Here is a 72,089-nt window from a genome sequence, read left to right as displayed (position 1 = left end):
GGTAAGGAAAAAACCTTGGTTTCAAATTCGTTTGCGTTCACAAAATTGGCCGATGCGCTCAAAAGTTATAGCGGTTTTCAGCCATTTTGGTGGATAAATGTGGCCACAACCTTCAAAATACCGCAAATCGGAAGGTACCGTTCTATGGGGGCTATATAATGGCGTGGACCTATACCTACAAATTTCTGGGGGAAAGTTGTATACCCCCAACGAAGACTAAATACCAAATTTCAGCCAATCGGCGGCCAAAGTATGCAGTCAGTTGCATCACACAGTGCTAAAAAACGTTAAAGTTGGAGCACACTCATGATGTATTCATTAAACGACGTAGAATTACGTGTTCTATAATCCTATTATCAGTTTTGAATATTATATTGTTGCACGTCCGGATTATTAAAAAAAATTCAAAAACCCAGAAATTCCACCTTAAAAATATCAGCATCAATTTTAGGTGGATGTATCGAAAAATCATACACTAGTATCATGTTGCCCATGGAGTGTTCTTTGAGTCTTTCTTTGGTTAGAGGTCTGTCTATCAATTATAAAGTTACGCCAGAAATCGGAAGGGAACATAAAAAACTTGTTGGCTTCAACCCATTTCACCCATTTTTCTACATTGATGCCAACACAACTTTCACGTAAATTTATTTTAGTGGTCGACATTATAGGATCCCTCCTAAAACACTTTATTTTAAAGAATGTCAATTTGTGTATGTGTTTAAAACATTAATTAATTAAAATTGTATTTAGAACATTTGTATGGAAGAATTTTTTCAGTTTTGCATTGGAACCAACATTTAATCATATCCACAATGAACAAACCCACTTGTTGCTTCTGTGTTTAGTAATTTCGAAGTTATAGGAATTCAGGAAAAACCCGAGTTCTACAAATGTTTTTGGATTTAAATCTACCTCTTTTCTTTCACCATGCCTTATTAATTTGCCTTGGTGTTAACTATATGTTAAACGCATTAGACATTTATATTTTGCAGATGTTGTTTATCTCACTGAATTAATTTAGAAACAAGCTTTAACAAAATATCAAACCAGCACAACAGGAGAGATAAAAACCTAAACTAAATTCGATCGTGCATAAATTGTATTGCTTAAGCATCGCATTTTACTTAAGAAGGCAATAGAGAGTTTTGTTGTATGTATCTGCACCAAACCTTACACAGCTGGATGCCACTACAATCACAACGTAGTAAACATAAAGCTGACGCAATCTCCTCCCTCACTTTAAAAATAAAAACTTTTTAACGCATTTCACATACATACTGTTTTACTACACAAAAATTAGGCGTTTCTTCTCCCTTGCCGAAAATTCAAAAGGAAATTTTAAAAACAAAACTGAAATACCCCAAGTTATTTATAATCATGGAGACTTTGTTTGTTCGTGTCTGCCCCAAAATGGTTTTTGTATCGTTTTTAACGTTTCTACGTCCGGTACAATTAATCATAAATAGTTATGTGGCGCGTGATCTTGACTGTCAGAGTTATTCGAATTAAGTTGTGCTTCAATCACGAGAAAACAAATGCCAGCAGTGGGTCAATCATCTATACAGACATCTAAATGAATGAACAATTCATATTGGAAATAATGAAGATTTCGTACGCCTTCTTATCAACGAGGTGCTGACCCAAACTACTGTCTTTACAGCTATAACACATGGCGTTTACCAAAACTGTACCCTGCCTTTATGCCTAACAATCCGCACCTCAATCCAACCCACCCATCAACGATGGTAGATAAGAAAGAAACGCCAAAAGTCAATCAAGCAAATAAACCTTCTTGTATTCGAAAGTGATCCAACAAGCAATCAGATGAGATGCAGAATTTCTGTTCATCTATTGGGAAAAGTTGGTATTGTGAACGTGATAACTATTGAATGAAAATAATTGCATATTAATATGTATGTGAGTTGAGGTAAGTTGAGTCCCCAATATAGGCCATTGAGACAATACAACACTAAATACAGTAGAAAATCTCTAATTTCATTAGAGATCTTACTTTTTTGACCGAAGCAAACTGCTTACAATTATTCTTTGCATAGTACATACATATATTCAAATCATACTACTAAATCTTTACATGTTTTTGCTGAAGAAGTTTCTTGACTACTGGGAAGTCTAAAATCTTCAAAGCACCGAAAATCGCGTATGTACGACTGTGCTGGCTATCAGTTTCATCTCTTCGTTTGGATGCTACAGTGATTACAATGAATAGACGGTCATGATTATATCGACAGAGAATTTCTTCATACGTTACAAACGGAAGCACAAACGTAATACATATGTCCTTCATAGTATGGTGAAGGGTATGGCAAATATTATAGGTACGATGACCAACCGTACTCTATTATAGAGTTCATTACTCTATTTTAAGAGTTCGTACTATATTTGTTCTCCATTTTCATTAAACGTACTCTAGGTCTTTTATTTTTGATTTGTTTTTCAAAAAATCCAATACGTAATCCAATGAATTAAGAGAACCCTTGGCAGAAATTAAACAAATTATTTTGTATTGGTTTAATAAAATTAGTTGATGTTTTTGAGTACGAGAGCTGCAATATACGTTTTTGGCTTACTAATGAAAGACCCACGGGGTTTCCCCAAAAGTTAACAAAATGATACGCGAGACATCTCTTGAACGGAGCAACCAATTTAGTCCAAACTTTGGATTTCCTTTGTCCATATGTAGTTTAACTTCAACAAGTAAAAAAGTATAAAAAAGATATACCCTCAGCATGTATATATTGAAACAGTTTTTTCCAAAAATACGTATGTATTTAGGGGGTTTTAAAAGTTTTGGGCGTTTGAACCGATGAAAATGTTGATGGATTAAAGATCAAAAGTTTTGCGGAGGAGATACTAAAAGGAATGGATCGACATTGACCGTTATGGAAGTGGATCTCCAGCCGTAACACATGGCGCCACAGGGGGTTTTTACACTCTTCGGGCTGTTTGCTCAAGAAGTAAAACTTTTAACATCGTAAATGAGGCAGCGAATGCAAGTTGCTTCAACAAAAATCAAAGTGATTCGATATCAGGTCTTAAAGTGAACTTATCCGAAATTTTGTATGGGAGGTACTGGATAGAGTGGACAAATATAGTCCATATTTGAACCTGATCTATATCTGGTAGATATATTAGGATGTGTAAAGTATAGACCAATTCGGCCAATCCCTTCAAGAGTTACCGTACGAACAATTTTTCCGAACATTTTTGAACTTTTGTGGGGGAGCTACCTGAAGGAGTGGACCGATATAGCTTATCTTCAAACTTAAACTATGTTTGGACAAAATATTACTAAGGCCAAATTTTGGACCGAATCGGCAGATCCGTTCGAGAGTTATTTTGCGCTCCAACCACCTCACACAGTGTCATAGGGGTTTTTTGCAACTTTCACGCTATTTTCTCAGAAGGTGTGGACTTGCCCCCGATGAAACTTGTACTGTCGTATGGAGGGCAGTGAATACAAGTTGATAAAACAAAAATCAAAGCGATTCGAGAGATGGCCCTAAACTGAACTTTTCCGAAATTTTGTGTGGGAGTTACCCGAAGGAGTGGACCTATTGAGACCATATTCGAACATCTTATTACTCTGGTAAAAAGTTTACGCTATACAAAGTATGGACCAAATCCGTCACTCCCTTCAAGAGTTATCGGGCGCACAAACTTTCCGAACATTTTCGAACTTTTGTGGGGGAGGTACCGGAAGGAGTGGACCGATGTAGCTCATCTTCGAACTTAAACTAAGTTTGGGCAAAATATTACGAAAGCCAAAATTTGAACCGAATCGGTTCATCCGTTCGAGAGTTATCGTGCGCTCCAGCCAGCAGGACAGACAGACAGACGGACATGGCTAGATCGACTCCAAATTGTCTGAAACACATTTCGTCCAAACATACTTGGGGTCTAAAACCATTATTCCGATGAGGCACATTTTCATCGTATCAAAGTGTATATACCCTCCTTAGCCTAAAGGCTGAGGGTATAAAAAATGGTCCATGTAGGTCTTCTAACTTTTGTCTGCTGCTACTTTTCTATGTAAGATACAGCAAACAGAATCATTATGGAACATGACTTTTACCTCATATTTCATTACAAAATACCTTAGGGAAAGCAACAGATAAGCATATAGGATCCAAAATAGGAATAAGTTTAACAATGGTGCATATTTTGTTCGTTTCCAGTGGTATAGGAAATTACCCTTGGAGTCGGAGCTGGAGTCGTGAAAAAAAGTGACCTGGAGTCGAACCATTTTTACCTCGACTCTACAGCCCTGTTGTTTCATATTATTAAAATGTTTAAATATATTTATAAAATCTAGAACGCAAAATATGAGAAGCTGTTGAAGTCATAGTTACTTACATACTTCCATTTAATTTAATATACATATATACGTACACAATTGTTAATGTATCATCTAACGAAGTGGTACAAACCTTTACTTAAGTTTATATGTAAGAAACAAAATTTCAAGAGTCACCTTGCCCCGCAGATTGTTAGATAAACAATACTGGCGACACAGCAATTTGCGTTTGTTATTCTTTCTCCATCTGAAAATAGTGACTTTCAAAAATAACGTAAACTGGAGTCATAAGATAATGCATTTCGATGGACAATAAACGGATGCAAGAGAGGTAACAATTGTTATTGATTCTAATTTGCAGGTTGTCAAGTGATTCGGTCAACTCAGAAGCTTTTGTTTGTTTCGATGCAGCTGCCTAAACTATGCGTCCAACGACACTGAGACATTTTTGTTTCCCTTCTTTCATGATTATTAGTATCGTCAATATTGACGTTAACACTTTAACTTGTCTATTGTCCACACGTTTGAGAAAACATTCAAACTGGTGTCACGACATTTTCCTACTGAACGGATGAATAACATATAACTGCGACTTTCAAAAAAAAAAAATAAATAAATGTTTTGGAATGATTATTTTCCATTAATTCTGTGCATAGGAACATGAAATATGTGGAGTAATTGTTTGCTGTAGTGGGATTCTCTAACACATTTTTTGGTTACCGACAAAAATCGATCAAATTAAAATGGTAAAAATTGCCTTAATTAACGAAAATGTTCGGTAAGTTAACAACCAAAATAAAGTCGTCGCTAAGTCCTACCGATATCAATAGTGTTGTCAACTTTTATTGATACTTTCATTCATAATTTTGCTTTTTAATTTTACCGATTTTTGTCGATAACTCAAAAAGTGAGTTAAGAATTCCACTACTGGTGACCTCTCTATCTCTATTAAATCAAATACAAAAAATCGATTGGTCCATCATCCAAATAAATTTCAATAATACTTAAATATTAAACTAAACGAACTTACTAGCATCAGTTTATCTCGAGGACAAACAATCTATGTCGGGCTGTTTTTTGTTGCAAAATTTGAGCACAATTAATTGGATGATGTTAACTCGTGCAACTGAGGCATTGAAGTTCTGAAAAGATCAAGGTTTGGAAAATTTAGATTTTTTCAGTTTGGATCACACTTTTCTGGAGCACCTCTCATTTTCTTCTGTTTCATTTGTTAAGATATTTTACACAGGGCAACAAGTTTAGGACTAAGATGCCACAGATGATTTATGATTTTGTTAAATCCTTATTCTTATACTATTTGGGAATACTTTCGTATTTTCATTGAGGTCTAAATGCTATATACGTTCTGGGGCGTTAAACCAGCCTTTGAATAAACTCGAACGATAAAAACACAACGTGCTTGAATGACATGGTTTACTGGACCTGAAGCCCACATTTTTTCCGTCAGGATTCCCAAGATTAAAAAATACTCTCAAAACAGAGCAGAAAGAACGGGTTGCTGTTCCGATACAACATAGGAGTAATGAACAGCGGAGAAACCTACAAGGAGGGGCAAAGGATGTTAACGAAGTTGAAAGTTGTGAGCGACATGGCAGAGTGAGGCGTCAAGCTTATAACAGATTACAACCAATTACTTACAAAGTACGAGTAACAAAACCAATATGTTCTCTAACTATTCAGCATATACCGTCAGCTGCATCCAGATCCACATTATGCAAGTCCTTGAATAAATATATATGGTAATATTCAAAAAAGTTTTACAATCGTTGAAGTTGAGATTCACCATTTAATAAGTCGCGAACTGTTAATATATTTTATAAAATATGAGTACATTTATATATATTGAAGTGTTTTAGCTACGATCTCATAATATGGACCATAACAAATAATTTTCGTGGAAGCTGCGCTGGTGGTAATATAAAAAAATGGGAAAAATGTGTTGAAGTTTACAAGTTTTTTTGTGTTCTTGATTGATAGACATGGACTCCCTGTATCCGAAAAGCACATGCACCTCAACCGATTTAAACCAATTCGCGAATTATACGGTTTTTAACTTCTACGTTTTTTCTTTGATTGTAATTTCAATATTACTCTTTACTTCTTATTTCTATTGCTTATCACAGAAAGCAAATATACTTTCACGATGACTAATTACTTTTCTCGTAGAAGTTTAAGCAAAATACTTCAGGATTTGGATCGAAATTTAGCGAAATAATAGAATAACTCCCAACATTTATTTTTCAAATTTTTCGTATTTAACCAAAAATATATTTTGAAATAATTTCCAACAATAAGTTTCCGATCTTTGTTGTTGCTGTAATATGCAAGTTATAAACGCGATCTTTATAATTTTGGTCTCACATTTTTTCTACGCGTTATCTAGATTCTGTACGTATTTTTAAATTATTTTTTTAGAGATTTTTTGGACTCTGATTTAGAATAAATAAAATTTATTCCAAGATTTCTTCAATATTTTTTGATTTTCCGCGAAAATAAAAATAATTTTAGCAACTATTTTAGCATCTACGGATAGATATCAAATGCTGCTAACGATTCATATATACATACATGTTCTTATTACAACACAATAGGAATTTTTAAATATTTTTTCTTTACAAGAGAGTAAAACCGCATATAACATTTGAGTGCAGCATCCAATTTTGTGAACGCGAACAGATTTGAAACCACGATTTTTTTCGTAACCCATGTACCAAAAATGGCGGATGTGCTCGCCAAAAAAGTTTTTAATTTTTTTTTTCTATGTAATTGTAAAGGAAATTTGAAATTTACCATATAAGACTAAAACTTCTCTACAATTGGTTTATATATATTTATAGATTTTTTTTCAAGGATATATACATACTTCGTAGCCCATGTACGCATATTGTACTGTCCATGTAGACATGAGCCTCTGACGACTTGAAATATAACTTGAGAATTCAAATGCACTCATCTCATTATGGTGAATATATTTTAGCCATTTCTATGAACATCAGCAACTGACTTTACTTTGTCGTTGAAACCAAAAAATAATAAGACAAAGGAATTAAAAAATGTTAGTTATAGAATTACGAGAATACAATACAATTTTGTATATCAAAGAATTAAATAAAATGAGTCATAAGTTTTTTTTTTAAAATAATTTATTGCAATTTTTAACATAACTGAATAATTTTTGGAAAAAACAAAAACAGATACAAAATTTATGGGCGTAGTCAATTTTTCTTTCCGTAAAAACCTAAGTTAAACTGTGATGAACATTAAAAAATATTCAAATCGGCCGATCTGTTCTCAACTTGTGTAATTATCAATGCATGACATTTGATTTTTATTTATATAGATATTATACTTAAAAATACCACCATTAGATAAAAATAAAAGTTATGAAAAATCGCTGGTTTATATCATTAAATAAGTTTGTTTGTTAATATTAAAGGAAGTTTCAAAGAAAAGGCATGCAAGTTAGTTGATATGAACTGTACAAATAATTTTCTTTCCTTCAGACACCTTTTTTATATGTAGTCTATCAGACATCTATTTTATCTATTCTTTTCATTCACGTTTTCTACTTTTTCTTAAAATTGTAATGTTTTCAACCAGGGACGTACGCAGGATTTCATTTCGGGGGGAGGGCCCACCATGACCAAAAATCATGAAATAAAAAAATGTTGTGTAGCGTTACATAAAGCTATTTTAAAGGGTTTTTAGTTGATTTTATATGAAGTATTGACACAAAGTATATAATTTCAATAGAGAGAGTTAACAATATTATAGATATAAGTTTGAAATTTGGAACAGAGTAAAATGAAACATACGTTCAGTATAGTCCCTATACAAAAATTCCGCCTGGTATTTTGATTTTCAGTATTTCTTATTCTTTAAAGTACATATATCACACATTAACTTCAGTCCCATTAAAAAGGTTTTGTGTTACTTTTGCCTTAATAAGTTATCAATTGGACACATTTTTACCGCGAGTACTCATAAAAAATCTATTAATGTTGTTGGCGTGATACCACTGACCGCAGATAGCTCAGGGATGAAAAGAGAAGAAATAAAAAGACAAACACGAGTGTATCAATTTCAAATATATTTTCGGTTTATTGGTGGTATAGGGTTTCTTAGTATAAGAAACATTACCTTTTGTATGTGAAGTTACGAACGAAAGCAATAGGAGTGTGACTCCTTCGAAAGTTAAGTAGCAAGTGAAGTTGCCGGTGGTCAGAATAACGTTCACAAGGCCGTGACATCAACTACGACTGCAGCATTGGAAAGCGCCCCTCTGCATCCGAGCTGAGCGAATAAGGCTTTCCAGGAGAGGTAGTAGAAAAGAGCGAAACTCTCTTGTACAATCCGAACTAGGCGAATAAGGCTCCTGGAAGAAGTGCCCCCATAGGGCTCGTAAGAGCGGTCAATTAGCGTGGGTAATTGGAATACTGCAGAAGGGAAAACAAAGTATCGAACGTATACATTGGCGTAACCAATGTATCGAACTTATACAAATGTTATTTGTATACCATTAATTAATTGAAATAAATAACTCCAAAAAAGAATAACTCGAATCCCCGACTGCAGATTAGACTTGTACCGAACATTTCCAATCAAACACGAAAACTTTACTATTTTACCAGAAGTTATAAAGACCATGCAAGCCAACTAAAAATTCAGAAAATTAGATTTATGGTCTGTTCCAGTACTGCAAGAATATACTGATTTTCAGTAGTAAAAATGTGTAGATTCTTGCAGGCTCTGGAACATGAATTTAGAACAGAAAACATTTTTATCAGGAGTCGGGCGATACCAATCACGACTCATATACTCCGAATTCTACACGCAGTACTGTTTGAGACTGCGAAACCTACATTCGGGCTGGGCAAAAATTTAGCTAAGTCCTGACAAAATATGTTATGTCGAAAAAACTCCACCTGATATCCCAATGGTTGTTCCGCTTTTTTCTATCTTAATTGTACGATTAGATGTTTATGAACTCCGTGACACTTAAAACTTCCCAAGGACTCAGTCGGGTTTGCCTACATAGATATACCCACAGCCTGTTTGAGTTGAGACTTTTATCTATAGAAAGATCGAATAAGGGCTTCATAACCAATATCTCTGTCCTAAAAATTGCGAAGTCAGCGAGTTTTAGAATTTCGTGGTCTTTGTTGGACTTATACACTTTCCGACAAAAATATCGAAACATATGGGTATAAAACTTCACGATTGTGAGCGTTGCGAATAAATGTTTATCTTGTGGTCATAAATTTGACTTCGATAAGAGCGCAAAAGTTTTGCACTTTTTTAGAGAAGATATCTGAAAGAATGGTCCATTTTGGAAGTGGACCTAATTTTGGAAGTCATTCCTTTGATAGTTATCGTGTCAATCCGTCATTTTAGTTGGTCATGGTAAGATTTAGTGCTTTTGAACCGTTATGTCAGGAAGCATGAACTTACCCACGAAAAATAGAATATCGCTGTAAACAAGACCGCAAGGAGTAGCATTGGCCAAAATGTCCAATGGATTCTCGGACAGCCCTTATATTGCACTTATGTTGAAATTTTGTGAGGGAGGTATCCGAAGGCCATTATTTCGATGAGGTTCATTTTTATTGTTAGCCTAAAGCCCGAAATTGCAGAAGATTTTAGTACCATTTCACCAATGTTTGAGCATTAATTTTGTTTGCGGTTCTTTGTTAATGATATGAAAAAAATCAGGCGGGTAAGTTACTTTTAGCAGATATTATCACTTTATGACGCACAACAATAAATTTGTCACCATTAAATAAATAATAAAAAATAAGGCAGTAAAACAATTTTCTTATTGGTTTTAGAGATATACTCCACGAAAAACACTTGATATATCGTGAATGTTTCCAGTAAACATGTCATTTCATACACTTTCAATCCGCACAATACTAAACTCGTAATTTTTTGAATACAGAATGAGTTTAAAGCCTGAAGACCTTTAAATTCATTGTAGAAATCCTGGACCCTTTATTATTTGATAATGAAATTGCATGAGAACAAGAAGTAATTAAGTTTTCGCAGGAAGTTTTCTCAAAAAGAGTATTCAAACAAAAAAAAATTTAAATATTTCTTAGAAAACTTGGTCATAAAGTACATTTTTAGTACATGACATTCATAATTTTGTATGGAAAATTAAATAATTAATACATAATTTGGGCTTCAACAACGAATATAGAGCGAATTACCGTCAGTATGAACAAGGCATTAGAACACAATATGAATTATTATTACTGTTCACCCAGTAATTAAAATATGTATTTGTGATATAAAAAAGTATTATAGATGAATGTATATCCTAAATTAAACCTTTGTATGTCGATAGAGGACTATCCTATATGAAAAACTGGTTTAATACATTGAATCGTGGCCGACACTTGCTAAGAAAAGAAGGTCGTGAGGGTGGTCCAAAAACGGCCGTAATGGCAGAAAAAATTAAGCCATGCGTGAACGGATAATGGAAGATCGCCATGTTTTATTATGTGAGATAGAGGCATCTTTGGGCATTTATTCCACCAACTATATTTGCAAAAATCGTGTTTTCTACTTAGATTCCATGTCGATCGGTTTAAGAAATTTCGAAAAAATACGATCGCGGTGCTTCAAAATACGTTTATAATATCGATCTAGGTGACGAATCATGGAACTATGCCTATGTAATTATGCTCTCTGGTAATATTTTTGACAAAAAACTCAATGTAATGTAAATATGCATATCTGGCCCATCTCACTACGTTATGTCTTCCGTTTTAACTGTCAACGCGAACAACTTCATTGACCGACACCAAACCAGAGCGCTATGCATTTAACATCTACTCATCCCACGTGATAAAATATAAAAAGCATTGCAAATTCACATGACCAAGGGAAACGCTTAGGCAATAGCATTTAAACCATTTTAAAAAATTTGGCTGCACCACACACAAATGTTTGCCACGGCCTACGCGTTTCAATTTTGTTCACAATTTACTCGTGTAGTGTACTTGGTTTTCGTACTCACTTCTACTACTTCAAGTTGAAACTTCTTTAATTAAGTAAGTGCATGCATGGGTATCTTGATTAGTTACAGTCTTCGCATCTCGTTTGTTCTCCAAGACTTCGACAGTTTCCCGTAAAACTCAACGATAAGCATTCAAATCTTTGGGTATGTGCAAATATGCCAAAACATTGTGTGCGACGTGCGATTCACAGTGGGGAAAATTTGGTTTTTCTGTATAACTTATAACAGACTTATCTCGGAGATCGCTGCAACTCGAAGCAAAACGTGTGAAGTATTTTCCTAATCTGTGCCCGTGCTAACCGAGCAATGTTTGTTTCCATAGTAATTTGTATGTGCATTTTCACGAAAATTCTCTAAAAGCAGCAATTATGGCCCAATCGATTAAAAAACTTTAGTTCAGTTCATTGTTGTGACATAAAAAAGATTTCTAACGATTTGTGAATATTCCCAGCAACATTTATTTGAAGTTGTTCTATGTGAAGTAGTGATTGAATAGCTTTTTTAGAAGCAATCCACGCAGAGCCAAGACAAATGTATTCCGTTCTTCACATTTTGACAATGTCGATTTGAATCCATTTCATAAAATTTTCACATTTTAGCAATGTTTACATTTATAATAACTTTTTGCAAATAAAATTCTTAAGAACACAAGAAACAATTTATTTTATGGCATTTTAATTACTCAGCAAACTGTTTGTATTCAAAAAGATAATCATAGGTGCAAGAAATGTCAGACTGCATATTTGTTGGTAGCCAAAAAAGTAGTCGAATCATGAGTGCAAGTAAGTGACTATGTCTTTTTACGTGAAAGAAGTCTTGATTTTTACAAGGGCTATTTTGCATGACTCTATGCAAGAAGCGTTTTAAGATGTTTTTGGGTATTTTTGAGTACTAAAAGCTAACTTTCTAGAATAAAATTATTTGATTTTTATTTGCACTCAGTCGCTTTTGAATATGATTTATTTGAGATATTTCATTGCTTTATATTTATTATATTTCAATTTCATTAAGACTATCGAACTATTATCAAACTACTATTTTTTCAAACAAAAATGTTCTACAAAAACATGAGTTTGGTAGTAACTTGAACGAAACTAGAGAAAGAGGCCATAAATATTAATTAGAAGTTACCAAAACTCTTTTAAATACTTTTTCCAAATGGGCCTGAGGTCTCAAATCAGTGAAAAATCCTCGCTTAATAGATGTTAACTTCTCCCATATCCTCAAAATGCATGCTTGCGAATCAATTTTTAAATGAATCGAAAAATCAATTCAAAATACATTCCATGGAATGTATATTTATTCACCAAAAAGAACTAATTCAAAATGTGTGCTTAAGAAGCAAATTAGACAGTATCCTCACTGCACCATTCCCTTGTAAAAATCATGACTTCTTTCACGTAAAAAGATGTAGTCCGAATGTAGTCCGATGTAGTCTTTGGCTACAAACATTTTGCTGGGTTAGAATATAAATTTGGGAATATTAAAATCCGAACCGATTTGCAAACATTTTTGTAGAATTTGTTTTCTAGTTACCACAGTGAACAGGTAAAATATTTTCATCGTGGCCAGTAGAGAAAAGTGCATACTATGGAATTAAATATTGCTAAGATGACACGGGCAAACTTTAACCGATTGCCATAAAATTTCATATGTAAGGTTTTTGGATCAAATGATAAAAGATAGGGGGTAGGAGTTCGATTTTTTGGGTCAGTCTAATGTACTAATGTATGTAACATTTAGAAAAAATTCAAATTCTCAATTGTGCATAAAATGCAACCAGTGTGGATCGGCCTTCCAATGAAACTAATCGTAACACATTGCTAATGGATGGCAGCAACGAGAACAAGCTCCCTTAGTGCGCATGTATTTTGTTTATCATTTGCAACTTTGGATGAAGAAAATATACATTTGTTTGTGATTTACGTGAAACTGTACTGGCACAGCAGGATTAGCAACTGCTTGGTGCGTGTCATGAGCGATATTAAGCTGTCAGAGTGCGCATTTTAATTTGAGGTAAACATATGGGGAAATGCTTTATGGCCTTATCTGTTTCTGTTCAAGTGTTTGCTATTAAAAACAGAAGTGCTTTCCTCGGATATTATCGGTTTTGTTCACTTCATTAAACAAGTGATATTTTTTGCTACGGTAACTAGGGTACAAAAATAACTTTTGTGTTTTCAATTTGGATTCCCACATTTTAAATTGAAATTCACATTTTACATGATTTGATTGTTTAAAACACACTTGTAGTATATAAATATATCTGTCGCAAGTGTTTTTCTATAGGGCATGATGCAACAATTGCAATATATTTTCCCAAGCATGACACCTAAACAGCCTCAACATCAAGTTTCAGTTTAAATGAAAATACGAATCAAACAAAAAATCTAGAAGCTCAGGTAAGTCCAAATTATCGGTATTCTTGAACAAAGTCGTGTTCGGTTTACCGAATTTTTCTTTTTTAATACTGTTATGGCAATACGTTTAACTTACCTCCATGCAGATGTTGTTTTATTCCCTGATACAGAATTTTGTGGCAGTTTTTGGACATTTGAACTTGCCGACAAAAATGTGGATTAGGATTAAAGTTCAAAAGTTTTGCGGAGGAGGGAATGGACTAACATAGTGCATTACGGAAGTGGATCTTATTTTGAGAGTCATATCTTTTCGATAGATATCGCGCCCACTAGTCATTTCAGTGGGTTATCGTACACCTGTTGGACCAGTATGCCAGGAAGCATGGACTTTTCCACGGAAAACATATACAGGACCACAAAGAACATCATCGGTATAAATTTCCAAAAGATCTCCGAACAGACCCTAAACTGCATTTGGACACAAGTGTTGAACTTTTGTTGGGGAGGTATCCTATGGAGAGGACCGATATGGGTCATTTTAGAAGTTAAACTAAGTTTGGACAAAATATGACGAAGGTAAAATTTTGGACCAAATCGGTTTATCAGTTCGAGAGTTATTGTGCTCTCCAGCTACTACATATGTATGGTACCATAGGAGTTTTTTACCCATTTCGGGCTGTTTTCCCAAGAAGTATGGACTTGCAACTGAAAAAGCTTTTACCGTCGTAATAGAGACAGCGATTGCCAGTTGCTTCAACACAAATCAAAGTTAGGCAAGAGCAGGTCTTAAAGTGAACTTATCCGAAATTTTGTGTGGGAGGTACCCGGAACAATGGACAAATATAGTCCATATTCAAACCTGATCTATATCTGGTAAATATATTAGGATGCGTAAAGCATGGACCAAATCGGTCCTTCCCTTCAAGAGTTCTCGTGCTCACAATTTTCCGAACATTTTTGAACTTTTATGGTGGAGGTACCTGAATGATTGAACCGATATGGTTTATCTTCGAACTTAAACTAAGTTTGGACAAAATATTATGAAGGCCAAATTTTGGATCGAATGGCAGATCCGTTCTAGAGTTATATTGCGCTCCAACAACTACACACGGTGTCATAGAGGTTTTTTTCATTTCAGTTCATTTAATTTATTTCACATGTAATTTGAGGCGATGGTGCCCATTATTAAACAAATACAATATACATATGTATGTACGCATTAAGCTAAACCTTAAAAAGGAAAAACTACTCCATTTTTACAGTGTTTTATTTAACTTGCTTTGGTGTGTGTTTAGTTCAAATCTGGTAACTGATTTTTCACACGGTTGCAGTTGACCAATCGAAGTAAAACTTTGCACACTTTTCAGATTTGGATGACAATACACGAATATGAAATAAAAACTAATATTGGTACATTTTTACACTGTTTTACAGTGTTTTATCTAATTTGCTTTTCAAGTCTGGTAACTCATTTTTCACACAGTTGTAGTTGACCAATCGAACTAAAACTTTGTACACCTTTCAACTTTGGATGGCAATACATGAATATGAAACCAAAACGAATATGGGTCCATTTTTTCCTGTAGCTCCCATTCAAAGGTACCACTCGATTTAAGGTATTTTAACGTCATTTTAAGCCCGTATTGGCTGTTTTTTGACAACTATGTAGGGTTTCCAATGGTACAGAAACGTACCAATTAAAAATTATGGACATAGGTCCAGATTTTGGTATAGCCCCCATATAGCGGTACCGCCCGATTTCAAGTGTTTTAAGGATTTTATCTTCATTTTTATACCGAATCGCGTGTAACTTGGAATTTGGAGATCCCAGTGGAACAGAAATTTATCCACCAAAAATTGTGACATAGGTCCAGGTGTTGGTATAGCCCCCATATAACTGCTCCACACGATTTCAAGTGTTTTTTGTCTTAATTTTTGGGCCGAAATGGCTGTAACTTTGATTTCGAGTTCCCAACTTCTCCACCAAAAATTGTGGACATAGGTCCAGGTTTTGATATAGCCCCTATAAATGGTACCACACAATTTCAGGCATTTTAAAGTTTGTATCTACATTTTCGGCCTAAATTGGAGAACAAATGTACGAAACAGATATACCGTCAGTAAGGGTTGACTTTGATAGAATTGGTACACATGTGATTCAGCCAAAAACAATACAATTTTCTGCTAAGTTCAGTTACGGAACTGCTGAAAGAAGAATGCGCCCACTGATACTATCATGGGCCTCAACTGTTCCTAAATTACAAGGGTCAACTGTGGACTACGCAGTGGTGTATCTAGGATCCAAGCTTTTCGAGGAAGGGCAAGTATATGTGGCATTGAGCTGGATGGATTAAGAATAGAAGAACTGGATTGCTCGAAACTAACAGGAAAGAAGCCATGCAATAACGAAGCGTTAACTGAAATCAACAGGATGAGACACTACCAACCTAAATAAATTTTTACTAACATTATAAATTTAATAATAATTAATAAATGTAAGCCCATCGTTAAATATCATTTATAATCTCAAGTATATACAAATAAAATTGAAAATCTTAAAAATGTATTTACAAAAAAATTAAAAATAATTATAAAATTAATAAGTTTCAGTGTTCTATTTTTAAACGCACTAAAAACTAGAAAATAAGTATATAATTTAAAAAAAAATTAAGTAACAGTGTTTTATTTATAAATGCACTTAAAAGTAGAATATAATTTTTCATGATGAAATCTCTCAAATAAAACGCTTGCATTTGAATTTCAAATTGTGACAATATTGAACGGCAAGCGTTTTATTTGAGAGATTCTATCATGAAAAATTATTTTCTACTTTTAAGTGCATTTATAAGTAAAACACTGTTACTTAATTTTTTGTAATTATATACTTATTTATAAGTAAACATTAAAAATTCTAAAATAATTTCTTAAAATATTATTGTATTAAATAAAAATATAATTAAACTATAAAAAACAATAATTATCCTCCCTCAAGGAAAAATGCGCATAAGCAAGATAGCTAATATTAACTACACCACACCTTTCGGGCTATTTTCTCAGGAAGTATGGTTTTGTCCCTGATGAAACTTGTACCGCCGTATGGGGGGCCATGAATACAACCAAAATCAAAACAATTCGAGAGCAGGTCCTAAACTGAAATTTTCCGAAATTTTGTGTGGGAAGTACCCTCGAAAGTGTATATACCCTCGTTAGCATAAATGCTAAGGGTATAAAAAATAACTTTGTGTTCCATTTAAAATTTAAAGTGCGTCCGATAGTTTTTGGCTTGATATTGCCATATTTTATATTTAATATAACATTCATTGTAATTGGAAGATTTAATAACAAAACCCTCGTAATGATTTTACTTTCCTTAAAGTAAGGGATAACAAAAATGGATTTTAAAGTAAGATATAAGAACGAAAAAAATATATAAATATTGAACCCCCAATTTTGTAAAGTACTTTCCGTTTTCGCTACACTCTCCCAGACGACAATGCTGGACATGATCAGATAATGAACAATATTTGCTCACATTCAGCCTGTTGTCGTTCACAGTTTTGTATTGTGTATAATAGGGCAATATGTCATACTCCGTTTTTTTATACCCTCCACCATAGTATGGAGGGTATATTAAGTTTGTTTTTCCGTTTGTAACGCATTAAAATACTCATTTGCGACCCTATAAAGTATATATATTCTTGATCAGGATAAAATTCTAAGTCGATCTGAGCACGTCCGTCCGTCCGTCCGTCCGTCCGTCCGTCCGTCCGTCCGTCTGTGGTAATCACTCTAGCATCCACAAAAATGGAGATAGGACGCTGAAATTTTGGGAAAATGCGTCTTTTGTTTGCAGGCAGGTCAAGTTCGATGATGGGCTATATCGGTCCACGTTTTGGTATAGCCCCCATATAACGGTACCCCCCGATTTACGGTATTTTGACGCTTTTAGCTACATTTTCAAACCGATTTGGCTATAATTTGACATTTAGGGTTCTTAAGTATAAATAAACATATATAACAAAACTTGTGGACATAGGTCCACGTTTTGGTATAGCCCCCATATAACGGTACCCCCCGATTTGCGGTATTTTGACGTTTTTAGCAACATTTTCAGACCGATGTAGCTATAATTTGACATTTAGGGTTCTTAAGTATCAATAAACTTATATAACAAAAGTTGGGGACATAGGTCCACGTTTTGGTATAGCCCCCATATAACGGTACCCCCAGATTTGCGGTATTTTGACGTTTGTAGCTACATTTTCTGACCGAGTTAGATATAATTTGACATTTAGGGTTCTTAAGTGTCAATAAACTTATATAACAAAACTTGTGGACATAGGTCCACGTTTTCGTATAGCCCCCATATAACGGTACCCCCCGATTTGCGGTATTTTGACGTTTTTAGCAACATTTTTAGACCGATTTAGCTATAATCTGACTTTAGGGTTCTTAAATGTCAATAAACTTATATAACAAAAGTTGTGGACATAGGTCCACGTTTTGGTATAGCCCCCATATAACGGTACCCCCCGATTTACGGTATTTTGACGGTTTTAGCTATATTTTCAGACCGACTTAGCTATATTTTGACATTTAGGGTTCTTAAGTGTCATTAAACTTATTTAACAAAACTTGTGGACATAGGTCCACGTTTTGGTATAGCCCCCATATAACGGTACCCCCCGATTTACGGTATTTTGACGGTTTTAGCTACATTTTCAGACCGATTTAGCTATAATTTGACATTTAGAGTTCTTAAGTATCAATAAACTTATATAACAAAAGTTGTGGACATAGGTCCACGTTTTGGTATAGCCCCCATATAACGGTACCCCCGATTTACGGTATTTTGACGTTTTTAGCTACATTTTCAGACCGATGAAGCTATAATTTGACATTTGAAGTTCTTCAATGCCAATAAGCTTATGTGACAAAACTTGTGGACATAGGTCCACGTTTTGGTATAGCTCCCATATAACGGTACCCCCCGATTTACGGTATTTTGACGGTTTTAGCTACATTTTCAGACCGATTTAGCTATAATTTGACATTTAGGGTTCTTAAGTATCAATAAACTTATATAACAAAAGTTGTGGACATAGGTCCACGTTTTGGTATAGCCCCCATATAACGGTACCCCCGATTTACGGTATTTTGACGTTTTTAGCTACATTTTCAGACCGATGAAGCTATAATTTGACATTTGAAGTTCTTAAATGTCAATAAGCTTATGTGACAAAAGTTGTGGACATAGGTCCACGTTTTGGTATAGACCCCATATAACGGTACCCCCCGATATTTTGACGTTTTTAGCTACATTTTCAGACCGATATAGCTATAATTTGACATTTAGGGTTCTTAAGTGTAACTAAACCTATATAACAAAAGTTGTGGACCTAGGTCCACGTTTTGGTATAGCCCCCATATAACGGTACCCCCGATTTACGGCATATTGACGTTTTTACCTACATTTTCAGATCGATTTAGCTATCAATTGACATTTAGGGTTCTTAAATGTCAATAAACTTATATAACTAGTGGACATAAGTCCATGTTTTGGAATAGCCCCCATATAACGTTACCGCCCGATTTCAGGTATTTTGAGAATTTTACCAACAAGTTTTAACCGAATTATCTGTAATTTGAACATTTGACATTTGAAATTCTTAGTGGTCACCACACCTCTCCACCAAAAATTGTCAAGAAAGCCCCCATATAACGGTACCTCCCGATTTTCAGTAATTTGATGATTTTAGCTACAATATTAAACCGAACTAGCAGTAATTTGACATTTGAAGTTCTTAGTGGTCACAACACCTCTCCATCAAAAATTGTCAACATAGGTCCATGTTCGGATATAGCTCCCATGTAACGGTACCTCCCAATTTTCAGTAATTTGGCAATTTTAGCTACAATTTTTTAACAGAACTAACTGTAATTTGACATTTGAAGGTTGTAGTGGTCACCACACATCTGCATCAACAATTTTCAATTTTTCAAAAATTGTTCATTTAAGTTCATATTTTCGTATAGCCCAGATACCTCCGAACTAGCTGTTAATGACATTTGAAGTTCCCACGTTATGTACCCATTTTCGATATTTTGATGATTCTAGCTAAATTTTTTAACCGAATTAGGAGTTATTTGACATTAAAGGCTCCCATCAAAAACTGTCAACATAGGCCCATGTTTTATTATAACCCTTATATAACGGTACCTCCCAATTTCTAGACCACCAAAAATTGTCAACAGTTAGATATAGGCACCATAAAAAAGGGCCTCCCGAATGAAGCATTTTATGTACATTATCTGACATTTTAACGTACTCACTTAAAGTTGGGGACAGGAATGAATATTTTATGGTGGAGGGTATGAAAAGTTCGGCCCGGCCGAACTTAATGCTTTTTTACTTGTTATTAATTATTCACATTTCAAATCATTTGCATTAATCATTGTTTGTATTCGGTCCCAAATATCACTTGTCTCAACGTCTTTCGAAGCGTGTCCTCATACACCCAATATCCGTTGCTATGCTATTAGTCTGAAAACAAATTGATTTTACTGGCACATATCCATGTCCTTAACGAAACGCGACACCAATATGTTTAGTTTACACCCTCTTCGGTTTCTTGGTTGTAAACAAATACGGCAAGAAATCCTGTTGACACAATCCTAGGGTTCAAGCATCCATAGAGGTTTGACAAACAATTTCACCGGAATCATTGGCTTGTGAATCATTTGATGCTCAGCATCGTCGTCACATCGAGCCCAATCATATTTTGGTACCTCCCATTTGATTAAAATTGCTGGACCTTCTTACACAAAAACCAACTATGTATGTATATCCATGTGCTTCCATTGCTAATGGTTTTATAATAATACTGTGGGAATTTTGAATAACTTCTCGTTTGTTTGTTTTGCCGATATTCGACACGATATGAAAAAAGTATGCCGTGAGCAAGCGGAAGTACAGATATTCGTAGGCTATACGAATTGGAATAGAATTGGTTGTGGGCAATTTCCATTTCAAACAATGTCTAACATTAGATATAATGCAACAACTGTGTTGTTATTATCTTGCTAATGACTATTCAGTTGTCATTGTTGTTGCTGTTTCATATTTACGGGTAGGTTTCTGGGTTTATGATGAGGTTGTGTGTTTACAACAACACGCACAAACAGACCTTCCTCAGCGATGTCAGGGACTACACCATTGTTAATTAATTAAAGGTTAACTAGGCCAATAATGTTACATCAAGGCATATCCACAGTGAACAGTGTGTAATAACTTTGACTACCGATCTGCTACCTAGGGAGGTAAAAAGGATAATTCGGCAATTCAGAGAGTATTTTTATTGTTAGCACGGACGGAGAAATGTGTATTAACGTTAGCATTTGTGTTGTGGAAATGCGGTTACCTGCTTTATCTACCATCCACTGCAGTATTAGTAATGGAGTTGTGGTATCTGATGAAACTAGTTTTCCAACAAACAACCCGCCTATAGGGTAGATATTGTTAAGGAACATATGACACCTGTACACACAACATTTCTGCCATATGGTATAGTCAAATCTTATAACCTCAATGAAGGCGACTTTATTGGTCCACTGTCAAACAACCTCAAGTACTAAGACTAACAATCGAATTCATGGCGTCAATTGGAGCCCGCATTCTGAACATTATGTTGTTTTTCGTCGCTGTTGTTAAGTGCATATCATTGCCACTTTAGAACTACACCGATGCCTCTTATATATCAATGGGCGCAGCTAAGTTGTCTTTAGTGTTTATGCCATAAAGTAGAACGGGAAGGAAGTGGTGGTTACATTAAACACTTCTCTTAAGTATGCTGACCGGTCACATCCATGTGTCTCTGTAATGCAATAAGTGGTTAGACTAACAATCTAACTATGGTTCTTGTATCCAACATTTAAGAATTTCTGGACAATCCAGAGTTTGTCACTTTACTTTTCATCATTCCCGTTTGTCTTGCTGTTTTCTTGTGTTGTGTTTTGTTCCTTCCTGCCCGCCTCCATTTTTCAGTTTCTGTCAGACACATGTTGTCGCAACCCCATTGTCTCTTTTGCCAATTATTGGACATTGTCTGGACTATCGAATGACAGGCATTAGAAAGAATTGTGGCCAAAAGTTTTGTGGTAGCCTTTAAGAAAGCATACTTGTGCCGAGGAAGAATGTATCGCAATTGAGTGTAACACCGCAACAACAAGAAAATCAGGTATTATGACAGTTCCCACAGACACACATCGTGAAAACATTGTGTATGGAGCAGAGAATATTTTTTCGGCATGTCCGAAAAATTTCATTGTCCAAAATTAGAGCAAAATCTTTATCGGAGCCAATTAAAGTGATTTTGAGATGATGATTGCTGACCGAACAACAACATATGTATACTCATACTTTTCCGTACTAGTACTAGGACTATACAGTCGAAATCGTTCATAATGTCATCGGTTATAACGACGAAATCCAAAAGTCACGAAATTCTGCTCTGTATAGCTCACACAAATAAATATCGCTTTTAACGACATCAATTATAACGACATATCTGTTATAACGTAGTGTATTTGTTAAATATTTGGATTTTGATATGGGTTATAACGACGAAACGGGTGCCACCGTGGTGCAATGGTATGCACGCCCGCCTTGCACGCAAAAGGTCGGGGGTTCGATTCCCCGGCCAGGCAACATCAAACATTTTTCAACGGTGGCAAAATACCCCTCAGTAATGTTGGCGACATTTCCTGAGTATTTCAGCCTTGAAAAACTTCTCCACAAGTGGTGTCTTAAGACACGCCGTTCGGACTCGGCGATAAACAGTAGGTCCCATATCATTGAGCTAAATATGAATCGGGGTGCACTCATTGATATGAGAGAAGTCTCCCTTGTCCCGTATGGGATGTTGTGGAACAATGTTTGTTATAACGACGAAACATATGAAGAAGAAACCTTTCTCTCAACTTTTTGTTGTATTTTACACAGATAAAGAGACGGTAAGGAACATGTACTCACAGCATATGCCTATAACTGTTTTAAAACAAAAAGGTTCGACGGAATCCTTTTTTGACTAGCAGTGTTTGAGAAACTGAAAACACAATTCTGTTCATTACAAAATCGTATTTATTTATTTGTTAATATGTTTATAAGTTGTTTATATATACATATTTTAAGTAAAAAGGTACAACAATTGAATTGAATATAGTCGTTTTTATAAAAAACCAAACCATTTTTAGTCGATTCTCGAAAGCAGGGGAAGGAATGTGTAATTGAACATGGGATTTGTTATTCAACATGGACTTTATCGGACTATGTTTTGATATAGCCAAATTTCAGTTTTTTAATGCTTGGAATTCTGTTTAGTTGTGGTTATAAGACATCCCTGTAGAGAATAGTCGGTACAGGACAACGTTGTAATATATCATTCATAGAATGGAGGTATCATAAAGGCGAAACATGTCATGTCACATAGTGGTGGGTGTGTGGGTTCGAGTCGTCGGCTTTCCTTTCTCAGATGCATTATTTATCATTAAGCTCGATTTCTAACGAGAAATTAATTATAAATTAATACTAAATATGATCTTCGCCGAAAAAGGCAAAATTTTTAAATAATTTTAATTTGTTTTTGTACATTAACAGCGTTAATTAGACAAAAAACTGAAAATTTCGGTTATTGTAACATTTTTAGTTCATAGCAAATAACATACGTATTAAAAAAACAAGAGGTGGTTAAAATGCGTTTAAAGGAAAATGGTAAAGCTAGCAAAAGGTCAAACACGCGGAATTTTGCCGCTACAGTAGTTGTATTTATAAATGTATTTATATTTATATATGGGTGTTTCGATCCAGTTTACGGTGGATTTGTCGCTATATGTAGTGTAACTGCCACTAGATTTAATTACTATCCTCTTGAGGATATTAAAAACAGATTTAGTAGTATCTTGTTCAAATATATCAAACACACTTTAAACAAGCGTTCTCCGAATCCCAAAAAGCCTAAAACTACTAACTTTTGCGATTTCCCGAAAATGAAAAAAATCGGGGAAAAGAAAAACTCTAGTTGTACCATATTTACTTGAAGTTTGGCAAAAGTCAACAAACAAGTTAATCGAATTTGTGAACCACTGAATAAAATAAAATATATTTTGTTATCTCTTCGCAAAATATTTTTACGTTGGAAGCCAAAATTCAACAGTGAACTTAAAATACTTTTTTTTTTAAAACCGGATTGTTGGTTATGTCATGATATTTACATATGAATTCAGGGATTCATGACTAGGTTTAAACCAGGATTTCGGAGTCGAAGTCGAGCAATTTTACTGGAGTCGGAGCTCGACTCTGGTCAACATGTTTTCTTTCATCAATTATACCAATACACTTTTTATTTTGTTTTTGAACAAATCTCAACAATTTAGCAACAAAATTTAATTTGTGTGGAAGGGTTGACAGCGTAAATGAATAAACATAGGCAAACATACGTTGAAGCTAGCGAGGTTCTTACGTTGCTATTCAATTGCTGGTTAAACCATTCAAATGACGGACATCTGTCCAAAGTAAAAGTAGAAGAATACAATTAGGATTATACTTCTAATGTATCACTTTTCAAAATTTCCACTACATCCACGTTTTATGGATGCTGACATTTTGAAGCTGGATTTTAGGTGTTTTTGTATTTTTTATTTAACCTGGACGCGGACTCGGGTATTTCAAAGAATCAATCATAGGATTCAAGTACTCGCGATTTCGCATAATTTGATATGTATATTGATTATGAATAATTTGCGCAAAATGTTTTTGAAAATATCGCGGACTAATTTGAGTCTTATGTGGATCGTTTCCGATTTATCCAAAAATACTGTGTGATGCTACATCCAGTTCTTGATGAATTTTATTGAAATAGGTTTAGATCCATGTATTTTTTCACGGTTGATAGTGAAATCGGATGCGAATAAAAAGTGTATGCAATTTGTGCAAATTATAAGCGTTATACAGACATTTGCACACTAAACTTTAGACGATGCTAGATCTTAGCGGCCAAAGTAAATCTTGGTAAATGTATACAAACGAAAAGAAAACAATTCGTTGTATCGGGAAATGCGCATCAAGTGATTTTGAGGATTTCACGATTTTTACACGTATTTCAAAATGTATATTACCTGATAAAGTTTTCCTTCAAAACTATTCCCCATTTAAAGGAACCCACAATTTATTTGAACGACTTTCATATCTTCCGCAAGATGTAGGTGAGTATTCGCGAAGTGATTACAATAATAAATGTACGCTTTCGAGTGAATTTTACCTAAAAAAGATTAATAACTCCGACCTATATTTTCTAAATTATTTCAACTTACAAAAAAAAAATCAGATATACATATATTCATACAAACATTTTTTTTTAATTTGCTCGACTCCGAAACCTTGGTTTAAACACACAAAATTATAAGCAAAACCATTCATACAAACGCTTGTTTGTATGTATTTTTGTATCTATCTATCGACTAATTTTTTGAGTATTGCTTAATGATTCTAAATTTTCTTATGACAATGTAATTAAAAAATCCAATTACACTATTTTTATGTTGTAGGGAGACTAGCGTCTAGTATAACTATTTTATGTCACATAACTTAGGAAAGGCAATATTAAATTAAACATCTCCGCTGAGATTTCATTGTTCGAAAAAGAGAAATGAAAATTAAAGAAATCTCATCCCTTACTTCTGTTTTTTTTTAATATCTGGCATAGGTTACTGGAAGGCAGACAAGTAATACGAGCCATTTTTCACTTCGTCTGCTATAGAATCCCGCTCTCTTGTGACGTTATGCATAATTAACTGTACACAAATACATTGGGGCGTCTCATGTTACCCACAACAATCATAATTATGACCCGAAGTAAAACCGATACAAAGAAACCCAAAAATATCAAAAATTAAATAAATTACTGAATTTACAGTTCGAAAATGTTAAGACGTCGGAGATCTTGCCGTTGATTTTTGGAGAAAATCCACCGAAATTCATTTACCATAACCGACCAAAATGAAAGTCATTCACACCATCGCCCAATTACGACTTTGAAGATTGAATGACTTTATGTTACATTAGAAAATATTCAGTTGTCTCTCCATCACTAGTTTCTGTTGGTCATTTGTGGAGGTTCTTGTTTTAAACTGTTTACGAGATTTCGTATGAGCTTCTTCTTCTTCTTCTTTATTTGCGGATCCGTTATTCGGATATAAGCAATCATACAATATTATATGTGTTTCCAATTATTATGTTTTAATGTTGTATGTTATAAAATTATTGACAGCTCTCGATTCTTAGCAGCGTGTATTAGATTTGTTTCATCCCTGTATCCTGTCCATTCTTGGATGTTTCTTAGCCAGTATGTCTCTCTACTGCCTAAGTGATTTTTTATTTCAAAAAGGCATTTTTGGTAATGTCCACTCGACGCTTGATTTCGTTTGATATGTTCCATTGGGCGTTAATTAAAACGACAAGCTATTTAAAAGATTTTAAACTTTCGATGTTTTCGTTTTTAAAATTTAGTGACGTTTCTCAACATGCATATTTTCAACTTACCATATATATTGTCTTTTTTATATTTATTTTGAGGACATACATATGTTGGTTTATGTAAGTGAGTTTGTCTAGAAGTTGTTGCAGCCCAGATATACTGCTACCAATAATTGTGGTATCTTCAATATAACGTATGTCCTTCAATTGACTCATTAAATATCTTTTGGGAATATATATTAAAGAGGGGCGGTGATAGTAGCATCCTTGCCCGACTCCTATTGACATAGGAATTTTGTCAGTCAGATAATCTATGATACATATGTCACCAATATTTTTGAAAATTTAACATAGCTGAAACCAAGGTTTACCCTTTTAGAACACGCGACTTGTGATTGTATATTATACAAATTAAATATTTTTGGATAAAATGAAATGTTTTTGGGCGTGGCAAAAAATATTGGCCTTAAAAGATAATTTGCATGGAAGCTGTGGCTATATTTACGTTAAAAAATGGGTAAAAATGGGTTGAAGCCAACATGTCTTTTTTGTTTTCTCTCGATTTGTGAGTAAACCACAGTTCTCTCGATTTTCCTGTCAAAGTAAAAGTAGAAGCAAACTAAATAAGGATCATCTCACGAATGTATTACTTTTCAAAATTTGAACTGCTTCTACTAAATGATGCTGACATTTTGAAGCAAGACTTACGGTGTTTTTTGAAATTTGCTCCTAATCTCAGTCCGCACACAGGTTTTTAAAAAAATCATATATAGGATGGTAGTACTTGCGATTCTGAGTTATTTGATATGTATATTGTGAATGTAGTCTGCACAGCTTCATAGAAATCTGCATCCAAATGCGGAAATTTTGTGCGAACATTTTTCTAAAAATCATATTTTTCGGGTCTAATATTTGCAATTGTCTCTAGAGTACCTCGTACTCCATTGCACATTTTAGTTTTTTACGTTCCGGATCCAATAAATCATTCCTCGTGGATATCCATCTACTAAAACGCGAGTTACGAGAAATTCAAAAGTAGAAAAATCACATATTTTATCGCGTTTTCTGCGGATCGTTTCCACTGCAATGAAAAAACTAGTGCAGCATCTTCGTTTTAGCTGAAACAGATATTTAAAAACTTCACTGGTAAGGAAGCTACATTCATTTTATCCCAAAAAATAGTGTGTGATTCTACATCCACGGTTCTTTATTGATCGCCTTGAAATAGATATATATCGATGTAGATTTTCATGGTGGACACTGAAATCGGATGCGGACAAAAATTGTATGCACTTTGTGCAAATTAGCGATATTTTATAGGATAGGATTTTTAATGATAAGATGCAACCGATGCTACATCTTAGCGTCAAAATTATATTTCGAAAAATATATACAACTTAATAGATATGGTCTTGCTGTACATGAAAATTACATGCAAACAAAATGATTTTACACGTATTTTAAAATGCATAAAAATTAAAATGGGCTATTTGACCTGTATTTCCATTTCGGAAGATATATACCCTTGAGATATATACCCATCAACTCAATTACCTTCCCTATTGGGAAAGCTTTAATATGGATGTCAATAAAGCAAAATCCGTCAATTTTATTGGGAGATTTAAGCAAAATGAAGGAAGTATTCCCACAGATTTTTACAATATTTTTTACTACATAATGCATGTGAAAAAATATTTTTTCGTATTATTATTTTGGTCGTAACATTGAAACTATAACACCAATCTGTATGATTGTAGTCTCATTTGATTCGCCGTGATGTTTTGATCCACAACAAATTTTTTTATGTAAAATCGTTGATGTAGCGCGAAAAAAAATTATCATTTTTTCTGAAATGGAATATGAAATAACTGACAATATTTGTGATATAAACATGTTTTTGGACTTCCCCGAATTTCTGTACCAGTACTTGGATAATAGGGCTTATCTGGTACCCATACCTTCCTTGAAGCCGACCTGGGATTCTCCCATAGTATTTTCGTATTTTATGTACAAAATAATTGCAACAAAAACCCGTGTTTTTGGTGACAAACATTTGCTTTGCTTTATCTGCAATATAGACTTGCTACTGCAGTCGTCTTATAATCACGCTACAATTTAGACGAATGGAGACGAGGTATGTGGTATCGTTGCATACGCCAATATTTCGTTTTGTCTTCATAGCGACAAACACTTACGGGGACAAGACTTTAATACTGTCTCTTTAAAAACTTGAACAGTAAATGGTATTATTGTAGATTCCGGTTGTTTCGTTTGTTTCGTTTGTAAAAGTGCATGGGTAGGAGTGAGCGTGATATACGCTACTTTGTTAAATATTCGCTGAATAAACGGCATTGAGTTTGCTCATGCCTCGATGTTGGCAAATCGAGTTACTTTGCACCTGCATGTGGCACCTTGGCGTAGGACGGGTTGTACACAAATACAGCTTGTTGTTTTCATTACTCCCATCGCACAATGCCATTTTGCCACAATAAAGTATGCTGGAAAATTTCTGTAGTTACTCTGAGTCCGTATTTTGGAATACACAGAATATTGCATATTTGAAGAAGTTACGGCTTAGGTTTGGTCACCACCATGACACTGTGCACAATCGTTTCGAGTTACTATCATTCCAGCTGCTTCTTTTAGCAGTTGAATTTGTTGTTGCATGCAAATCAATTTGCAAATATTTCAGCCATGAAATTTTATGACAATTCCTACTAACAATCTACCCATTTCCTTATAAATTCAAAGGTAACTTTCATTATTACCTCTGTTCCTGGTTCCAAGTATGTCGACCCAAATGAAATGAAATCCCTCCATTCATAACATAACCTCAGTGTTAAACACCGAGGTTCTCCCTCACTAAAGGCTTATTACACAGTTCATTATATTATTGCTAACTGCTAACAGAGAACCTAGACAGCAGTAACAACATCGACACAAATGACATTTTAAATGAAATGAAATAAATGAGAAACTAAGTACGGTACCAAGGAGAGTCCTTGCACAACAGAGTTTCCTGTGTGTCACGTAACAAATATTCCGTCCGTCCAATTGCTTACTCACAGACAATAGCACCAACAAATATACCCGGCAAATGTGACAATGATTGAAAAAACATTCAAACATTCGGTAACAAATAACTTCCGGAGAACATAATTTACACGCAAACAATAGATGCGACCCCTAATTATTGCACACACACATCTCCCATGGCTGTTTTGTCTGCCTGTCTGCTTAATGTATTATTCGTTCAAATGTCGTAAGGTCGGTCAAGTTTCCGGCCTCATCAGCAAAAAGAAACACTCTCAAAAGAACGCATCTCGCCATTCATTACATACGTACATATAAATATCCCAGATTTGCCATGTTGTGGTTCGCAACAAGAGTGCCCATTGGGAATTGTGTGCATCTGAATGGTGATGATCAACTTTCTTTTTGTGTGACTCTGTATTCGAATTTGATGAAAAATAACGTAACACTGCGTGGGAAAGGGCAAAATGTAGAATATAGTATTTTCAAGTTCAGGTTTTCAAATTTACCAAAGTGACACAAAAGTCAAGCCATGCATTACACTTCTATTGCTTTTAAAAATACTCTTGCGAGAAATCCTCAATAATGGAAGAATATAGCAAAATATATTTTACATATTTTAAAATTAAACGATGTACATACACATACAGTTAGTCAACTTAATTATTGCAATTATTGAAATTTTTATTTAGGAATTACTACAATAAATTATTTCAATAATGTTGGGTGTTTTGTACATATCTATTAATTTACCTGTTAATGACAACAACAAGCCAATAAATGCAGAAATCGATAGAAAATAGGAAATAACAAAAACTACGGGGAAAAAGGGATACTATCTGGGTTTTGTGGTGTCAACTAAATAATTGCAATAACATCGTCGGATTTTCCCTGCGATTTTTGAAATTAAGGAAACAAAAATTTAAAACTGTCAGTTATGGTATGGGGTTGTATACCAAAGAAGTGACGTTGGCCTGTTGACCTGAAAATCAAACAAATTGCAATACAAGTACTACTAAGACAACAACCCTATGCGGTTGTTATACAACTGCACCAAAGTCATTGAGACCCCAGTCCAAACTCTAGATATTAACCCCATCGACAATTCATGGGAATAGGTCGCCCACGGGCAGGAGGGACTAAATAAAATTCATTAAAGAAGAATGGCAAAAATTAACATTGGAATATGAGATTCCGAAATATTTCGAAAAAGACCGTGAAAACGGGAAAGTTGTGAATTGTGCAATTATTTAGTTGACAGTGAAAATCATGGGTTGTTCTCTTTTTTGTCAATTTTAAGAAAACTTTCAGTGAAATGTTGCTACTTTTTATTTTATTAAGAATTAACTGTTAACAAAAATATTAGTATTGATATTTTTATACCAATGAAATGATGTTTTATTTAAAATTTTGTAATAATTTTGGTTTTGCAAAAATTAAGTTGACTTACTGTATATTTTTTTCGCTGGTTTTTATATATTTTGTCTGTGCTTTTCAAAGGAAACTGCAGTATAATCTCGATAATCCGGACACCACATGTAAAGGCGCTGTCCGAATTATCGAATTGTCCAGATTACCGAACGGTAATCAAAATGAATAGCTTTTTTTATAATTTATATTATTATATGATTTATAGGGGATGGAAGATAACGTAACGGTCCTGACCGGCTTTAACATGGTAAAGCCCAGGATTTATCTGGGTCCCTCTTTCATCTGAAGTGGACACTGACCTCCCCATGGTGTCACCTGGGGAACTGCCTTTAACACCTGTTAAAAAGAAGAATTGTACTGGCCAACATATGCTACTTTGTCTTAAGTAAGCACTTCAAAAACAAAGCCACAACTCGTCAAACAAAAATAACGCTTTACAAAACACTGATACTACCTGTGCTGATGTATGGTTCCGAAGCCTGGGTACTTGCGCAAGCAGATAATGCAGTGCTTGGCGTATTTGAGAGAAAAATTCTTCGAAAGATCTACGGACCAATCTGCGTTGACGGTGAATACCGACGTCGTATGAACCACTAGCTGTATCTTCCATACGACGACAGCAGATATAACATTATTTCGAGATGCAGCGATTGCGTTGGATAGGCCATATAATAAGAATGAGCGATGATGAACCCGCTAAAAAGCGTATAAATACGGGCCACATGGCGGTGCACGCAGAATTGGCAGGCCAAAGAATAGATGGCGCAAACGAGTGGATGAAGAGATGATAAGGCGCGGTATTCCAGAAAGCGAAGCACTAAAATGAGAGAATTGGAGATCTTTTCTTAGTTCGGTCTATGGAACAAATGTTCTGCAATGGGCCAGCTAAGTAAGTAAGTTATATGATTATATATTATTATATAATTGTTCCACAAACATCCCAGATGAGACTTCTCTAATATCAATGAGTGCACACGATTCATATTAGCTCAAAGATATGGGACCTACAGTTTTTCGCCGAACGGAGTGTCCTAAGACACCACTTGTAGATAAGTTTTTGAATACTCAGGAAATGTCGCCAACATTACTGAGGGGTATTTTACCACCGTTGAAAGTTTTTGATGTTGCTTGGCCGGGAATCGAACCCTTTAGCGTGCAAGGCGGGTGTGCATAAAATGACACCACGGTGCCACCCAATACATTATTAGTTGTAATTGCTAAAACCGGACACTTAAACAAAATATTGAGTAGAAAAATTATCGAGTAGAAAAATTCAAATAATCTGGGTAATTTTAGTGCCCGGATTATGGAGATTAAGAGATTATTGAGACAAAATAAAATCATTTGTATGATTTTTGTAATATCTGCTAAAGTTCACACAGTCGAATTTTCTGTACTACGTAGCGAACTAAACTAAACATGTTTTAATTAATTTCTCGTTGAAGTCGAGCTTGATGATCGAAGATTATTGCAAGTGAAAAAGGAAAGCCGAAGATTTGAAGCCACACAACCACCTGGTTTCGTTGATGGTAGCTGTTCATCAGACATATCGGCTGTGGAGTGGAGAAATACATGTGCAGTGATTTTCATTTGTTTTTGATTTTGTCACGTTTCTTCATCAACAATGAGAAATTGAAGAATAAATACGATCGCGGACACTGTTTTTATACTCCAAAAAGTTCTTATAAATTTACCCAATTGATATGCACACTATTCTCTAGGTGAAAATGGATGGAAAAAACTTGTGTTGTCAATTTTAATTTGTTATAGAGAAAAAATACTTATAGGGGAGTTCGTTTTAGAGAACTTGGACTGTAGTTCATATTGACAACCGCAAATATGTGTCAACTATTTGTAATTATAACATTACTAGCAAAGTACCCGCTACGTCGTATGCGGAAAGGATATACAAAACAAATAAAAATTATATAATATAGAACGGTGAACATAGAAAAAATTTTGTACTAATACCTATTTTAATTGATATTTATTTTCATGTAAGTACTATTCGTACCACGTAAGTCCGATTTTCCTCACGCCTACACATCAAGAGCCAGCCATAATTGTTGAGATATTTTAATTGGGGTGCTCAGCGCCAAGACGGCTTAACCCACCAACCGCGATCCTCATTTCCAGCTCTATCTGTTCCCCCAAAACCATTTATAGTACTAATATTTCAAAATTCTCTTTACACAATAACAAATTGTACCAAATCCTGTACCATATAGTACAATTCTTATATTTATGGTACATATTTCCTAAATCTGACGTTATTACCTAATAACAACAGTAATCTTAATTCTAAATCTCACGAATCCAGGTCTATTCGTTAGTCCAATACAAAATTGTACCGTGCATTGAACCATCTTCGTACCCCTAAGACTTCCAAGTCCTAATTGTACCAAATTTAGTACTTTTTGTAAACATAAGTACGAATTTCTAAAACAAACTCCAACAGTAATCTCAATTCCAAATTTCAAGATTAGAGCTCTAGCCATTCGTTCAAATCCAAATTGTACCAAATTTGATACCATTTAGTACTTTTCGCACCCATAACCAAAAATGTTCAAAACTACCTTAATCCTACACTTCAACAGGTATTTTAATTCCAAATTTGAGGATTGCAGCTGCATCAGATCACCGAAATCCAAATGGCGCCAAATTTAGTACTTTTCGTACCCATAAGTAGTAGTAGTACTTCTTTATTGAAACATTTTTTCATTCATTTTACAATTCATAATTCAGATACAATATTTCAAATTTAGAAGTATAGAGAGTTGTAAAAATTATGTAAAAAATACGTCTATCGCATTACCCATAAGTACAAATTTTCAAAACTACCTCAGTGCTAAATTCAAACAATAAGATTAATTCCGAATTTCAGGATTCCAGATATATCCGATCACTAAAATCCAAATTTGTTACCATTTAGTACAATTTGTATCCAGAATACGAATTTCTAAACCTACCTCTATCAGCACTCCAACATCAATTTTAATTCTGAATTCCACGATTCCAAATGTATCCTATCACTGAAATCCAAATTGTACCAAATTTAGTACCATTTAGTACATTCCCAACCCATAACTAAAAATTTCCAAAACTTTATCAATCCTACACTCCAACAGTACTCCTTATTCCAACCCCATTCGTTAGCCCAAATCTAAATTGTACCAGATTTGGTACCATTTCGTACTTTTCGTACCCATAAGTACAAATTTTCAAAACTACCTCAGTGCTATGTTCAAACAATAAGCTAAATTCCGAATTTCCGGATTCCAAATACATCCGATAACTCAAATCCAAATGTGGTACCATTTAGTACTATTCGTATCCAAAGTACGAATTTCCAAACCTACCTTTATCAACACTTCAACAGCACTTTTAATTCCGAATTTCAGGATTCCAAATTTATCCTATCACTGAAATCCAAATTGTACCAAATTTAGTACCCTTTAGTACTTTTCCTACCCATAACTAAAAATTTCCAAAACTTTATCAATCCTCACTCCAACAGTACTCCTTATTCCAAATCTCGGGATTCCAGCTATATCCGTTCACCCATATCCAAATTGTACCAAATTTGGTACTATTTAGTACTATTCGTACCCATGAGTACGAATTTCCACAACTACCTCAACCCTACACTCCAACAGTAATCTTAATTCCAAATTTCAGGATTACAGCTGCATCCGATCACCGTAATCCAAATTGTACCAAATTTAGAACCATTTAGTACTTTTTGTTCCCATAGGTCCGAATTTCCAAACCTACCTCTATCCAACACTGCAACAGTAATCTTAATTTCGAATTTCGGGATTCCAAATGTATCCGATCACCCAAATCCAAATTGTACCAAATTTGGTACCATTTAGTACTTTTCGCAGCCATAAGTACGAATTTGCAAAAGTATCCCAATCCGACACTCCAATAGTAATCATAATTTCAAATTTCACTATTCCTGCTCTATCCGATCACTCAAATCCAAATTGTACAAGATTTGGTACCATTTAGTACTATTCGTACGCATAACCAAAAATTTCCAAAACTACCTCAATCCTACACTCCAACAGTAATCTTAATTCCAAATTCCAGAAATCCTGCTATATCCGTTCACCCAAATCCAAATTGTACAAAATTTAGTACCACTCAGTACTTTTTGTACCCACAAGTACGAATTTAGTACTTTTCGTATGCATAAGTACGAATTTCCAAAAGTATCCCAATCCCACACTCCAATAGTAATCTTAATTCCAAATTTCACAATTCCAGCTCTATCCGATCACTTAAATTCATATTATGCCAAATACCTACACTCCGACAGTAATCCTAATTCTAAATTTCAGGATTCCAGCTCTATCCGTTCCCCCAAATCCAAATTGTACCTTATTTGGTACTATTTAGTACCTTTCGTATCCATATGTACGAATTTCGAAAACTACCTCCATATCTCAAACCTACACTCCAACAGCAATAGTAATTCTAAATTTCAGAATTCCAACTTTTTCGGTTCGCCCAAATTCAAATTGTACCAAATTTAGTACCATTTAGTACTATTCGTACACATGAGTACACATTTTCAAAACCACCTCCTTATATCAACTCATATTCTAAACCTGGATTTTCATTCCAAATTTCAAGATTTTAACTCTATCCGTTCACGTAATACCAAATGGTACTAAATTTAGTAACTTTTAGTACTTTTCGTACACTTATAGTTCGAATTTCCAAAAACCCTTTAATACACCTTTCTAACTCTCCATCAGTGAACCTCATTCCAAATTTCAGAATTCTAGCTCTTCGCGTTTGCATAATACAAAGGGTACCATATTTAGTACCTTTTAATACTTTTCGTACCGTTCTAGTTCGAATTTCCAAAAATCCAGCCTTATCTGACACCTTCGGGTCAAGAGTGACCCTCACCCAAAATTTCAAGATTCTAGCTTTAGCCGTTTAGTCTGGGCGTTGATTATGAATCAGTCAGTCAGTCAGTGAGTCAGTGAGTCATCATTACTGAACTCTTTTATAAGTATAGATTTCGAGATGTCTCAGCCAGTTATAGCTTATTAGTGGGGATATGTGCTAAATGCAATGAAATCGTAGATTTAATTATATAGGATTGATCTTGGGTAGAAATCGAACAGTCTTATCTTTAAGTCATTCATGTGGTATGTATGAAATATGAAGTTTTCATAGTTAAGATCATACACATTTGCGTATTGTGATCGATTTTAAGTTAAGGCAATCTTAGGTAAATGAGCAATGTGCGAATTTTTGTCAATGGCAAATGTAATACATACATCGGCCATTTTCATTCGAATTCCCATTTCCACCCTTCTTTCTTTACCCCAGTTCCGCATTTCAAGTATTATGCAATGTAAGTAATTGATTACCAAAGGACAAAAAATTGCAGTCCAGATACATTCATTAGCTCATATCGTCATAAATACCATTTGAATTTGTCTAATTTAGGCGTCCGTGATAAATTGGCGCTGATTTAATTCTGACATTTAATTCATGGACCGACGCAATGATAGAAGTAATTTAGACGGTTATGATTTTATCTACTAAAATAATTCCAATCGTAAAAATATCCAACCATTTGGTTGTTTATCAAAAACTTACTTGGCAGCCGTAGCTAACGTAAACAACTTAGGATTACCACTGTGCCATTCGATTCGACTGTATGTTCCTTTTAGTGGTGCCGTCGATCGTGTGTTAAAGGCTTGCTGTGATCTTCGTGATATATGGCGTGAGTGCGTCGAATTTATTCTAATGTACCTAAATACATTCAATTGGGCATATTGCCTTATTAATTAATAACCCCTATAACAGTGTACAGCCAGAATCTCTCAATGCCTGGAAATTTATGAAATGGGCATGACTGTCGAGATTTAAATTGATTTCAATGTGTATTTTTAAATATGTATATTGAACGTATGTAACACATTTGATAAATACGCTGAAGAATAAATCTTTCCATATTAAGGGAAATATTTGCCATTATATGCTCTGATGATGGTCTGATTTTATGTGGAATGGAACAATGCTTTTCTACATAAAATATATATTTTCAATGAGATACAATAACCTGGACATAAATATCTCAGATGTTCAAACATAATTATGAGGCGAGATCAGGGTTGATTTTCCTTCTTCGGATTATATGTACATATATTCACAACTTTTACGAGAGTGCGTAATTTTGAATTATCCCAAAATTTTGAATATGCCCAATTTCACATTTCCACTATATTCTATTTAATTATTGTAATTTATTCATCGTGTGTATTTTAAAGTTATTGTAATAATTTTAGCACATCTCGTAAAAAGAAATAAAAGTAATCAAAAACAAGTGAGAAAAGGCTATAGTCGGTACGGGGCCGACTATGTGATACCCTACACCACTACCTCTGTACATAATCTTTTCACTCGAAAACATTTCTTTTAGGGAGATACGAAAGTTTGATTGCAGAAAAAGGGATGCATTACCGACTTTTGCTATATCTATATTATTTGACCACCTACGCCAACCTACTTTGCATAATTTTAAAGATGAGATTTTCTACTTTCTAAGTCAGGCTTTGCTTTTAGAAGGTCCCCAACCAAAGGTGTGATATCCGTCATTATTATTAAAATCGCAAAAATGAAAAGTTGGGTTCTATTTGCGACTATTGCGATATCTTCGTTGTTTGACCACCTACGACATTCTACGTTACATCGTTGTAAAGGTGATATTTTCTACTTTCATTGCCAGGTTTTATATACCCCTTATAGGCGCTGAGATATTTGCTTTGGAATAAAATGTTGACTTTTTCTCCAAATAAATTTTTTGCTCGTTCCGACCCCTAAATATTATCCGACCATCACCACAATCATTAGGCTTCCTTATCTTTGAGACCCCCATCAACTCTCAAAAGTTCGTGACTATCCGATCAAAATTGCGACCTGTAGCGTGATTTCCAAAAAAATGGGTAAATGGAATGTATCACCGACTATTGCGATATCTCCGTTATTTGGTCACCTACGCCGACCTAGTTTGCATCATTGTAAAGATGGGATCTTCTACTTTCATAGTCAGGCTTTGCTATTGGAAAGTCCCCAACCAAAGTTGTGATATTTGTCATTATAATTAAAATTGCAAGAATGAAAATTTGGGTTTTATTAGCGTCTATTGTAATATCTTCGTTGTTTGATCACCTACGAGAACTTATTTTACATCATTAGAAAGGTGATATTATCTACATTTATTGTCAGGTCTTGCTTTTGGTATATCCCATATAGAAGCTGAGATATTCGCTTGGGAAGAAAACGTTGTCTTTTTATCCACATAAGTTTTTTGCCGATTCCGACCCCTGAATATTATCCGACCATCACCAAAATCAATAGGCTTCTTCCCCTCCGGGAACCTCATCAACACCCAAAATTTCGTGACGATCTGATCAAAATTGCGACCTGTAGCGTGATTACAAGGTTTAGATGGACAGACGGACAGACGGACGGACTGACGGACGGACACACATAGCTAGATTGACTCAGCTCGTCGAGACATTCATTTTGGTATATATAAGTATGGGTCTACGACCATTATTTCGATGCGTTACAAACTTTTTGAGCAAAACCAACTTATAATACCCTCCCCACATAGTGGTGTAGGGTATAACAAGAACGTTTTTATACAATGTTGCTCAAAACATTTGCACCTGAAATTCTTCATATAGGTTTTATATATTTCTGGTGAAATTTAAATATGTTTATTTTTTGTGGTATGATTGTTTACTATACCATCCATCATCATTTAAAAATATTGATGGGTTATAAAGATTTTTATTACAAACATATGAGGCGCTCAGCGTCAAAACGGCCTAACCCACATGTTCAAAAAATAAAGATCTATCTGGAAACTTTTGAAATAAATACAAAAAACTCCCTGTTGCATTGTATAAAACTAGGTTATAATACTTCGTGCTAAAACAATGCATTATTAAGTTTTTGGTACTTTTTATACCCTACACCACTATGTGGGGAGGGTATTATAAGTTGGTTTTGGCCAAAAAGTTTGTAACACATCGAAATAATGGTCGTAGACCCATACTTATATATACCAAAATGAATGTCTCGACGAGCTGAGTCGATCTGGCTATGTGTGTCCGTCCGTCAGTCCGTCCGTCCGTCCGTCTGTCCGTCTGTCCATCTAAACCTTGTAATCACGCTACAGGTCGCAATTTTGATCAGATCGTCACGAAATTTTGGATGTTGATGGGGGTCCCGGAGGGGAAGAAGCCTATTGATTTTGGTGATGGTCGGATAATATTTAGGGGTCGGAATGGGCAAAAAACTTATGTGGATAAAAAGACAACGTTTTTTTCCAAAGCGAATATCTCAGCTTCTATACGGGGTATACCAAAAGCAAAACCTGACCATGAAAGTAGAAAATATCGCCTTTCTAATGATGTAAAGTAGGTTCTCGTAGGTGATCAAACAACGAATATACCGCAATAGTTGCTAATAGAACCCAACTTTTTATTTTTGCGATTTTAATTACAATGACGAATATCAAAGCTTTGGTTAGGGACTTTCCAAAAGCAAAGCAAAGCTATGAAAGTAGAAGATCCCATCTTTACAATGATGTAAACTAGGTCGGCGTTGGTGACCAAATAACGGAGATATCGCAATTGTCGGTAATACATCCCATTTTTCCACTTTCTTGGAAATCACGCTACAGGTCGCAATTTTGATCGGATCGTCACGAAATTTTGAGGGTTAATGGGGGCCACACAGATGAAGAAGCCTATTGATTTTGGTGAGGGTCGGATAATATTTAGGGGTCGTAATGGGCAAAAAACTTATTTGGAGAAAAAGACAACGTTTTTTCCTAAGCGAATATCTCAGCTCCAATATGGGGTATACCAAAAGCTGAATCTGACCATGAAAGTAGAAAATATCGCCTTTCTAATGATGTAAAGTAGGTTCTCGTAGGTGATCAAACAACGAATATATCGCAATAGTTGCTAATAGAACCCAACTTTTTATTTTTGCGATTTTAATAATAATGGCGAATATCACAGCTTCGGTTGGGGATCTTCCAAAAACAAAGTCCGACTATGAATGTGGAAAATCCCATCTTTACAGTGATGCAAAGTAGGTTGGCGTAGGTGGCTACATAACGGAGATATCACAATAGTCGGCAATACATCCCATTTTTTAATTTTTTTGTAATAACGGTATAGGTCGCAATTTTGATCGGATCGTCACGAAATTTTGGGGGCTAATGGGGATCCTACAGAGAAAGATGCCTATTGATTTTGTTGATGATCGGATAATATTCAGGGGTCGGAATGGGAAAAAACTTATTTGGAGAAAAAGTCAACGTTTTATTTCAAAGCGAATATCTCCGCTTCTAAAAGGGTATATCAAAAGCAAAACCTGCTAATGAAAGTAGAAAATATCACCTGTGCAACGATGTTACGTAGGCTGTCGTAGGTGATCAAACAACGAAGATATCGCAATAGCCGCTAATAGAACACAATTTTTCATTTTTGCGATTTTAATAATAATGACGAATATCACAGCTTTGGTTCGGGACCTTCCAAACGCAAAGTCTGACAATGAAAGTAAAAAATCCCATCATTACAATGATGTAAAGCAGGTTGGCGCAGGTATCCAAATAACGGAGATATCGCAATAGTCGGTAATACATCCCATTTTTCCACTTTTTTGGAAATCACGCTACAGGTCGCAATTTTAATTGGATCGTCACGTAATTTTGGGTGTTACTGGGGGTTCCACAGAGGAAAAAACCTTTTGATTTTTGATAATGGTCGGATATTATTCAGGGGTCGGAATGTGGAAAAAAATAATATTAGTCAAAAAAAAATATTAGTCAAAAGCTTATGAACAGGGGTAGTGGTGTAGGGTATCACATAGTCGGCCCCGACCCGACTATAGCCTTGGCTCACTTGTTTAAGGTTACAGTTTGATTTTTTAGAATATGTTTATATTAAAATAATTGTTCAACAAACATCAAACATTCAATTATGAAATAATAAAGGAACCCGGATTTTCGTAATGAATATATGTATGTATATAGAGCTCTGCAACATTTCCACTCATTCTGTATTCAAAATATACGAGCTCAGTATTGTGCCTGAAATCCGTTTCAGATAATTTGGAGTCGACGTAGAAATTTCCATCCATTTGTCTGTGAGACTTGAAGATACGATAACACCACAACGCATCAACCCATTCGGTCTAAAGTTTGGACATTGTAATATTTCTTCCAATATTATCTTAAGTTCGAAAAATAGCTTAAGCGCAGCTAAAAGTCTGTTCAAGGATCTTTTCCCTCTTGTGGTCCTGTGTACAGCAATACTATGAGTTTCTATAAAAAGTGGTCATACATAATAGGTATAACCTTTTCTTGCGAGACGATATATCCCTTATACACTAATATTTTGCAAACAATTTTTTTAACTGGCATTTACTCATTCTCATTTGGGCCTCATTACATTTGGGCCCGGTGTTTGCTCATAACCATAGTATAGCAGGCACCATTTCACCCTTTAGGTTACATGGTTAATCAGGACAATAAGAACAACACACCGATGGATAATAAACAGTCGAATGTTCCTGTCAATGACAGTGCGGAGCAAAAGAAACATATTGAATTTTGTTTATTTTTATTTTTAACTTACGCCACACGTTGTAATAGTTCGAAATCGGTCGATGTTGAACGCTTCTTTGTTATCGCCATTTAGCCATGAGCGGTAATTAAATAACTCGCCACTACCAGTCGTGGCTATCACGGTAAACAATATACTCAATAAATCCTATTAACTGAAGTAAGCACTCCGTAAACACTCTTTTGCCAGCCATTCCTGAACAATAACCACAACATTAAAAATCGCGTCAACTTTATCATATATGTATTTGCATACATATTTACATACATATACTATATGTACTTGTGTGATATACATATGTATATTCGTAACATATGTATATCAAATCGAAACAAAAACTATACTTGCTTATAAACTTTGCAACGACGTTGTTTTTTTTTTTTTTTTTGCTTTTACAGACATATTCATTAATTATGGTTAGTGGGTGGTGAGTAGGCGCCATGCAATTTTATATGTCACATGTTTAAACATCCATCCATGGAACGAGGTAATTGTATTTGTTAGCAAAATGGATAATAAGCAGATTTGTACGATTAATTAATTGTATATTGTCTAAAATTTTTATATACATACGGATTTGGAAGCATGTATATTTCATTTGAATACGCATATATGCCCGGGTCTATGAATATTTGCATATAGTACAAGTAACTAAATTAGCGTTCTGGAATGAGTTTGTAAAGTAAATGATAGGTATACACCTTTCCTAATTTTTTAAAGGCTTCAATTAAATTACAAAACTGCAATATGCTGAAGGGAAACAGTCCAGTACAACATATACATACATAGCCATACACAACTTTGTATGTATATGTGTTACTGTTACTGGGGCCTTCTTTTGAAATTATCGAAAACTTTGGAGGGTAATATAGGTGTATACTTACATACATTGCAATCCCTTGTTTTTATTGAGAAAATAGTATTTCCGAATTCGTAAAAAATCCCTATAGATAATCCGTATGATTGAATTTTTATCAAACTAACTTAACGCCGTGCGCTTGGCTATCCCGACTTGGCTATACGAACAACACAGGCAACACTCTGCCTAAATCCTTTCCAACTATCTACCTAAGCCAACTCTCACCTTTAATGAGGATAATTAAATTAGGAACAGCACTAAATTTGAAGAGAAATAAGTACACGCGTACAATGATGACTTATACTGCCTTCGAAGTCTCCCCTTAAATGATAAATCAAAAATTCAATATTTTATTTATTTTATGAAATAAAGAATAGACAAAAATATATACATACATGTGGGAGCTATATCCATTTATATCAAAGTTTTACAAAACCTTAATTTTTTAAAATTGTGGTTCCAATGGCGTCCAAAAATAATTGTATGAACATAATATTTAAAATTGAGCTGCATACTGCGTAAAAAATAGTAAAATCGCCATAAGAATGTAAAGAAGTGAATGGACAACTACATATACTGCAGGGGATTATCAAATAACTAGAGGTCATCAACACATGTTGCTTAACACCGATAGATCTAAGCAAACCGATATATACCATGAATACCTGTATACCAATATATGCAAAATTTAGGAAAAATTAATTTCAAGGAAAAATTTAATTTTCATAGAAAAAAATGTTTGCAGCTGGTTTTGGAATTTTGAAACAGAGTACTTTTCATCGACATAAATAAATATTCAAGCTATATTCCACAGCGGTGCAATAGTAAGCACGTCCGCCTTGCACTCAGAATGTCTGCGGTTCGATTCTTAGGCCGGGCAAAACATCATATTTTCGGTGGCAAAATACCCTTCAGTGTAATGTAGGCGACATTTTCTGAGTATTTTCAGCCGTAAGCAGTAAAACTTCTCTATAAGTGGTGTGGTAAGACACGTCGTTCGGACTCGCCGATGAAAAGTAGGTCCCATATCATTGAGCTTAATATGAATCAGCGCGCACTGATTGATATGAGAGAAGTCCCTCGTGTTCCTTCGATTGGGCCAGGTAGAAAGATTATAGAATTCATTACCTTATACAAAAAAAAAATATTCAAACCTAGATGTTGTTATACATTGACCTAAACGTTTTTGTAGATAGAAACTATACTGGAAGCATCGGGTAGAGATATTTATTATATTCCAGAACTAACCGGACATATAACATGTCAAAATCGCACCACTCACTCCAAAACGAAAATTATAATCAATCGATTTTTTTAAATTACTTACGTTTTATATCGAGTGCGTGGCAATACATACATATTTAAAGGAAACGTTTTAAGCAAGGCAGATAACATACAATACTGTAAGAAAATAAAACAAAATACACAAAAATATTTGATTACACTGTGCTACAAAAGATGACCATCAAAATATTCAAGGGTTCTGATGTAAAAGGAAGACAAAAATAGCTTTGGTTTCAAAGGTAAATATATAGAAAACCGGTTTCTTAAATTTTCAACTTTAAACGTGGTAACTTTTTCCACATCGGATTAATACTATTTTTCTCTTAAAGGGACGAACAAGCGATTGGTTTTCTAAATCGCTTGACAAATGTTTGAGTTATATTGGTTTAAACGTGAAAAACGCATTAAAATAATGCACCATTTTGGTGGCATAAATCATATGTACTTGCCGAATTAGTGATAAAGAAGATGAATATGACACTTTAGAAATCGCATTCGGTGGGCGACATTTTTTAATCGAATCGGCCAAAAGTATGGATTTTTATTATTAAGACTATAATGAAACACAATGTACTGGCGAGATATTTTGACTATAATCCTTCCTAATGTAGTACATACAACATATGTACATATTTACAAACAGATGCTCTTTATAGTCTATACAAAAAACTACTATAGTAATTCGAATTGCATAAATTCTTTGAATTGGCATTTGCAAGCAGACATAAAGACGTGCGTCTATTCTACATGATAAAAACAAACAGCAACCGGACAGACACTCGTTGTTTCAGGACAGGTAGTTAGTTTTATACATCATTCGAAGGCAAACATACCAAACATACCCTGAGAAACACTTGTGCTGCGATAACATCAGAGAACAGGTAGAAAATAGAAACGCCCAGCCCTACTGTTAGAACATGTTGAAAATGGAAAATTGCATAAAGTGTCAGTTTATGTTACGACAACTGTCAATATCGTCAGATATGTAGATATGCATTGTTCAGCGATGTATGTAAATACGAATGAAACAGTTCCGGGGCGTTTTTGAAATATCAAAATCTGTCTACATCATAACATTGGAGAGGGCTAATAGGCATGCATAACGAATACATGATTTTGTTAGAATCTGGATGAGGTTTCAATACCTTCAATGAAAATGACCTTCAAACTTAAAATTGGCTGTCATATATCAAGCTTTCCAGCTTCAAACCATGAGTAGTATCAATCCTACATACATATTTTATCTACATATGCCTGTTCATATTTGTATGTACAGACGCATAATAACAGTTGCAGTGCGGACTTGCTTATTTTATTTATTTTATCGAGTCACATTTTTGGTCTATGCGTCTGTACATACAAACATTCAATCTAGTCCTGGTTGTGGTCCAACCCCTCTGAAGTGTAGAAATCTACACTAGAATCTACACTTCTACACAGTAGATATTAGCACCACGTGTTTTATTTACATTTAATTTTACAAGAGAGCGCGCAGCTAGGATGCACTCCATTTTGCTTCCACAACACAGGAGGCACTCCTATCCAAATCACTGCTTAAGATGTAGTGCTTTGGATTGAATTGATATGCATTCTTCGGATTGCATCTTTAATCGGTCTAGAGATGCAATAAAAATGCAAGCCATTGCGAAATATCCCAAAATAAATAAAATGCATTTATTGATAATAAACACAAAAATAATTAAAATGCATTTATTATTTGTGTAAAACAAGAACACAAAGAACTTTATTATATAAACACAAATGTAAAAATGTTTCCAATAAATTCGATTCAATCCAAGCGCATCTGATTTTTTTGTTGCCTTGATTAAACATTTTCCCTCGTGAATTACCGCAAAAACGTTTGCAACTTTACCTTTTTATTTCTTGATTTTATAGCAAATTTTTAGAAAAGTAACACTCTTTTAATTTTTGAAGAAATTATTTCGCCAGCGGCCGGTAGAGATCAACCAACTGTTCAACAACTTCCAAATTTTTTTGCTGGGCAGTTTAGTTTTGCCATGCGGCAAAACCAAACCTAAAAACTCATTTGTTGGTTAACATTCTATGTTAAAATGTTCGAAGCTCTGTTAAATAAATGTGTGTGTTGTATGAGTTAGTATCAAACAGATATATCACCACATAGGTTGGTGCCAACAACAACAACTGTGAAACATGTTGTCCAACAGTTTTGAGAGTCCCTTTGTTTAACAGGCGGCTATGTTTGCCTTGTTAGTTTGTAAAAATTTCTCAAATAGGAAAGTTGTGTCGCGCGGATGAATTTAACGCTTATTAAAGAACGTAAAGAAAGCTAACGAAAAATGCACACTCAGAGTTGTTCGTAAATCAAAGCAATGTATTATTAAATGTATAGCTGCAATTAATTTTCTCATAAGCAATAAAAATAAACATAAATTACAACAATTCCCTATACGATTGTGATATTTGCAATTCAGTACACGTTAAGAATAAAAAAAAAAAATAATTGAGAAAATATAAAAATATATTCTGAAAAAATCGTTAAGTGCAAATCAATACTCAAAAATGTATGCTGAAATAATACAATTACAGTGCTTGGCCTATGTCGCCATCGGTTTATTCGGATTAATATCAGCCCAGGCTGTGGGTTCTAAAGACCTATTCAGGTGCCGCCAAAGTTGCTATCAAAAGGTAGGTTACAACATCTCTTGCCAGCTGAACTCATCTGAAACCTGCACAAAAATAGCATCTATGTACATTGAATGAAAACGCGCCGCACAGCCGGAACAATGACACACGAATACTCGGATTAAATCGACTATTGTCTCCAACATAATCTTTCAAAGAAAAACAATAAAAGCTTGGATATTCAAGGCATTGGTGATGGACGGACACATGTACTCAACCGCATTGTGTATCGGCTGTTGGTACCATGCATCATGGACCATGGAATATGTATCATGTGTTTGTAAAATTAGATTACGATCTGCACGTGACTTTGGCAACTTCTTGGGCCTATCATAAACTTTGAAACTTAAATCAAACACCACCAATGTAGGACCCTTCGCGTAATGTGTACTAAGAAAGTCGACGGTTCTTCGTTGCTTTCGTTGGTATTATTTGCGTGAATTGCACAAAGAGGAACATACCGTGTTACAAAAAAAAATGCCGTCGCAAAATGGAATGGCACCCAAGAAGACAATAAAAACAGTCATAAAGAGCATTCAGTTTGGTTTACGAATAAATCATGTACAATGGTATTTCCGAAATTGCCCCAAATTTATTTCCCATGACACATAACTTTACGTTACATTTTGCACGCTAACGATTGTTTTCAATACATTCGGAAAATACGCAGCCGGTAAATATTGTGATTAAAAAAAGTGTTAAAATATCTATGTTTTGAGAAAATTCGTTGAGCAACCATCCATAGTTGCCTTCATGTGCCATTCGAAACTCCGCCAAGAAACTGACACAAAACAAGCGTGGGTTTTTCCTTAGTAACTAAATGCAATTTTCGTTATTGTTTGCGTACAACAACAATTATTATTTCTGTAGCATTTTAGACCGACATCTATCTCCGACCATAATGAAACTGTTCAACACTACGCAAATTGCTACACAGTGCAATTTTCATTTGTTGGACTGGTTTTCTGGGCTTAGAGAACCTGATTTGCTCTAAGCAAGCAACGTACGGACGACCAGTTCAGGCTGGGTGGATGGATGGATAATGGCAAAACCAACATCACGAATGTAATTTTGCTCTCCGCTGGTGATCGCTGTTTGTTTGACTAGGCTACCCGTCGCATCTCATTGCAAAGCCATCCCGTTTCTTGTTGAACATGCAAGTATGCAATTTTTAAATTGATTTGTCGGCATCGTACGAATGAGATAGACCTCAAATTGAAAAGCCATAATGACTTGGTGCACATGTGTGCGTGTGTGTATCTGTTTGAGTCAGAACGATTGGCGATACGATCTGATTTTAATTAAAAAAACAAATCACTCGACATTGACGGGCAGCAGCTGTATAACATGCCTCCTGCTCGCGCTGCCTTGCCTTCTGAGGCCCCACAGAAAGACCCACATTTTATGAGCTTCTCAGCTGAAAATCCCAAAGGTCAGACCAAGCAACAAATGGCCAAATAGGCAAACAATTTGTTGTTACTACATTTCGTCTGTTAAGAGACCGAAATGATGTGTGCTTTCGTTGGTTCTTTCATTTTGGACTCCTAATTAGTGGCCATAAATTCTGCGGTCATAAATTATTCTCCATAGTGGATGAGTTGTTGGAATGTTTTACAAAAGGCCGACCTCTGCCACTCTACTGTCAGAATTTCAGCACACAGTGGTGCCTCACGATCACATTCAACAGTGACATTAATGTTTTGTGTGTACCTGAAAGCGATCTTCCGTTATCCATGCCCCGATTCGATTACTGTGAGTTGTTGTTGCTCTTATCGGCTTGAACAATTCGAACGAGCACCTAAGCAAATATTGTAAAGCTTTTATTATTAATAATAATACCCGTATTTGCTTTGTGTTACCCATAATAACCATTATGGGGCTGTATGGCTGCCTTGCTGGCTGCTGATGTTGGATGGAGTTGAAACACCAACCCATCCATGCCATACCGACGTGTATAGGCTATAAACATGGTAGTTTATCATAATAATAATAAGAAGCTACTCGACAGTGGGAGAGTAGCATTATGCTTGTATGTCTGTTTATCTGTCCGTCGCCAGCTCGCCTGTATTTCCCTGTCGTTTATTTCTACTTTTCCCGAGTTGATATCTGGAGTCGATTGGACGACGATAATCAATACACAATAATATTGTTGGCTCTGGCCTCATACATACATATTCATGTACATGATAAGCGTATGTGTGCTCTGTTCGTACGTTCTGTTTTGAGCGCATCGAAATAATTGTATTTTGTTTTTATTTTTATATGTTTGTCATGTACGTGATACGAATTGTAATGAGCCAATATCTAAATAATCGAAGGCATGGCTTGCCACTGACTTTTTAATAAACATTTTGAAGTATATCAACATCAGCCAGAAAGCAATTATGAATGTTAGATAGTAGTGCAACGAACACACTCTTACTTTGGGTCAACAGTTCTCCGTTCGTTGAACATCTGCACACCAACACGTCCCACCACTGTCGCCCGACAGCCTATTTTTTTAAGTTTTCTTACAAGTTTTCACGGCATCAGAGGAAATTGTGAAACGCTTGGCAAAAAAAGCGACGTGCACTTTCTAAGAAATGCAACCCATTATTATGGTAGTGCGCGGTTTGTTTGGTGGCGCAGGTGTGGTTCGTATTGTAGTGATAATTTTTTCCCGGTCCTGCTTTACATTAGTTTGTAACAAATGAATTTCCTTTATTTCCGTTATTTATATGTCCCGCGGATGTAAGTACCACCCCCTTTGGGACTGTGATTCCATATCAGTTGAACGGAAAAATGTTGTGTTTGCTAAACTAATGCCATAAACGCCGTCCGAAGCCACTGCTATTGCAAAACTAAATCTAATAACAACGAACCGACAATGCATTTGAATACGGCTGTCACATTGAAATAATGTTTATGCGACGGCAAGGCATCTACCCTTAAATATAGCACAGGCTGTCAAATACGCTGCTGTTCCTTTAGCACTCTTCCAACAAAATTTCAAAAGCATTCAAACAATCTTCAGCAATTTTAAAGTTTTTGTCATGGTATTTCTTTGAATTAAGAGATTTGAGATTTGCATAACTAATGAAATTTCTTGTGCTTGTGTTCCTCCGTTCCTATGCCGGCGAAAGGGGTGACTGGCAAACGAAATACGAGAAATACCAAATTGAGGTTTTTTTAATCTTGACTTTTTTATATTTTGACAGCAGAACCAATTCAATTTGTTTGGGGTAGCTGCATTCGCATCGCCATCAAAGGCAATGAAAACGATGTCTGTCGTTTGTAGTCAAGAAACTCAAGTCACCTGCATTCGAATACTCACTAACCCAAACAGAAATTTAAATAAATTAAAAAGATAAAAGTCTTTAAACCCTATTTGGAACATAGCTGGTCATAGCAATAGTGAAATAGTAAATACCGTTGATAAAAATAATAATAAGACTTACATTTTAAGAACAACATTTTACGAACTGATGACTTTCGTTGACATAAAAATCGGGACAAATCAATAGTCATTTCAGTGCTGAAATGTATGTACATACCTAACAATGTGTTTGTACTTACATACATACATATGTACATACATATTTCCTCATTATATGACCAGCGCCATTGAGTTGCCGACATGAGTTGTCCGTAAAATTGGCAGCCATATATTACGAAGATAATTACAGTAAATAATGGGTACAACAATACGAGTATTCTTATGTAGTTTTTTATACACAAAAAATCATTGTTTTTGGTTCTCCTAATTAGGTTTGCCCATACTGTCCGTGCAAAGGCCAACAGAATAGAACTGCCTTGGCCGGAGTCTTTTTGACGTTTTCAAGAGCCAACGCAAGTCGAGCCAACAGAAAAAATTGAAACGTTACGACTTATCAAGTCATTAATTACAAAGCCATATTTTAAAATAATAATGACAACAAAGCCAAAACGACAGATACAAAACAATTTACCCTTGTAAATGATAAAAATAAAAACGAGACTACTCTAAATGAGTGGCATGGCAAATGATTAATTTTCTGCGCAAAAGGCAATTTCAGCATTTTGCTCCAGGGATATTTCATTTCTCCACAAACAAAACGAAGCAGGGTATTAAAAACAAACAGCAACGGCAAAGATGAAGACGGGTAACATAAATGTATGTCTTCGATTAGGAGTGAATGTCGGCAACGGTAGTAAATACAGGAGCCATTGTACACAGACTTTAGGGATGATGATGGCTGATAACTGCCAAAAAAAGGAATATATCGTTCTCATGAATGAACCATTGTTATGTTACAGAAAGAGGTTACTTAGTGCCTATGAAACTAACTACTACGGAAGATACGTCGAACAATATGAGAAAACAAGCGTTCGTTGACAATTCAAAAATTTCCTCCATTCATGTGCCTCGCCGGCCTAAGAACACCCGGCAAACGTACGGCCCTTTTGTTCACACACAATAAAATAATGACAAAACGTGTTTTGTTTGTTTGTTTGTCACCTTTTCACTAAATTTGCTGTGCTCTTGGGTGCCTGGTCGACCCGACCCGACCAACAATTGTTGTTTGATTCAATTCAACTGAGTGTAAAATCCATCCCCATTACACTGCGGAAATAATGACAATAAATTAAGAATGAAACCAGAAATCCTGAGAAGAATCGAGCAATCATAATCTTGCTGGTCATTCTTCGATTTGGGAGATCAATGCGGTAGGTCGTCATTGAAGATCGTGTCACATTTTCTTAGTCAAACGGTTAATCTTTCCAGGAATATAAAAACGGAAAATCAATAAAATTAAAAATACATGTCTGGGAATAATTCTTCCGCTGGAAATGACAATCTACGGCCGTATTTCGGTGTTATTGCATTTAAGCCAAATAAAAACAAACAACCACACAACAACAACAACAAATTAACACTTATACCATTTGGAGCGTATATGACCATCAGGATGAAGTGAAGCGATAAGTTATGCAAATGCTTGCTCTCGACCAATTAAGAGGCTAAAGAATCCATCGTCCCCATTAACATATAGCATTTCGAACATAAATAAAATATTATATTATTCGTTTGTCTAAATGGCCGTTGGGCGGGTGAACGCGAGATTGACATCGCAAGCAGGCAAACTGTGGCATTGGTGCCGAAAATAAGCGTATTTCGTTAATAATTCCACAAAATATGTATGGAGCTCCACACGGTATATATCAAGTTGTTCCCATTCCGATATGTGTGTCTTTGTATCCGCTGTGTGTGTGTATGGAATTTTTGTAAAAATAGGCATTTTCATCTTAAATTTCATTGCTATGTTGCTGGTAATGGTGAGGGTGGTGGGTGGCCATAGTGCCAACCATATTTAACTTTAGCTGGCAGACAGCTTAGCAGCTGGTGTCAGTCTATCTTATCGGCTGATATAGTATATTGAAACGAATTGAAAGCTTACGACAGCATGATTTATTTGGTGTTTCTTCTTTCCTCTCGTTTCAGTTTGTTCAAGATTGGCATCACTGCATGGATTTTGAGGATTGTAAAAGTGTAAGTATACGTACATATTTACCATAATTAAAACATGTTAGTATGTAGTTGTCATCCCACTCACCTCAACAACTAATCTATGATTACTTCCTAATGAGATCCAGAATATACAATCGATGAAGCATGAGATCCCACCAAACCCCTTGTCCTGAAATGTTATTTTTTTATAATTGTCTTAAAATGTGGAAGTATCTATGTTCTAAATCCAAATATAAAAATACATGTTGCTTCGTATAATAGAGAAAGTATTGCATAATATGTTTGATTTTCTTACAAGGTGTCCAGGACCACTACCCACTTCAGAACCTTGTAAACCTGTGAACTCTTGACAACAGTCAGTCACAAATTGTAAAGGTGATTCAAAGTTTGGCATTGCTACAAAGAAGTACGAATAATATGCAAATAAATTTAGGTCAATTGAAAATTTATCGATGAAATCGAAAAAGTGAGCTCTGCATTGTTAGGCTGCCAACCACGGCCAAAGCAAAAGGACGAAAGAAAAACTGAGCCGTATTCGATAAAAAGGCAAGGAAAACAGTCATACCAACCATGCACAATAGAGTAACAGGAAAGACTTTTGCTGGCACAAACAAACAAAAGGAAGCTATAAAATACGTTTTTTAGGCATTGCTGTGATTGTTTTCTGTTTCGTTTTCCGTTTCTAGAGTAGATCGAGTGAACAGCTTAAATTTTAAATTGCTCGCAGTGGCTATAAAATCACAAGTGCATGCCTGGCCATTCAGCCGCATCTAGTAATAGGCACTATGGCTCCAAGTCGCATATAAAAGCAAATTGAAACCAATGCCAGTTCACTTATATTTGTGTTAACTCTCTTTGCTATACTTCGCCTTTTTCCAAAGACATTTTTCATTGAAAATATCAAGTTACACTTTTCTAGAAGACAATAATAGAAACGAATAAACTTTAATCAATTTGAGGCATCTGGATAAGTTTGAAGTAGCTTTCGATTAAAATCACCAGACAATATTGGCATGTGTCCGAAAATGTAGTCGGCCTTCGGCTGTTCAACTAACTTTCCACGGAACATATACAGAGGTTTTTTTTTCTCATTTGTCCAGTCGTTCTTTGTACGCGTGACTTTCCGAATCGCATATTGATTAAATTATTGGGATTTCTTTGTTTGTCAGTCATTAATCGAAAGTATTTGTAATTTTGTGAAAAGGAGATAAAATGATTTACAGCTCAGCTAGACCCTGTCACACAAAGCAAATATTTACTTCAATTTCCCAAACTGTAACCCCTCAATCATCACTGAAGAAGGGGGCGGCGAATTCAGCGAGACTAGACTCTGTGACGGGAATTTTTAATCAGTTAGAATTTCCAACGAACCTTTTCGGACGTCGAAGTATTTACACAAGGCATCATTGTTTTTAATAAACTCGCAGTCATATCTAAGGGCACACAAACTCAAACAAATACGCATTTCACATGGGTGGTGTAGAACAAATATCAGTTTTATTATCAACGCTGCTGACAGACAGATTGGTAGGTTGGTGTACGTGTGTCAATATTTGCATTCAATAGTTCAACCAGTGCTTCGAGCACCCCTTTGGGAAGCAATAAATCCCTAGCAGATCCATTATCGCATATAGAGAACATTAAAGACGAATATAAACAAAAAATTTAACGAACAATTACAACCGAACACCAACGAATATACAAATCGTTTCCTCAATGTGCAGCACTAGGCCCCCTTGAGTTTCTTCTTTTGATTATTTCCAAACTACATATTTAATTTCGGTCCTGCTGATAGATTTCTCGTATATTTGGATGTTTGTTTGGTTATTTTGTAAACAAATTTGTCACAAGCAGAGATGATTTGAATGATTACATCTTCCTTTGTGTTCTTGGAAGAAACTCATTACGGGGCACTTATTATTTTCAAGTGCTATACGATTGAGATCCCCCTGCTCAGTTTCCCTTCGATGTACAGGAAGGGAGAATTCGAAACTAATTTACAGCTGCTTCATCAGACAACGGGTTATGGGGAGACGAGCTAGGAAATATTTCTTCCACACACGCATGTACATAAAAATGTATGTTTATAAGTACATACATGTGGTGGCAAGATGTGATCTATGTGAATGGCACTGTCACCAATGAATACCTTCGAAATCTCCAACTATTTTGATCATTCAACTATATTGAATCAAAAATGATTCAAAAATTAAATGTTTTAGATAGTTTTCATTGCAAATGAGCTGATACTGATTCCAAAATTTGACGAAATGTTTTCCGAAGTAGATATACATTTACAAAGTAATTTAAAAGGCATACACAAGCGTTGAAGTGAAAGATGACACCTTGCGAGATTCTATTTTCGGCTTTCGTAATTTGTCTGAAGAATATGTAGTTCAAATAACAAACTAACAATTTGTCAGCCACGTTTGTAACATTAGATCTGTAAAAATTTGTTGGGCTCATGTTTTCTCAAAACAAAAAAAACATTCTACTAATGTGGGCAGAACCGCAAAGAAAATTTTCAAAGGCGGTCCTGTCTGTAAACTTGTTCTTTTACAGTAACGACAACAAAAAATACTATTATTTTATGGGTCATCTGAAACCATACACATTGTCGACAAAGTCGCCCAGCACAAGACGAATTGCTACAATTGAATAGAAAATGTTTCCCTCTTGAAAACATTTAGTACTAATCATGCAAGTACTTGTAACAAACATTTTCCATAAAAAATGAAGCATATGTTAAAATGTTGATAACATATGTATGTATGTGGTAAATGTAAGGAAACTAACTTCGATTATCAATGATTTGGAATAGGAAATAAAAGGGTATACAGATGTATGAATATCTTCCTGAACTTGCGCCATTGATTGGATTTTGGAGTATAATGTATGCATGTTTGTACTCATTAATGTTACTCATGCTAATTGTCAAATCGAAATGACCATACTGTTTTTTATTATATGTGCCGAATGTCTGTGCAACATACAATTTATCGACTAAATGTTTGCAAATACAAAAATGTATACATAGATAGCCCAGTCAAAATAGACATTGAAATAGCAAAAATTCCCACAAAGCTCAATTTTTGTGGAGAGCTAGGTATTGACATTAGAAACAACGTCCTAAAAGTCTCCATCGATCCCATGTGTGCAAAAAAAATTTGGGGGTCAAATTTTAAGGTTTTTTTAGGTTTTCGGATTTAATTCTTGAAAACGGTTGATCTAATCAAAAAGTGACTAAAGTAAATATTGTAGACAGATAACTTATCTATAAGTTTGGTCTTCATAATTTTTTCCAAGAAGGAACCATTCTTGAGATATAGCTGTTCTAAAAAACACATAATTTTTATGCACATATAAGGGAAATATGCACATATTCAGAAGAACCGGCTAAAATAACCCAAGTGACCGAGTCTGTCCCCCCAAAAATATATGTTTTCTTGAAGAGCGAAGTGATACCTATCTTTTCAGAAAAAAAAAATCCCAACAAAATCGAAACGTGTTTAGTAGAGTTATTCCATGTTAGAGCCATTTTATGCAAAAAGCCCAACGGGAACGGCCCCAACGAAAACTATCCGATTTTTTTTGAATTTTTGTCTGAAGGTAGGGTTTGTTGCGCTGATTACGCAAAAATATAATTTTCATGTGTGGTGGATCCGGTTCGCTGGTTATTCGACCCGAAAGGCCCGATTTCAAAACCAGGTTAGACCTGGTTCTACTGTGCCGATTACTTCAAAGTGGATATCGTTTGAAAGCTTATAGAAATACCTAACACATAGTGCGGTCATTTTAACCAGTTCGCCTCATAATGTGCTTACGCGGCTAATTTTTTAATTTCACCTTCAGATATCTCGAAAATGGTAAGTCCTTTTTAAAAATCGTAAGGACCATTCTTGTAGACAATTGTTGAATCTACAACTTTTACTTTAGCCGGCTTTTGCTAAGTCTTACCGTTTTTGAGAAATATCAAAAAACTGTATAATGCCTCCAAAAATTTTTGGGATGCATCAAATGAAAAATGTTTTTGCTTTTTTTGCTTTTTGATTAGAATCGTTTTTTTTTTAATTTTTAAGAATGTTTAAATTAACGGAAAATAAATTTGTCAATTTTTATATTATACCTATGTTTGCAAACAATTTGTTGTGGAACTGTATTCAAGATGTTGACGTTCTTCTATAAATGGCTGATGATATTTCGCATTTATAGCTTGTAATGGGTGCCCAGTTAGACGTGACAAAGGGGTTGAGATGTGGCTATTGAAATATTTTTTTTTTTTTTGTTTTGGTAAATTGATTTAGATGTTTAAAAACAAAAAAGACCATTTTGAAAATATTGACCAAAGTATGTGCTGACATGTGGTACAGCCTATCAAATTAAATATGAGATTTGTCGCATGTCGTTTTTGAACAACGTAAAGATGCTTGCTGACATTTTTATCACCACAGTTGTCAGTCCGTGTTTCATAGAATCACTCTTTTGTCGTATCAATGTTTTGTTGTTGGTGTAAAGAGATATTCAATTTGTATGCTTTAATAGATTAGCATGACATGTTGTTTGCTTAATAAAGACAATATTTGTATATTATGTATTAATGTGTGAGTGTGTTTATATGCGGCACAGTTCTTACGAAGTTAGTACACATTTCTTTCGTTCTTTCTTAATCTGTTGTACCAATTTTATTTTTTATTCAGTGTTATTGCATACCCCCTCCCTGTTGACCATTGGCACTATCAGTCCCGCCCAATTTTATGTTTATATATATGTATATGTATGTATTCGTCTGAATGTTGTATACAAGTATCTAGCTCCATTTATTCTATAGAATTTTCGTTTTGGAAAAAGTATTAAATCCGAAAAACATTCTTCTTTTTTACGTTACAGATGTGCATCACACCACCAAATATCAATAGTTATATCCCAGAAGCATTCAGTTTTCTGGTGAGTGTCATTTTAAAAGTATTGAATACTAGTAGTGAACATTTCTCATTATTCCATCTTACATTTCGTTCGTGTTAGTTATTGATTTTGCTGAAAGTCGACACATTTACATTTCGGTTCACACGGTTCGTTAGTCCAGTCTGCGATGTAATTAAAACATTTTTTCCCAAAAATTCTAATTTCGCTCCAATCTTTGAACCTGATCTACTTACTAAAGAACGTTTTTAAGCGAGAGAAATCTTTTCATATCCCAGAGTGCACCTCGGTTTCATTTTAGCCACGCCTAGAAGCATTTATTATTAAGAAGTTCGTATAGTAGAGTTAATAGGAAATGTCACCACCAAACTGAATTCGGTATGCAACGAATGAATAATTGGTCAGAACCATGGTAAAAAAATCGGGGTTCTATAGATAATTTCGATCTTGATTTACCTTATTTCTTATATCATGGTCAACAAAAAAAACTGAAACTATTTTTAATAGGGATGTACTAATGTATATATTCCCACATACCTAGTATAAAAAATTGTAACGTGCTTAGTTGACACCATCTGTCCATACCCATTGATTTGCATAAATGAAAACATCGCTACCACATTACAATGCGTTCACATTTTTCTTTTGATGCTCCTTTTCACACAAGTATGGCTTAAGTCAGAAATGCTTTTTATGTGAACAAAAATACGATTTGGTTTTGGAATATCTTCAAACTTTATATCATTTAAATTTTAAAACACATGTATTTTGGTGACGACTAAATTGTCCATATACATACATATTTACACAGTTGCATACATTGATATTATCCTTGCTAAAATAATTTTTAAACAGATAAATTAGGCTTCTTGTTGCAATTAATTAGTGAAGACTATTCAATAAAATAAAAAACATTTTTTTATTTTTTTATATATATGTGATATATTAAAAACTCAAAATTGGCATAAGACAACATGAACGATTGCCCGTAAAAACCACAGTTTAACACAATGTGCTATGTTAATATAGCAAAGATGCAAATCCAACGTTTCGGCCAGTATAGGAAATAAGGTAGATGGAATCAACTCCGACTTAAGTGTAGAAGAGAGCTGGATGTAAGAGATGGCAGATTATTCCATTTGTGTTTTATGTCGGATCGAGTGTTTGCTAGTTTTCAAATTATGCGCATTTTCAGTGGTGACATTTTCTCCTCCCTAAGAGTGCCAAACATACAATAGCAGTGGTAACATTCCGGCCAACAACCAATAAATGCATGCATATTTATGAAAGGAACAACGTGCTCTGCCGACGTTGAAGTAGAAATAATAACAAACTTTTCTGAATGAGAATCTACACACATACGAGTACATGCCTTCCTTCGTACCTATGTGTAACTGAGACTGCGATGTTTATGTGCGACGTAAGGTAGCTTTTCGAAATTGTGTTGGCTGGCAGCTGTAGAAGGAGGGTGGACGTAGCTAGATTAGATGGATACCGGAGAATAAATTCAGACCGAACGCAAAAAATATATTCTATTCCTCTTTCATCTTAATCCATGACAGGAATGTTTTTGGTTAGCTTAATTTATAGATGTGTGTGGAATATTCTTTCGTAATTTAGTTAATACTAATGTGCGTGGTTTTCTTGCTTGTTTATTTCTATTCCAGTGTTGGAACAACTGCGATCAACAATTGGGTCCTTTCCCTTTGAACATCAACTCTGCGCTGCGACAGGGATCGCTTGTGATTACCGACGTTGCCTGGGATCAAGCCATCACGAATGCTTCAAAACAATGCTTGGTTACTTGGGAGGTCTCCGGAGGCGGTCTAATGGGCAACCTATTGACTGATTCTTCTACTGTTGAATTATCCCTCTGGTCAGATACGGTCTATCACGTACAAGTTACGTGCAAGCATAAGGTAAGTCAACATCAACATAAACACATTCATACACACACGACGTAAGGGAACAGATACTGGCCTCCATGATGATAATGTGGATTTTGCAAATCCATTGAAGCGCCATCATCATTTTAGCAAAGTAATATGATGGCAGTTTCGCCGGTCGCTATGCGAAAGAAGGTCATCCAACATAGTACATATGTATATTTTAGGTAGTGTGACTACGGTCAACATTTGAACATAGTGTGAGCATGCACGAGCATCTATTGCACATCTTCTTTGCGTGAAGCAGAATCTCTCGTTTTACGTTGCAAGTTTTGGTTAGTGTGAAAGCTTAGGTAATTGTTTAATTACATCAATGTTTTTTACATGTTGACAATTTTGTTACAAAAACAAATAAAAATTAGTACTACCATCCCCAGTGGCCTGCAGGAGGCCACTGTAGCTTTCATCTTTGAATTCAAAAAAGAAACCCCAAATTGCATGACAGCATGCAATCATCGGAGGCAGATATGCCTAATTCTGGTTCACAGATTTAAACTGCGGGCGCAACTCATCGTTAACGACTTTCAACAGAATTCTGCCTTGTGGTATCAAAAACACGCAATCATTTTCTTATGTCTGCGAATCCACATCTTCTTCGTGGAGTGAACGTTACAGGTATCTGTCATTGCTCCGTCTGAAATGAAACATGAGCAATCACAGCGTTAATTGATATGTTGGGCCCTTGTAGTTTTGATTAACGACAAAGAGCATCTCTAATCGAATATGAAACTCATTGACATGTGATATTTTCTTGTCTCGTTTTAGGAAACTGGTGGTATGCGTCGTTCATTTAAATTGATCGTCGATACACACAAATTGGGTGATAGCACCGCGACAAGCATGCAGGCCATCTCAATGGACAGTCAATTCGGTGGCCAACATCTACCTTCGATTTATGGTGCCGAGAATATACCACAATCCCACAGTGAAACAGAGTCGAGGTTGCGTATTCTAAAGGATAGCTCAAAGGACTTTTTGGCTCCCTACAATCCAGATATTCCAATTAAAACGAAAACATCGAAGAACTCAAACCAAGAAGATGGCGCTGGTGTTGCGCAGAATGAAATAACATACCATGATAGTGTACTGCGGACTAAATTAATTGGTGTTCCAGCGAGTGTCGAATCGCTTAGCTTTGCTCAGAACTCAGTCATTGTCGCCCTAATGGGATCCTCTATTTTGTTCTTGGTTGTGGTAATAATGTATCTGATAATGCGCCCTGTTCGGAAACAAGTACCTGCTGTTATAACCCCTAATGATAAACAGGTTCTAATACAAACGGAAATGCGTCCACACCAACGGAAAACCGAACCAGCGCCAGTACATCATCATACATCACATGTACCCGTTGCGGCATCTTTGTCTCCAGCTGACCAAAGCCCAGCACTGCATGTGTAAATGTTGAATTATGACGTAAATACGTGTAAATATATGTAAATAAGATATGTGAGTGATCACATGTAAATACTTAATCAGTAAGTCCAGTGTAAATAAAGTATGCTTTCCATTTGTTGAAGGCGTGGTAAGCGTAGTGCTCGAATTAGGCGAAGAACTGAAATGGTTCGTGTTACCTGATAACGCCGAATCCAACGCGATTAATTATAGCTTTTGTTGATTTATTTTAAGCATAGCCTTTATAAAATTCAGGACAGGTCTATTACTCAACTTCAACGAAGGCACGAGTAAGATCTTTTTGTGTAAACTAGCCTATAAGATTTCTAGTCCATTTGGTGTGAGTGTACTCAAGTATGAGAGAATGTTTGAATGAGTGTGTGCTTGACTTTTTTTTATTTTTAAGCAATTCCAGCTCTGGACATCCAAATTAGCCCTAAATAAGAGACGTGGAGAGGGAGAGTCTACAAATCATCCTAGCCCCTCCCTGCTTCATTCGAAATCTGCTTTTTCTTCCGTTTGCTAGCAACTTAAGAATAAACTTAATCCTCAAATTAATCAAAAAATATCTTCCAGCTATCTCAAGAAATTCGAAACAAGACAAAATAATGGTAATAATAATTTAAGCAAATATGTACCAATATGATTTTTCCATTTAATTGTATACTCACTCCTCCAGCCTGTTGTAAATGCAGCCAAGTACAAAAAACGCTACATTGCATAAATTCTGAAATTAGTGCGTATCGTAACATAGTGAGGAAACAGTAGACACATTTACCAAATGTTTACGTGTGTTCTGAAAACGTCAAGCAATCATCCCCATATCAAAAATGTATTAGATACTCGCAATTCGTACTTATTCCCTTTACCGACATACAAATAGACAGACGTTTAGCCCGTCGAAGGCACATAATCGGAGCATGCGTTCCAAGACTGACTCCTTACCCCCAAAGTATTTTTAGACAAATTGCCAAATGTGTTTTCAGTTTATCGTTTTGGTCCCATTTTCAACTGGACAAGCTTAGGAAAAAACGAATCAAACTTTAATAAATCTATTTACAGATTACCTATATATGCGTAAGAGTAACTAACCATACTTGTACTTGTATCTCATGTCTCATCAATAACAACAACTGTAATTATTAGTTATATTGTACCTAATCAAAATGTAATTGTAAAATGAATGCAGAAACAATATTTAAATATAAAAAAAATTAAAAATATACATTGCTTACAATTGTGTTTTATTATCGAGTAGCGCACATATAACAAAGCAAACATACATTGTGAATCGGTGCAAAAATATGTACATAACTAGCAAAATGCCCGCTACTTCGTATGCGGAAAGCATATAAAAAAGGAATAAACAATATATAATATGGAAATGACAAACACTGAAAATTTGGTCGCACTAATACCAATTTTAATCAATATTTATTTTTATCTTAGTACTGTACGTACCCCTTAAGTTCGATTTTCAAAAAGATCAGCCGTATCTCACCCTTACACATTAACAGCGAGATCAACGTTGCACACCAATACACACCCTAACTCCAAAAAATAAAAATTCCAGCACTGTCCCTACACCCAAAAACAAATTGAGTACCATTAAGTAATTTTGCTATACTTATGGTACACATTTCGACGACATATCTCAGCCATACACGGACATTAATACAAAATAATTACAGTAAATTCCATAATAATTACAGTAATTCCAAATCTCAAGATTCCAGCTGTATCCGTTCGTCCAATTCCAAATTGTACCAAACTAAGTATCAAGTCGAACTCTTCGTATCCATAAGTAAGATTTTCCAAAACTACCTCAATCCTTCACTTTAGTAGTAATCTTACTTCCAAATTTCAGGATTAAAACTCTATCCGTTAAACCAAATTAAAATTGTAAAAAAATTTAGAACAATTTAGAATTTTCGTACCAATTTTCAAAACTTCCTCAACGCAACATGGCTACAATAATCATACTTCCAAATTGTACCAAATTTAGTACCATTTAGTACTTTTCGTACCCAAAGGTACGAATTTCCAAAACTATCTCAATCCTACACCTCTACAGTAATTACTGCTCGTAATCATAAATACGAACTTCCAAAACCATATCCTTATTTCAACGCCATTTCCCAACCTTGATTCCCATACCAAATTTGAAGATTCTAGCTTTATCCATTAAAAATATGCAATTGGTACCAAATTTAGAAACTTTTAGTACCTTTCGTACACTTATAGGTTGAGTTTCTAAATACCCTTTGGTACATCTTCCTAACTCTCCATCAATGACCACTCGTTCAAAATTTCAGAATTCTAGCTCTTCGCGTTTGCCTAATACAATGGATTCCATATTTAGTACACTTTAGCACTTTTCGTACCTTTCTACGACGAATTTCCAAAAACCCCATTACACAAAAACAAATTGTACCAAATTCTGTACAATTCGATTTTCCAAAACAACCTTAATCCTTCACTTAATAATTAATTATAATTAATTATAATTCCAAATAACAGGATTCCAGCGCAATCCGTGCACTCAAATCCAAGTTGTACCATTTGGTACATTTCGTACCCATAAGTACGAATTTCAAAAACTACTTCCATCTCAATCTTATACTCCAACAGCAGTCTGACCGAATTCCAGGATTCCAGCTCTATCCGTTCCCCCAAATCCAAATTGTATCACAGGTAGTACCACTTAGTAATTTTCGTACCCTTACTACCTCAGTCCTACACTCCAATAGTTATCCTAGTTTCAAATTTCAGGACTCAAACACTATCCGTCACCCTAATCCATATTCTACCTCTATAGCCCACCGCGAACGGGTTGCAAATTCTAACTCTTTCCATTTACTAAAATTCATACTTTAAATTAAAATAAATAAAATTAAAATACTTAAAATTCAGGATTCCAGTTCTATCCGTTCACCCAAATCCAAATTGTAATAAATTTAGTACCATTTAGTACTATTCGTACACATACATAAATACGAATTTCCAAAATTTCCCCAATCCTATGCTCCAACAATAATCTCAATTTCAAATTTCAGGATTCCAGCTCTGTCCGTTCACTCGAATCCCTATTGTACTAAATTTAGTGCTTTTCGAACACATAAGTACGAATTTCCAAAACCACCCTCATATCTCAGTCCTACACTTCACAGTAATCTTAATTCCAAATTTCAGGTTTCCAGCTACATACATACGTTCACCCAAATCCAAATTGCACTAAATTTAGTACCATTTAGTACTTTTCGTACCCATAAGTACGAATTTTCAAAACTACCTCAATTCTACACCCCACCAGTAATCTCAATTCCAAATTTCGAGATTCCAACTATATCCGTTCACCCAAATCCCCATTGTCCCAAATTTAGTACCATTTAGTACTTTTCATTCACATAAGTAAGAAATTCCAAAACTTCCCCAGTCCTACACTCCAACAGTAATATCAATTCCAAATTTCAGGAATCCAGCTCTATCCGTTCACCCAAATCCAAATTGTACTAAATTTAGTTCCATTTAGTACTTTTCGTACACTCAAGTTTCCAAAAACCCTTTAGTGCATCTTTCTTACTCTTCATCAGTGATCCTCAGTCCAAATTTGAGGAATCAAACTCTATCCGTTCACCCAAATCGAAACTGTACCAAATTTAGTGCTATTTAGTATTTTTCGTACCCTATGTACGAATTTCCAAAACTTCCACAATACTAAGCTCCACCAGTAATCTCACTTCCAAATTTCGAGATTCCAGAGCTATCCGTTCACCCAAATACCCATTATACAAAATTTAGTTCCATTTAGTACTTTCCGTACACATAAGTACTAATTTCCAAAACCACCCTCATATCTCAATCCTACACTTCAACAGTAATATTAATTCCAAATTTCAGGTTTCCAGCTCTTTCCGTTCATTCAAATCCAAATGGTACTAAATTTAGTACCATTTAGTGCTTTTCGTACGCATAAGTACGAATTTTCAAAACTACCTCAATCCTACACCCCACCAGTAATCTCAATTCCAAATTTCGAGATTCCAGCTTTTATCCGTTCACCCAAATCCCCATTGTATCAAATTTAGTACCATTTAGTACTTTTCATACACATAAGTACGAATTTCCAAAAGTTCTTCAATCCTACACTCCAACAGTAATCTCAATTCCAAATATCAGGATTCCAGCTCTATCTGTTCACCCAAATCCCTATTGTACCAAATTTAGTACTATTTAGTACTTTTCGTACACATAAGCACGAATTTCCAAAACTACCCTCATATCTCAATCCTACACTACAACAGTAACCTTAATTCCGAATTTCAGGTTTCCAGCTCTTTACGTTCACCCAAATCTAAATTGTACTAAATTTAGTACCATTTAGTACTTTTCGTATACATGATTGGTAATTTTCCAAACCATTTCCTTTTAGAAGCACCACTTCCCAACGTTGATTTCCATACCAAATTCCTATATTCCTGGGGCCTATTATTGATTTTATTAATTATTTAGCGATTTCTTCAAATTACAGATGTTGAAATTGAATAGTTATGACTTTCATTGATTTGCAAACATTTAGTTATTCACGACATCTGTTGCAATGGAAGATAACAAATGTCTTGTCTTTCTATTATTTAGTGGTTTACGATAAAATAAGTGCGCCTAGAAGTAAACTACAAAATTTGAAATTATGTGTATCATGAAATTATAGCATTACTAATTTGACACATGTCTTGCAGAGGGCCAACTAAGTGCATAAGTACGTAATAATAATGAAAAATAAGGATTTTTGTTGTTGTTATTTTTTGTGGTTCCAGGACGAATTTTCTAAAACCCGGCCTTATCTCGCACATTTGCATCAACAGTGACCCACTGGTAAAATTTCAAGCTCCTAGCTTTAGCCGTTTTGGCTGGGCGTTGATGATGAGTCAGTCAGTCAGTCAATCACTTATCACCAAGCTCATTTATATATATAGATAGGTTTATGACTTGTTGAACTTTTTGCTCAAAAATGATTTCCTGTTGCCAGAATGAATGAATTTTTGCCTATTAATGACTAAAATAGGATTAAAAAGGTCCCGGACAAACCACTTAGATATAATATTTTTGTGAAAATATTCTATGGTTCATAATTATGGGTTACAGAATTCCACTACTAACTGCAAGAATCTACTATGTATTTTTTTACTATTTTCTTCGATATCATAAAGGATAAATTATTATCGTAGTAAACAATATTAGGTTCTTGCAAGTTCTGGAACAGAGCAATTGATGAATATCAATTATCAAACCAGGAGGTTCTGATGTTTAATTCGGTTATTTTTAACAAAAAGAAAATTAATTCAGTTTTCGAAAATTAACTATAATTTGGAATTTAAGGTTCGAAGATTCCAAAAAACTGTAGAGCAAATTATTGAAAATTCTGTTCAAAAATGTAGCTAAAACCTTCAAAATACTCGAAATCGGATGGTATCTTTATATGGGGACTATTCCTAAACCACGGTGCTCTTGAAACAATTTTAAATGGAAGGTGCTTACACCTCGGAAGTTTTTGCGGATTCTGAAACTACAATGTTCATAGATGAGAAAAATCAAAAAACAAAAAAATCGCCGGAGCGCTTTTTAAATAAATCGCGATTTAAGTTGACATTTTTAAGAGTTGTTTAGGTTTTCACGATTATGCTTAGCAACAGCAAGACCTATCAAAATGGGACTGAAGAAAATGTTGTAGCTATGAAAATTCTCTAAAAGATTGAACTTTATGGTATTCTTGTCGGTTTTACCGTTTTTGAGATATAGAAGTTTAAATTGGGACAAGTCAAATTCAATTTAATTCTGTATCGTCCCCTTATAAAACAATGTCATGACTGCAAATTCCCAACTTAAACTTATATATCTAAAACAATGTTACAACTTAGGATAAGTTACTTAAGCCAGTCTTGTAGAGAATTTTCACAGCTTTAAGATTTTCTCAGATCCCATATCGATAAGAGTTATCGTATTCATGCAAAATCCCGAAACCCTAACGAAAAAACCTAAAAATGTAAACTGAGCTTCTTTATCTCAAAAATGGTACAGGCTGGGAACAAATGATAAACATCAATCCTCTAGAGAATTTTTACAGCTACAACATTTTCTTTAGCTCCATTTCGATTGGACTTGCGGTTTCCAAGCAAAATCGTGAAAACCTAAAAAACACCTAAAAATTTGAATTTTGGCCGCGATTTATTTAAAAATCCCTACATCGATTGTTTCTTGTTTTTTGGATTTTTCTCATCTATTAATACTGCTGTTTCAGAATTCACAAAAACTTTCCCTGTGTGCGGTTTTCATCAAAAGTTAGTTAAGGCGCACCCTTCATGGCATTGTTTTATAAGGGCGATACAGTCAGTGCATTGTTCCAATTTGAACTTCTATATCTCAAAAATGGTAAAAACTGCGAAAGTACCACAAAGGTCGGTCTTATAGAGAATTTTCATAGCTACAACATTTTCTTTAGCTCCATTTCGATTGGACTTGCGGTTTTTAAGCAAAATCGTGAAAAACTAAACAACGCCTGAAAATGTCAACTTAAATCGCGATTTGTTTGTTTTTTGATTTTTCTCATCTATGAACATTGTAGTTTCAGAATCCGCAAAAACTTCCAAGGTGTAAGCATCTTCCATTTAAAATGGTTTCAAGAGCACAGTGAAACGTGGACATATGTCCACAATGTTCGGGAAGTTTTTTGACCTCTTCGAACCTTAAGCGCGAAATTTTAGTTATAATTTCGGTCTGAAATTGTAGCTTAAAACGTCAGAATACCAAAAATCGGGCTGTACCGTTATATGGCGGCTATATCCTTCATCCATCCATCATTAAACTTGACCTGTCTGCAATCAAAAGACTGATCTTCCTAAACCAAAATGTTAATAAAAACAGAATAGGAAAGTTCAAAATTCAGGCGGAGCCGACTATATGATACACTACACCACCACAATTTCAATATAATTTATTTAAAATTTGCAAATTGCTTCAAAATATCTGTATAATGTTGTGTTTGGTGCGTCAAATAGATGAAATCAGCCGAAAGTGAAAAATGAACAGAATTTGTGTTTGGTGCACCAAATATCTCAAATCGGGCAAACATATTGCGAAAAGACTTGTTTTTGGGGTCGAAAACGGTAAAGTGCGAAAATGGCTTTAAATAAATACTATATACTATGTGGGGAGGGTATTATAAGCTAATATCTCCGCATCTATAAGGGGTATATCTAAAGCAAAACTAATGAAAGTAGAAAATATCGGTGCCCGGACATAACACCCACGGACATAAATCCCAAAATGATTTTGGGCGTTATGTCCGCTGCGTTTTCCAGAAAGTATTCGAATATTCTTAAATTGTGAAAAAAAAATTTGTAAGAAATAGAGCCATTTTTTCAAAAAATATTGTCGCCTGCGACGGTTTTCGTTTTTCAAAAAGTATTTGAATATTTTAACAAAAACTTTTTATCTTCTTAAATTGTGAAAATATTTTTGTAAAAAATTGCGCTTTTTTTGTACTTAATTTTCCTAAAAATTTTAAATAATAATTAATATTTTATAAAATTAAAATTAAAAATAATAATTATTTTATAAAATTAAAAATAAAAATTGCATTTCTATAAAAATCACTGAAATTTTAAAAACGGACATAACTCCCATTGAGACTTATGTCCGCTAGGGGTGGTCGGACATAGCTCCCAAACAATTTACGAGTTATGTCCGCAAACCAAGGCGGACAAAATTGTTTGGGAGTTATGTTCGCACGGAGTTATGTCACGGCACCGAAAATATCACCTTTACAACAATGTATACACCTTTTTCAGATGTAATTCGAATTATTTTAAATGTAATTCGAGAATTCCATTTGTAATTCGAATTATTCCATTTGTAATTCGAATTATTTTATTTTTAATTCGAAAAAAGCAGATATAAAATCAATGAATAAATTTCGAATTTCAAATAAAATAATTCGAATTACAAATGGAATAATTCGAATTTCAAATGGAAAGATTCGAATTTCAAATGGAATTATTCGAATTACAAATTAAATATTTCGAATTACAACTATAATGATTCGAATTACATCTGTAAAAGGTGGAGTAGGTTGTCGTAGGCGGTCAAACAACGAAGATATCGCAATAGTCGCTAATACAACCCAACTTTTCATTTTTGCGATTTAATTATAATGACGTATAACAGCTTTGGTTGGACAGCTTCCAAAAGCAAAGCCTGACTATGGAAGTAGAATATCCCACCTTTACAATGATGTAAAGTAGGTTGGCGTAGGTGGCAAATAACGGAGATATAGCAATAGTCGGTAATACATCCCATTTTTTAATTTTTTCGAAATCTGATCGTCACCAAATTTTGGGGGTTAATGGGGGTCCAACTGAGAAAGAAGCCTACTGATTTTGATTATGGCCGGATAATATTCAGGGAATGGACAAAAACTTATTTGGAGAAAAGGTCAATGTTTTATTTCAAAGCCAATATTTCTATTTCTTTAAGATGTTGATATACATCCAAAACCTGGCAAGGAAAGTAGAAAATAGCAACTTTACAACGATGTAAAATAGGTTGTCGTAGGTGGTCACTAGAGCTGGCAATCTATCGATATCAGCCCCATTCGATTTTTTCGATATTTCCGTTTCAAAATATCGATAAAATCGATACTATCGTACATTTCCTACTGCTATTTATTTAGAATCTAAAATGGCCGACAAATGTGTTTTGTTTAGAAAAGTTTGCGGCCTAAGCAACGCGCAGTGTCGCCAGTCGTCATTTGACAATTTTTTGGAAAGTGTGACAATTTTTAGTCTGAGCGTACTCAGAACAGTTTGACATACGACCATGTGTTGTTTACAGTGAATTGAAAAAAATGGAATTTACTGGTGAACATTTTCGTCCGATAATTTTTCACAACTTTAGACGTGGATAATCGCGGCAAGAGTGCATCGATCAAATTAAATCTTTGTATGTCAATAAAGAACCATCCTATAGCACTATGAAAAACTGGTTTAATGAATTCAATCGTGGCCGACATTCGCAAAAATAAAAAACGAAGTTCCTGAAGGTCGTCCAAAAACGATCGTTGTGCCAGAAAAAAATTAGGCAGTGCGTGAACGGATAGTGCAAGATCACCATATTATGTACCGTGAGATAAAGGCATCCTTGGGCATTTATTCCACCAACTAACATTTGATATTGCATGAACACTTGGCGCAAGAAATGGGGGTTTTCTCGTCGGATCCCGCGTTGATCGGTGCAAGAAATTTCGAAAAACTACGATCGCGAATTTTGCTCCGAATTTTCTGTGGGAGCTACCCGAAGGAGTAAGCCGTGATAATCCATATTCGAAGTCGATGTATATCTGGAAGGAATAATACGATTTGCAAGGTTTGAAACAAATCGATTGATCTTTTCGATAGTTATCGTTCACACCATTTTACAGAAAAATTTTGAACTTTTGTGGGGTAGGTACTCGAAGGATTGGACCGGTCGTGGCTCATATTCGAACTTAAACTAAGTTTGGGCAAAATATTACAAAATGCAAAATTTGGTTCGAATCGCTCGATCCATTCGAGAGTTATCGTGATCACCAGCCAGACAGTCTGACAGACAGACGGACGGACGTAGCCTCGTCAGCCTAAAGGCTGAGATTGTAAAAACTTCTGGCTATTGCTTCTATGGCTTTTCTTTAGTGATGTCAAAATGGCCGATAGTATCGATATAAAAAACTATTCGTCGATATTGGCGTAAAAAATTAAGTATCGATAATATCGATATTTCCATCGATGGTTTGCCAGCTCTAGTGGTCAAACAACAGACATATCGCAATAGTCGTTAATGCATCCCATTTTCCGTTTTTTTTTGTAATCTCGCTACAGGTCGCAATTTTGATCGGATCGTCACCAATTTTTGGGAGTTGATGTGGGTCCCACAGAGGAAGAAGCCTAATAAGTTTGGTGGAGGTGAACTTACCCCCTCCTCTACCAAACAAAAACTTACCCCACCCCCACCAAAAAAATTGCACCCAATAAAACTTACCACTTCCCTCCACTTTTAACTAGCGAGTAAATCGGAGCTCTGGTTTTTTAGAAAAATTTACACACAAAAATGTCGAATTGTGTCCAGATTGCTGTGACCCTATGAAGATTACAGGTTCGACTTATACATAAAAAAGCGAAATCATGACTACTAAAATCACTTAATAAACTTTAAGACAAATCCAGCTGAGAGGATTAATGCAAACATTCGAAACCCCCATTTTTTGCTTTAGAATGCCAGCATCCCTTTGACGCGGTTACATTGAACATTTGAAAAACATGATATATTGGAAACTAAATGACTGAAATGTATTCTTTAACGTTCGCCTTTAGCACTAAGCTGTTCATTGCGTTCTAAAGCAAAAAAAAAAACAAATTTTTTCCTATTTGTTAACTTAAAGTGACAAATAATTATTTTAAAAAATCTGTCGGTGAATCGTAACAAAACATTTAATTTTATCGAAATATGTAATATGTGGTATGGTGATAAAATTAGTGACAAAGAAAATGTTATGCCATTTTAATATTGTCATGTGGCCTTTACGCTTGTTTTCTTCAGTTATATATCTGATTAGAGTGACTTCAAAAAATTGTTCCAACGTGCTGATAAATATACGTTTTAAAAGCATGTTGTGCGGGAGAATTTTTAATGAATATAATTTATTTTGGCTCGATATCAGCTGATGAAATTAAAACAAGTTTTTGTTTTGATGTTTATTTTTCCAATATTTCGATTGAATATCGTATGTAATCTTAGATAAAAACTCATCAAAATATTATACAGGGATATGAGGTTGTAAAAAGTCATAAACATAATGGGAGCTATACACAAATCTGAACTGGTTCTTCGCAAAACCATGTTGTTCCCTACAAAATATCGTAATTGCAAAATGTGTACTCAGTAGAGGAATTCTGTAACTCATGTCTGGTTACCGACAAAAACCGGTATGAATGAAAAGTACCAATAAATATTGACAACACTATTGCTGTCGGTAGGAGTTAGCGACACCTTCATTTTGATTATCTTACCGACAAATCTTATTAATTTCCGAAATTATAAGCATTTTAATTTTATCTTTTTTTGTCGGTAAGCAAAATTTAGTTTGAGAATCCCAGGTCTTGTTAAATTACTTTTTTATGTTTATTTAATATAAAGTGTTTCCACCGGGCTGATTCGGACAGTTGTTTTTATGGAATAAATAAAACTAATTTATTTCATATTTAACTCAACATTTCGTTGGTCTTTTCCCAACTTCTTCAGGAGTTTTGTTATTAGAAAATACTACGACAAAATTACATTGTTGTGTAAATACATATTTGAAATTATATTTTTTATTTTCGTTCCATTAATGTACATGGTACAATAATACAGGTAGCATTATCATGCCAGCTGATGGTAACATAATGTGTCAACTGCATTGAATTGATGTCAAATTTTGACACCTTATGTTACCAACAATTGCCGATGCGGCTACCTGTGTATTTGTACCATGTTAATGTATTAAGAATATACCCAGCAAAATGTTTGTAGCCAAAGAAGTAGTTGAATCATGAGCGCAAGTGATTCCGGACTACATCTTTTTACGTGAAAGAAGTCATCATGTTTACAAGGTCATGGTGCAGCGAGGATACTGTCTAATTTGCATCTCAATCATTCTTTTTGCATTAGTTATTTGAAGCGAATAAATATACATTCCATGGAAGGTTTTTTGAATTGATTTTTCGATTCGTTTAAAAATTGATCTTCTAGAAAGCATTTTGGGGATATCAAAGAAGTCGGAATCTATTAATTGATGATTAATGCATATTGTTACAATGATTTGCAAAATATCTGGGTCATTTGAAAATATTATTAAAAAGTTAATCTTCTTTTTTTATTATATAAAGCTGAAATGACATTCGTGCGTGAATCAAAAACTCGACCAATTTACAACCGATTTGCTTTGCGTTTGTCTTAAAATGTTTGCAAAAATATTATAGAAAGATTTTCAGAGAATATTGCTACATCGGCTGAAAATAACATTGGCTATATAAATATTTGAAATTCCACGTTGATCTGGAGATATATCATCGG

General features: G+C 34.9%; 1 protein-coding gene across 2 annotated transcripts; it reads left to right on the top strand.

Annotated features, from left to right (window-relative positions):
- The first annotated feature begins 45,739 nt into the window (after window positions 1-45,739).
- Window positions 45,740-61,166, top strand: LOC141399537 (uncharacterized). 2 transcript variants are annotated; one of them, XM_073978486.1, is made up of 5 exons: window positions 45,764-46,202; window positions 51,661-51,708; window positions 56,575-56,631; window positions 58,275-58,526; window positions 59,319-61,166. In XM_073978486.1, the coding sequence occupies exons 1-5, from the start codon at window positions 46,077-46,079 to the stop codon at window positions 59,949-59,951; spliced, it is 1,116 nt and encodes a 371-aa protein (XP_073834587.1). In that variant the 5' UTR covers window positions 45,764-46,076; the 3' UTR covers window positions 59,952-61,166. The 2 variants fall into 2 exon arrangements, with proteins under 2 accessions (XP_073834588.1, XP_073834587.1); XM_073978487.1 differs by lacking the exon at window positions 56,575-56,631 and having other exon boundaries at window positions 45,740-46,202.
- The last annotated feature ends 10,923 nt before the right edge of the window (window positions 61,167-72,089 follow it).

The sequence above is a fragment of the Musca autumnalis genome, unplaced genomic scaffold, assembly GCF_047663935.1.
Source record: "Musca autumnalis isolate F117 unplaced genomic scaffold, ASM4766393v1 scaffold_3, whole genome shotgun sequence".
In the NCBI taxonomy this organism is placed as follows: domain Eukaryota; kingdom Metazoa; phylum Arthropoda; class Insecta; order Diptera; family Muscidae; genus Musca; species Musca autumnalis.
The sequence above is the reverse complement of the archived record's forward strand: the minus strand, read 5'-3'. Positions and strand labels throughout refer to the sequence as shown.

Bases quoted from the DNA above. Each gene is read 5' to 3' on its own strand.
- LOC141399537 (XM_073978486.1), top strand. From the start codon at position 46,077: ATGTATGCTGAAATAATACAATTACAGTGCTTGGCCTATGTCGCCATC. The intron at 51,709-56,574 runs GTAAGTATACGT...TTTACGTTACAG, and splicing joins ATTTTGAGGATTGTAAAAGT to ATGTGCATCACACCACCAAA. The intron at 58,527-59,318 runs GTAAGTCAACAT...GTCTCGTTTTAG, and splicing joins AAGTTACGTGCAAGCATAAG to GAAACTGGTGGTATGCGTCG.